The sequence below is a fragment of the Chelonoidis abingdonii genome, chromosome 23 (assembly GCF_003597395.2).
Source record: "Chelonoidis abingdonii isolate Lonesome George chromosome 23, CheloAbing_2.0, whole genome shotgun sequence".
NCBI classification, from domain to species: Eukaryota; Metazoa; Chordata; order Testudines; family Testudinidae; genus Chelonoidis; species Chelonoidis abingdonii.
Genome location: NC_133791.1, coordinates 1,881,058 through 1,951,448, shown reverse-complemented (window position 1 = coordinate 1,951,448; position 70,391 = coordinate 1,881,058). Strand labels below are relative to the sequence as shown.

The following is a 70,391-nucleotide window of genomic DNA, read 5'->3' as shown; positions in this document are numbered from 1 at the left end:
GCTCCGCCGGGAGAGCGGGGCTTTAATGGCTTGAGAAGCTGCATGTATGTATTTCAGTACAGACTTTGGCCTTTTACTGTTTTACACAGGGGTTGAAGAAAGGGACAAAAACAGATATCATGCTAACCTGATTGATTTTGGAGTTCATTTTTTTCCATGAAACTGAAGTACAAGGTATATACAGAAAGAAAGAGAGATTTATAAACAAAGGACATATAGCAGTATGGGATAGCAGGGCTGTAATTTAGTTTCTCTTGTGATGCTAGTTATAAAACACTACCTGCAGTGGTGGTGTTTTTGACATCAGTAGAAAATCTGGATAGAATTATAGCCTTGAAATCAATCTGGGAATAGAATGCAGAAATCTATAAAATCAGACAGAAAACAACCTACAGAGTCTCATTTCAGGAGGGCTCTGTTCCTTAGAACTAATAAATGGTTAGTGTTCAAATACTATGTTTTATCAGACTCCCACCACATACACCTAGTGCACATAATACTAAATTATACACCATTGAGCGGGATCAGTCTCCTGACTCCTCCATCTTATAGAAAGAGAAACAAACCTAGTAATTGATGGAAAAAAAGAAAGAAAATTAAGTTATTTGAAAACAAACAAAATGGGCTATAAAGTTTGTAAAATGTAATAATAAAAAAGTGCATACAGCATCCACCACTGCATCCAAAGAACTGCCCTAGAACAAGGAGGGAAATAATCACCGTACCCCTTCCTGTTTTATGTACTGTATTTTTAATAAAGGATTTCTTGTCTTTTTTATTCACTGTTTATTATTACAGAAACTGTAACATGTACTACAAGTAAAAAATAGGAAACTGCAAATCAATGAAACCACTGCAGGTAACTGCTGGGAGCAATGCTCTTAACTGCAGTGGAAGGCACCCAACATTACTGTTGGCTTTCAGCCTCAAAGTGCTCCTTTAAGGCATCCCTTATCCTTGAAGCACTGTGCTGGGCCTCTCTAGTCGCCCTGCTCTCTGGCTGTTCAAATTCAGCCTCCAGGCGTTGAACCTCGGAGGTCCATTCGTCAATGAAGGTTTCACCCTTCCCTTCACAAAATATTATGGAGGATACAGCACGCGGTTATAATCGCTGGGATGCTGCTTTCCCCCACGTCCAGCTTCCCGTAGAGACTTCTCCATCTCCCTTTAAACGGCCAAAAGCATGCTCCACGGTCATTCTGCACCGGCTCAGCCTGTAGTTGAACCGGTCCTTGCTCATGTCAAGCTTCCCTGTATACGGTTTCATGAGCCAAGGCATTAACGGGTAAGCGGGGTCTCCAAGGATCACAATGGGCATTTCGACGTCCCCCACTGTGATCTTACGGTCTGGGAAAAAAGTCCCTGCCTGCAGCTTCCTGAACAGGCCACTGTTCCGAAAGATGCGTGCATCATGCACCTTTCCAGGCCATCCTGTGTAAATGTCAGTGAAACGCCCACGGTGATCCACAAGCGCCTGGAGAACCATTGAGAAATACCCCTTCCGATTAATGTACTCGGATGTCAGGTGGGGTGGTGCCAGAATAGGAATATGCGTCCCATCTATTGCCCCTCCACAGTTAGGGAAACCCATTTGGGCAAAGCCATCCACAATGTCCTGCACATTCCCCAGAGTCACGGTTCGTCTGAACAGGATGCGATTAATGGCCCTGCAAAACTTGCATCACCACTATTCCAACGGTTGACTTTCCCACTCCAAACTGGTTTGCGACCGAACGATCGGTAGCTGTCTGGAGTTGCCAGCTTCCAGACTGCAATAGCCACCCGCTTCTCCACTGACAGGGCAGCTCTCAGTCTCGTGTCCTTGCGCTGCAGGGTTGGGCGAGCTCAGCACACAGTCCATGAAAGTGGCTTTTCGCATCCTAAAGTTCTGCAGCCACTGCTCGTCATCCCCAGACTTGCAGGACGATGTGATCCCACCACTCAGTACTTGTTTCCCGAGCCCAAAGGTGGCGTTCCACGCTGCAGAGCACGTCCGTTACTGCGACAAGCAATTTAGTGTCAGCAGCGTCAGCAGCATCTATTTCATCATCTGAGCTCTCACTGTCACTTTGGAGCATAAGGAATAGATCAACTGCCAGACGGGATGTGCTGGCAACATTCATCAGCAACATCCTAAGCAGCTCGGGCTCCATTTCTTACTGAAATCACACGCTGCAGAATCACAATGGCACCAAACGGCTGAAAAGGGAAGCGATGCACCACGGGTCGTTGGAACAGGAAGCGGAATGACCCGCACCCTTCCGTCCCTTCCACAACCCCAGCAGCAAATTGGGACGAGGTGCTCTGTGGATAGCTGCCCACAATGCACCACTCACAACAGCGCTGCAACTGGTGCAAGTGTGGACCACTGCAGCACTGGTCGCTGTCAGTGTGGACACACTGCAGCGCTGGCCGTACACAGCTGTACGACCACAGCTGTAACGGCCAGCGCTGCAAAACTGTAAGTGTAGACAAGGCCTTACACTCATTCTGTACAGAACTTCAGTGGAGTCACTGTGGATTCACACAAAGAAGTTACTTGAGATTTGCAGGTGAAATTAGCATTCGGCCCATTGTTTTTCTGAAATGTCTTTGTGACACAGAAGTGCTTTTCTGCCAAACAAGAAGCTGGAATACCACACTGATCTTACTCCAAATTCCTGCTGCAAGAGGGGAGGTCTGTGGAGCTGTAAATGCTGCAGCAGCAGAGCCTGTGGGCCCGGACAGCAATAAATAAAAGCCCTGTGTGTTGACTGGGGTTGTGTCACTTGATTCTGATCGCCCGAATGGCTTGCAACTTGATTCATGTTTTTGTGACCACGTTGTGTCGTGGACACTAGAGGGGGCATGTGCACTAATGCAAGAAGCCCATGACTGCAAAGCAAGTTAGAGAATGTATGTTAGAGTGTGCTGCTGCTGAACTCTTGGAGAGAGCATTGATTTCAGTATCTGCCTCTACATCTTTAATGATTTGAGATCCTAGTTTCTTTTTTTCTGGAAGTTTTTCTGATCACTTTTACATAATATCAACCATTCCATTTATAAACTTTTCCTGATACACTAAGTGATCTTCTACATCAAATCTCTTCTCAGAACAACTACTCTAATTTTAGTGAATGGGTCCTGCTCATGCACAGCGCCTCTGAAAATCAGGCTCAAGGTCTCCAGCTGGGTTCAAACTGAGGTGCTCCAAAGCAGTGGACACTTGAAAATGTCGGTCTTCTGTCCCATGCCAACGGTACCAACCTCCACTCTTCTGTGTGATCATTAACCAGTGAGCTGTGATTTCTCATTTAAACTGTAAACTATTCAAGGCAAGGCGCTTATCGTCTTATAAAGTCATGAATATTTGTGGTGCCATATATAAAATAATAGTAATCTGCCATTTGAAACCAACAATTCTTATTTGTAACTGAACTTCTTGGAGTTCTGTGAAGCTAGCTGTAGACGGATGATGGCTTTTAATGAACATGATAACCGAGAATCATACTATTTTGGGTGCATTTCAGTTTTTCCAGATTAAACGCTCTAAAACCTCTGTAAAGGCTGCATATTCTATCAGTGAATTAGTCTAAAGTGTGTAAATTATATCTGAACAATAGAGCAGGGTAAATATTTAAAGATTAGAGCCAGCTGGAGCTGCACACAAAAGGCTCAGACAATGGGGGTCTTTCTGAATTCACTCTCCTCAACTCTTGCAAAACCCAGTTCAGTGTTGATTCACTTCCTTGAGTCACTCCCTTGACTCCTTACGTGACATCAGGCGGCTTGTAGCTGAAACCTAACTAAACAGATGTTAAAACTTCAGCCCCAGGAGACTTCTCAGGGCTAACTTATTTCAGCGTGTTTGAGTTTGCTCAAGTCAGTTGTGATTGATAATCACTAGCTAACTGATTGAAATATAGCTCGAGCAAGGACTGAATTAAAGGATCATGTAAGAAAAGATTGCTGGCTTTGGCCTCTTGTCAGGTCCTTGCCTTTCCAAACACCCACAGCTTTAATTTTAATGAGTGGCCAAGCCACTGGAGAGACCATCATTCCCAGATTTTCTGTACTTGGGCTTTCTCCAGTGCAGGAAAAATTAGGGCATTCATATCTGTCTCCAAAAATGTGTCATGAGTTTAGCAACGAAGGAGCCCACAGAGATCTCTCATCCGCTCCCTCACCCCCACCCCATCTATGAAATCAAAGTCTACTGAAGTTGGGAATCTAATAACCCAAGATTGTTCCCAGGAGTAGCAACACTATCATAGGGGGAAGGGGACACTTTTATTCTTTCTTTCTTTGCTTCAGAATAAAAATAACTATCAGTAGCTGATGGTTTTGAATCCCCAGCTAAAACAGAAAATGACTCAAGCAAAAGTAAATGTGGTCACTCAACATAGTGCTCTTACATACCAGGGCATTGCAATTTCCATGGACATAATTGTTCTCAGAAACATTAATATTATCGTTAAAGATCAAAGTGCACTTCCGCATTTAAAAATTCCCTGGCACACCTAAGGCTTTAATCGAATTGTGAATCAAGATATAACATTAATTAAAAGAAAGAAAATAGTTTGCAGCAGATAAATGTGCAGTGCATATAAAGTAATCTAAAATTAGGAGCTCATTGGCAAAAATTGAGATGAGGAAAAACAAATGTCCATGTAGGAGTCTGGAGGACAGGCCTGATCCCACCTTCACAGCAGTTACACATGAATATCATGCCACTGTCTTCAGAGGAGTTACTCTTGATTTATACTGGTGTAAGTGAGAAGAAAGTCAGACCCAACATTTCCAAGCATCCTTTATATGCAACAGATTGTTGAAGTCCAGAGTGCTATTTATAGATGCATTTTCTGCTTGCTGAGAACCAAATTGGTTGGTAACTTTCCTATACAGATCCCACAACAGCTTGGGAGACTATGGGATTTCATGTATTCTTCAGCTCTGTGTGGGGTAACATTTTGGGGGGGGGAAGGGTGAGCCCATTAATACGGTGCTGCCTCCAAATCTGGACCGTGACCAGCAGTGAATAGCAGCTCTTAGCCCCGCTCTGGGGATCATCTTCTCATAGCCAGAGCAGAACATTGCACATTAGCAACATTTTTCGGTCAATTTTCCACTGTTTAATACTACTCACCACACAAGTTGTTCAAAACCAGCCAGATGTAGCATATAGAATAGGCAAATCCAGAGAGCACTGTGGGGATATGTTGGACCGTCAGGAGCCTTTTCATGCAGTAGTCATTCATTAAACACAACCTGCTGTGCAAGAAATAGCCATGTAATTAAAATAATAGGTGGGAAAAACAGCCACACGATTAAAGGTTGGGCCTTGGAGAGAAATGAAGATTGGTAAGTAACCATTAGAGCAGAAGAAAGGTTTGCAAGCCCTTTTCTTCCTGACCTAATCTGAATCTGGATCAGATTCTTTCCCCCTTATTATCACTTGGCCAATGCGTCCTCAAAATATGAGGATTTTTCCTCTTTACTCTTTAAATCAGTTTTGCAATGTGCTCGCTCACACCCTAAAGAGTTTGCAGAAAGAAACAAAGCTCAGAACAGAACCATCTGGGTCTTTGGAAATCCAGAGAAATCTGATTTCCAGACTGTTTGCCGGAGATTTCCTCATGTATGTCAGTGAGTAATCATTACAAATTGTGGCTGGCCCCCATGCACAAGGAGCCTTTCTCTGTCTCCTTCTTTGTGTGACCAAGCAAAGGGCCAGGCACTGGGATTGCTGCTCTTACTCTCCCCTTCTCCTCCCCTCTTGAAGGGGTGGGGGAGGAGAAGAATGAGGCCCTGGCCCTGCTGGGACCTGTGCCCATGAGGGGAGGAGTATGCTGGGCCCCCTGAATAGGGGGAGCAGCAGATGCACACTCTCTGCATGCTGGGAAGCTCTCAGGGTCAGATTTCTACCCTAGACTCTCAGAGAGCAGCTCCATGGTGCCCCTAACACCGGACTCTGCCCCAGTCACGTTTCATGCAAAATAATAGCTACAATCATGAAGCACCGAGACTGAGAAATTAAACACCAAAAAGTCTGGAAGTGCTGAGTTCTAGTGGAACAGTCTCCACCCAGACTTTGCACTTTGGGCCTGTGCATTGCAATAGGGCTTACAGTTACAATCCATGATCACATGCAACATCTCTCCTAATACAACAGAATATGAATGCAAACGATTTCCTATCACATTAAGGGTTACAATGTTCAGTTCTCAGAAGGATGGGATACAAATGGTGAGGTTCCCATAGTACCCTTAGTTCACATGTTGCCTTCATGGATCCAGATCTCCCTCAGTAACACCCACACGGTCTGGAGTCGGAGGCAATCACTGAGTAGGTCCTGTCTCCAAATGCATTGATGGCAACGCTCCCATTGACTTCCACGAGAGCAGGATTTCACTCCATAATGTTTGAGCAGTTACCGTACAGTGCTGCTTTCCTCATGCACCTACAATCCTGGCCTATCGCCTGGATAGCGACTGCAGGATGAGGCCATTGTTTATGCTTAATTGTTGTTATTAACCCAGCTGACGGAGAATTGTCTCCTCTCTGAGGCCACGAGTCAAGGGGCAGCCAATGGTTCTTTGAGAGTCAGAAGCAATGATCAGCAGGTTTGAAAGCCAATCAGCTTTGCAGTGTCTTGTTTAATTACGCTCTGCACTTCACCAAGTGCCCTTTGCTTCCTTGGCTTCCTTTGTTCTACTGAGATCAGCATAACAAGGATCATTTGGCTGCTAAAAGAGCCTCCTTGGAAAGCCTTACAGAAGCCATCAGGGGTTTATGACAAGGAAGCATATCATTAGGTGACAAATTACCCTAAACAAGAACTGGAGTTCCCCCTAACAATACAGACCAGTGCCTAATTCTCACTGCACTTTCTCTTTGAGCAGCTACCAGCAACAATTCCCTTTCTAGTAATTTTAAATCACATTGTGGTTTGAAAGAGTCCTCACTCCTTCTAGCCGTGATATTTTAATCTTTAGGGCTATGGCAAGCTGTGGCCCTAACCTTGTATTTACAATATTAATAGCCCTTAACAGAGCTGCTTAGGGACCAGATTGATTGATGTGCAGATGAATGGGGGCCTGGTCCCAGCCCTTAAGTGTGTGTTCAGTGAAGGGGATGCCACTACCCAGTGCTGTGGAGTGCCCAGGTGCCTGTACTGGGCAGGCTGGGAACCTGCCTGCAAGGCTCTGGTGGTACTGGCTGTCCCCTTTGCTAACACTGCTGAGCTAAAGGGTCCCTCCTGTGCTTGGGGGTCTGTGCCAGGATGGGCCAAGACTCAGGCCTGTGATGTTCTATTCATATTGCTGCAGCACCTAGGGTACCCATCACCAAGCCAGGCCCCACTGTGCTTGGCGCTGTACAAAGGCGGCAGCCCCTGCCCCAGAGAGCCTGCCCTCAGACCGGAGGAGAAGGGCCAGGACAGATGCTGTGGGTGGGAGGCAGAGGCTCGAGAAGGACCAGAGTTTGCGGGGGAAGGCTCCCCACCTGCCCTCCCAGCCCCGGGCTGCCGTGGCTCTGAAAGGCAAACCCAGGGGCTTCCCCCGCTCCAGCCCGTGCGCTGGGCCGCCTTTTTCGAAGGTCAGAGCCCAGCACTGGAGGGGGCTTTGCAGAGTCCTCCCCCACCGTCAGCAGCCTGCTAAGCGGCCCCTCTGCGCACTGCCCCGGACTCCAGGGCCGGGGGAAGCGCTGGGCTCAGCTGCACCCAGCCGGACAGCGCTCCCGGGGGCCCGGCTGGGGCGAGCCCCCCAGGACCCCTGCCCGCAGGGCGCGGCGGAGCTGGCTCCCCTGCGCTCACAGCACAGGCTGTCCCCAGCGCGGCCCCCGAGCTGGCAGGGGATTGAAAGGCCGGGGGCGGGCCCGCGATTCTCCACGCTGTGAGGTGCCGTCCTGCCTGGGAAACGCCGCCCGAGCGGCCCGGGTCAGACAAGCTCCAGCAAGCGGCCCCCCGAGGGGAGAAGGGGCCCGCCCGGCGGCAGGGGGCTGCAGCCGGCAGTGGAGACCGGGCGCGGGCGGGGGGAGCCCAGGGGCCCGCAGACAGGGCAGGGGCCAGTCCCCGGGGGCAGGTGGGACTGGAGCGCTCCGGCTCCCTGGGCACCGCTGCTCTGGCCAGGCGCTCACCTCGCCCCGCACAGGACACGCGGCTCCAGTTCCCTCTGCCCAGACTCCCCGTGCCAGCGGGTCCGGCGCGCTGGGCTCTCCTGCTCCCCGTCCGGGCTCGGAGCGAGGAGCTTGTGGGCGCCCAGAAGAGGCGGTGTAACACCCCCACCCCAGGGTGCTGAGGGCTCGGGCTGGTACCGGGGTGGAGGGCGAGTCTGCAGCGGCTGGTTGGACTGGGACAGCAGCAGCGTCCAGTGACTCCCTGGCACAAGCCAGCCCAGCCCCAGCCCTCCTCTGTGGGGCTCCTGACAACAGGCGCCCCCTCGCCACCGCGCGAGGGCCGCCCGAGCTCCTGGGTCCCTAGCGAGGCTGGGATCCGGGCTGAGGCCGGAGCGGGGATCGGGTGTCGTGACACACTAGGCAGCCGCGAAGCTGACACGCCACTGGCGAGGTCTCCCCGCAGGGATGCAGCGGATGCCCGCGGGCCGGGGATGGGCCAGGCAGAGATCCGGCTGGTGAGCTGGTCTGCTGGCCGCATCGCCTGAGTCATGGGCAGGGGGGCTGGGGCTAGGGCCGCCGGGGGTGGTTCCATCACGTCCGGGGGTTACAGGTGGGTTCAGTGGCTCTCAGCCCCCTACATCGTTCCAGCGCCCCTACTTGGGGGTCACGGGAGGAAATCCAGCTGCCTGGCATCTCCCCCACTTTGTTCTGGGACAAGATCCTCAAGCCTAATCCAGGGGGCTGGAACAATGTGTGGGTGGGGGGTGCTGAGAGCCATTGAGCAGAACTACAGCCCCTGTGTGTGATGGACCCACTTCAAGCCGGGGGGGGCTCAGCCCCCCCAGAACCCCGAGTTCCAGCCCTATGGCCCAATCTGGCCTCTGGGTTGTAGTCTCGGGCCGCAAGCACAGGTGCCTCTGCGCTGAACTGCAGGCGGGTCCGGAGGAGAGGGACTGGGGGTAAGGGGTAGATCGTATCCTGGATGGGTAGAGCCCAGCCTTCCGGCCGCACAACGCCCTGCCTCCGCGCTGGGCAGGTATGGTGAGGGGGATAGGATGGCAGAGCTGGTCCCCCCCAACACTCCATCCCTGGTGGGCCCGGCCCAGGAAGGCCCCTCGCAGTGGCTGGAGCTGTCTCCAGCCAGCGGAGTCGGCGAGGGCTGTTCTAGGAGGAGCCCCGGGGGCTCAGTGGCTCTGCGGAGCCGGCTGTGAACTGGAGAATAACTCCCCGGTCCCCTTCGCTGAGCCCGGCAGCCCTGTGGTCTATTGCCCCGGCCAGCGGCCAGGGCTGCAGGGACAGCGGCGAAAGGCGGGATTCAGCGCAGCCTGTGGGCACTATGAAGGCGTCATTAAAGGACAAATCCCGGAGCAGGGCTGCAAGCTGCTCGCTGTGTCCGGGCCCAGGCTGGGGAGCGCTGGGGGCAGGCTGCTTGTCGGGGAAGGGGGTCCCGCGTGCCGGGACCGGCAGCTGCCTGCCCAGGGGCCTGTCCGCACGGCGCCCCCGGGGACATGCATGTGCAGACGCTTTTCCTACAGGGTCCCTGGGGCCGGGGCGCCTGGCACCGATTGACTCGCCCTACACGAGCTATTCACGCTGCTGGATACTGGCCCTTTCCGCCTGCCCTGCCCTGCTGGCTCGCTCCCCGCCGCCGGCTTGGCCCCCCTCCCCTACACACTGTGGGGTGAACCTGGGCTTGCCCCCTCACCCATGGGCCCGATCCTGCACTTCTCCCGTTGAAGTCAAGGGCATGCCCCCCCCCGGGTTCATTTCAGCACCCCAGGGCGGCCAGGAGGCACTCAGCAGGGCACCCTGGAGGTCTAGCTGTTAGCAGCTTGGCCAGAACCCCGGTGTGCGCGTGCGAGGAGCTGGGAGGTTTGGGGGCGTCCCCTCCCCCGGAGCGGGAGAACCCACATTTAAGGACCCCCTCTCACCCCAGCCGCCGCGGGTTTGCGGGCGACCCGGTGGTGGAGCAGGGGCAAGGGCTGGCTGCATCCTTCACTTTCATTCTGCCTGTGCTGGTAAAAGCGCCGCGGCCCGGCTCACACACACTGTTTGTACTTTCCAAACATCTGGGGGTTTGTATCTGGGACCAGACCTAATTGTCTATTATACAAACCTTTGAAATGAGTGAGCCGGAGGAATTTCGACTTTGGAAGGCAATTTTGAAGCGAGGCGAATCCGGGAACGCCTCCACACACACCCCCCCCCCGCCAGCTCTTTGCTGAGTTCCCACGTGCAGTCGGGGAAGGGGCTCCCGGAATAGTTATGGCTCTAAGGACAAAAGCTAGCAAAAGAGAGAAAGCGCCCCCCGCGGCACCGCGAGTGCGCGGGGCTGGAGCTAAGGCAGCGCGCGAGAGGGAGAAGCCCTGGCTTGTAGGGCGCGGGACAACGGACAGGACCCCGCCTGGGCACGGGGAGCTGGAGGTCCCTGGTTGGACCTCTTCCCTGCCAGGCGGGGCTGGGACTCCTGCTGGTCGGGAATCCCACGTGCACCCGTGAGCGCGCGGGGCTGGCCTGGCCCTGCCATGCTTTAATGAAACATATGTTCGCTCATGTCTCCGCTTAGAGCGGAGAAATTGCGCCTCCGCACTCTTTGAAGGGCTGGAAGCAGAAAATTGCTGCATTGTCCGGGCATTAGGGCCGCTAATCTAGCCTGGCCTCCCCGCTGCAAGCGTGAAACGCGGCCAGAAAGGAAGAATTGCTGGGCCTAGGTGACATGTCTTCATCTGGCGGCGGCCCGCCTGGCGCGGGGCTCTTGCAGAGCCTGGTCCCCGGCCGGGCCGCGTGCGGACTGCGGGGAACAAACCCTTCGCTAATTAGCGGTGCCCTGCGGAGGCACTCGATTTGCTCCAGCAGCCCGCTGGGCTCCGGGCGGTAGCGCGCTAGGGATCCCCGGGGCGCACAGACTGCAGCGGCGTAAGCCAGCTGGTATCTGCGAGCTACGGGGAGTGCGCGGCGCTGTACAGCCAGTCACGGCCCAAACAAGCCCATGCAGCGAGAGCCGCGTGTTCCCCGGCACCCAGGGGTGCGGAACACAAAGGGATCCATCCCTCTGAGAGTTCGGAGCCGCACGGCAAGAGCCTGGTGACCCCCACCCGGGGGGAGAGATAACTCTAGTGATGCCATTTGCTTCCCAACGCAGAGCCCCCGCCTCTGAGGTGTGGCGGGCTGGCCGGTGGCTCCAGTTCTTTAAATCCAGTGAAATACACAAACGGAACTTGAACATCTTGGTAAGAGTCATTGTAACCCTTCTTAGCCCCCCTCGCCTCGCCAGTCACACAGTTCCTCGGCCACAGGATTCCCCATTCCCCAACTGCCCGCCCCCGGCCTTGCCCGCCTCGGGGAGGTGCTCAGCGCCTGAATGCCGGTATTGACATGTAAAGTGAGTCCCCCGTATAAATCCTGCCTCCCTCCCCCGGCTGCGAACTCCCAGGGCCGCTCATTCCCGGAGAGGGGGAACATGGTCACCCAGCCCGGAGGGCAGGAGAAACCGCGGGTTTGCAGCTTCCGCAAGGTTTGCTAGCAGCACTAGGCAGGAGGGAAGAAGCGGGCCGGGGAGGAGTGAAAGGCAAACCCCTGTAACATTTCCCTTCTGCCCCGCAGATCTCAAAGCCCTTGATGGAGAAGAAGAGAAGAGCCAGGATTAATGTGTCTCTGGAGCAACTGAAGGCTCTGCTAGAAAAGCACTATTCTCACCATGTGAGTCACCCAGCCGGTACCTCTACCCTCGCCCCCAGATCCGCACAGTGTCTGACCAGGCTTCCCAGCGGGCACTTCTTGGCTCCGCATTTACAGTGGAATCGAATCACTCTTTTATGGCCCGTTCAGCACGTTATTGATCGCGGTGGGTCTCTCTTTCTCTCTCTCTCTCCAGATCAGAAAGCGAAAACTGGAGAAGGCAGACATCCTGGAGCTGAGCGTCAAGTACATGAAAAGCCTCCAGAATTCGGTGCAAGGTAAAACCTCCGTTGCCCTCCGTTTCCACGCGGGAGTAACGGGGTCATCACGGCGTTTGTTGCTGGGTAGAAGGGTCTTGTGAAATCTGGATCGAAGCTCGAAGTTACGGGGTCCCGCCGGTTACATCCCAATTATGCGAATCCACGAGCTGTGGTGCAAGGAGCGAGACTCTCAGCTGGGGCACCTGGGCGGCAGCAGTGTCTGATTACTGGGCTGCCTTTGGCCGAGCCTGGGCTACCTGAGCGCCTCAGGACACTGATTTGAAATTTACTCTGGATGTAGAGCCCAAGCCCTGTTATATCGATGGCACCGAGTCCCGTGTGGACACGATTCTGCCCAGTCCCTTTGCTCTCTCAGTTGCAGTTTCTATGACTCCCTTGGAGCCTCCGTGGCTCGCAGGCTGGGGGGCGCAGTGCCGGCCTTGCCGGAGGCCCGCGGGTGTAACTGGACCCCCCAGAGGGGGAGGGGCTGAGAAGCATGTTTTCCTGGCTTGTCTGCAGGCCGGATTAGGGCAGAGGCGCGTGCCGCACGGATTGGCACCGTCCCCTGCATCCCACGAACAGGCTGCACTCAGGCAGGACGGGCCGCGCGCGCAGGAATGAGCCACGGGGAACGCACGCACCCCAGTGCGGCGAAGGGGGCCCTCCCTGCCAGCGGGCCGGGCGGCCTGGCGCACTGGGGTGCTCGCCCCAGCCTCCACTGATTGTCAGAGACTCCGCACCCCCGCGGGTTCCCAGCGGTGCGGATCTGCAGAATGGGGCGGGCAGGCCCAGCACAGATGCAATCGGGGTGGGGGGCTTGGCCCTGGAGGCTCCCGGCTGGCACTGATGGCGTGGGCCGGGGAGAGGAGGGGAGCCCGCTGCTGCAAGGCTGCTGATCTGCTCTCCGCTCTCCAGGGGCTGACTACCAGGCCGGCTTCCGGAGCTGCCTGCACGGGGTGAACCAGTTCCTGCTGCGCTCCGAGGGGGCCAGCGAAGCTTCCTCCTTCCACCTGCTGCAGGAGCTCGCCCGGGCCTCCCCGCGAATGAGCGGCTCCGGCTGCAGGACCACGGACAGCAGCCCCATCGCGCTGCGCCCGGAGCCACGGGGCTCCCGGCCCGGCAGCCGCGCGGCGGAGCAGAGGGGCCCTTTGCAGAAAGCCGGCGGCTCCACCCAGTGCCCCCGGGTCCCCAGCTCCCAGCCCCAGACTGAGCCGGGCGCTGCTGCCCTGCGGCGCGGCCCCGTGGAGAACAGACCCTCCGTGCCCAGCAGGAGCCAGGCGCTGTGGCGGCCCTGGTAGCGCGTGCGCCTCCCCCACGCGCGGCTTGGTCAGGAGAACGTGGGTGGGCGGGGGCGTTTCCCTGCCCGCGGGCGCTAGAGCGCAGAGGGGACGTGGCGGGGGTTAGGCCTCATCCCCGCTGGGCTCGGCTCCTTCGCTAGCCCAGGCGCCCCGAGCGCGGCTGCTTTCCGCGCAGCCAAGGAGGTGCAGGACCGGGGGGGTGGGGGCATTTCACTGTCGCCTCCGTTCCAAGGGGGCCCGTGTTTGTACCCGGCTCCCGGGTTTCAATAAACCGGCTCCACATCCAGCCTCGGTCTCGGGTTCTTTCCCTGCACGGCCCAGCAAGGGAGCCGGCGGGGGCCGGGATGGCTGGGGAGAGAGAAATCCAGCAAAGCTGCCGAAGAACCGACGGCGCCAGCTATAGCTCCCCGCCCCGGAGCCGCAGGGCAGGGGCAGGGGTTGAACAAAACTCTCCAGGCAGCGGGCGAGCGCTGAAACGCGGAGCCCCAGCGCAGAGCGGCCGGGAGCAAAGTGCCCCCCCGGAGACGGGACACTCTCCGCGGAGCAGCGACCGCGCCTTTGCAGGGCAGGGACCGGTGTAGATTGGCCTATTGGCTCCAGGCAAGGGCCTGCCCAGAGGACACGATCCTGGGGTGGCTGCAGGGGCAGAGCCTCTCCTGCTGCCTGCACAAAAGACCAAAGAGCCGGACACTCCTTAGGCCCGTCCACACTAGACAGCGCCGGGAGCCGCCTTCAGCCTGGCGGCAGAGCGCCGAGGTGGGGGACGCACCCAGCCCCTTTCCCTCGGTCAGATTTCTCCCCTCCAGGGCCTGCCACCCCAGAGCACGTGCCCGTCCCCCTGTTTGCAGTCAGCCCAGGTTGTGGGGACCCAGCCGCCAGTTCCTCACCCCCTAGGACTTCGGGGGGGCGGGGGATGGGACAGGAGGCCTCCATGGAAAAGAACGTTTCGGCCTCTCCCTGAGCCTGAACCACTTAATGGTGGTTAACAGGCAGGTGGGGATTAACCAGTGCGTCTGAAGTGCCCAGCCTCAGCTCCTAATTCCTGAGACCTTTTGCTCCCAAACCACCTAGCAAAAGCAGCCTGTAGCCAATCCACAGCTAGCCTGACCCCAGCACACTCAGTAACCGGAACTATTCGCCTTACAGTGCAAGCCTAGAGGGGGCCCTAAGCAGGAATACTACCACCCCCCCATGCCAAAACAGGCAGGTGCTTATAATCAAAAGTGAATACCCCCACTCCAAGGGCTCAGGGCCTTAAGCAAGTGTTTAGTCTGCTTCAGCCTAGGGTCAGCTCCATCCCCTTCTCCCCTTGACTGGTGAATGAAGGAACTAGGTGCCAGCAGAAACCCTGCACGCACAATGCCAGGTCATTGCCGCCCTCGAGGACGTGCCTTGCTGGACTGGGTCAGCTCCTGGACACTGACCCTCTGGGCCCAGCTGGCAGCACTTGCCACTCACATGCTGGTTGTGGGTTACTGGTAATGCTCCTCTGGACTGGATGCAGTTCCAGGCACCTGCCCAAAGGCTGTGGCTTTGTGTTGGGGCCCTGCCCTATGCCAGGCACCCAAGGGGGATTAAAAGGCACTGCAGGCCCTGCCCTGCAGAAGCTCCACCTTTTTGTGCCCTAGGACTCTCCAAGAACCTTTTCCCAACACAGCTATTTAGCACAGTTCCAGATAGTCTCATTGACCCCTTGGGGAAGAAGGGACTGTGAGAGTGGGTGGGGTTGAGCTAACTCCCTCCTACATTTCAGCAATTGTTTGTTTGTTTCTTTCGGAAAAGCAGCCTCAGGCCCTTGGTTCCAAGCCCCAGATTTAGCAGCTTTTATGTGCCAAAGACTAATAGGTAATGTTTAAACACCCCCACGTGTGTGTGGTTTATTTAGGAGAGATATGTGACTTTCACCCTGGTGAGCACTGCGAAGTATCACTGTGCAATATATATATATAAAGAGCACTTACAATTCTGCAATGTTGCTTCCAAGCCAGAGGTACTGGGCTGCATAGCCAGTGAGCAGATAAGGTTGTACATTTAGCAGAAATTTACAAGGCCATTGCAGGGAAACTAAATGAATTCTTTGCCTTGGTCTTCACTGAAGAGGATGTGAGGGAGATTCCCACATCTGAGCCATTTGTTTTAGGAGACAAATCTGAGGAACTGGCCCAGATTGAGGTGTCATTAGAGGAGGTTTTGGAACAAATTGAGAAATTAAACCATAATAAGTCACAAAGACCAGATGGTATTTACCCAAGGGTTCTGAAGGAACTCAAATGTGAAATTGCAGAACTACTTACTGTGGTATGTAATCTGTCATTTAAATCAGCCTCTGTTACAGATGACTGCAGATAACATAACACCTATATGTAAAAAAGACTCCAGAGGTGTTCCTGGCAACTACAGGCCAGTAAGTCAAACTTCAGTACCAGGGAAATTGGTTGAAACTATAGTGTAAAAAAAAAAGAAAAAAAAAAAAGAATCATCAAACACATAGGTGAACATATATTGAGGAAGCATCAACATAGCATGTGTACACGGAAATCATGCCTCACCACTCTATTAGAATTCTTAGAGGGTGTAAACAAACATGTGGACATGGGTAATCCAGTGGATATAGTGTATTTGGACTTTTAGAAAGTCTTTGACAAAGTCTCTCACCCAAGGCTCTTAAGCAAAATAAGCAGCTGTAGGATAAGAGGGAGGGTCCTCTCATGGATCAGTAACTGGTTAAAGGATAAGAAACAAAGGGTAAGAATAAATGAGCAGTTTTCAGACTGTAGAGGAGTAAATAGAGGGCTCCTTCCAGGATCTGTACAGTGACCAGTGCTGTTCAGTGTATTCATAAATCATCTAGAAAAGGTGGTAAACAGTGAGATGGCAAAGTTTGTAGAGGATACAAAATTACTCAAGATAGTTAAGTTCAAAGCTGCTGCAAAAAAATTACAAAGAGATCTCACAAAAATGGTGACAGGACAAGAATGTCAGATGAAATTTGTTGTTGATAAATGAAAAGTACTTTACATTGGAAAACATAATTCCAACTATACTTACAAAATGATGGGGTCTAAATTAGCTGTCACCACTAAAGAAGCGATATTGGAATCATTGTGAATAGTTTTCTGAAAACATCTGCTCAATGTGCAGTGGCAGTCAAAAAAGCTAACAGTGTTAAGAACCATTAGGAAAAGGATCGATAATAAGCCAGAAAATATCATAATGCCACTAGAGAAATCTAAGGTACACTCACATCTTGAATACTATATGCAGTTCTGATTGCCCCATCTCAAAAATATATATTAGAATTGGAAAAAGTACAGAGAAGGGCAACAAAAATGCTTAGGGGTATGGAACAGCTTCCATGTGAGGAGAGAAGACAACTGTTCATCTTAGAAAAGAGACGACGGGGGAGGGGAGGGTTTGTAATAGAGGTTTATAAAATCACGCCTGGTGTGGAGAAAGTGAATAAGAAAGTTTATTACCTCTTCACATAACATAAGAACCAGAAAAAAATAGGCAGCAGGTTTAAATCAAACATAAGGAAGTACTTATTCACACAATGCACAGTCAACCTGTGGAAGTCATTGTCAGGGGATGTTGTGAAGGACAGAAGAATAACTGGATTTAAAAAAGAATTGGATAAATTCATAGAGGACCAGTCCATGTCTATTAGCCAACATGGTTAGGAATGCAATCCCATGCTCTGGGTATCCCTAAACCTCTGACTGCCAGGAGTTGGGACTGGACAACAGGGGATGGGTTATTTGATGATTACTAGAGCCCTGCAAATCCACAGATATCCACATCCGCAGATGCCAATGAGTATATCTGCAGACCATCAACACACCCGTAGGGAAACACGCTGATTCAGTAGGAGAAAAACATCACCATCAACCAGGTGTAGTCTGCTGAGGACCATGGCACCAGCTAGCATGACCATGGTCAGGGCCAGCTCCAGGGTTTTTGCCACCCAAACAGCAGGGAAGAAAAAAAAGCCGTGATCATGATCGGTAGCACTTCGGTGGCAGCTCCACCACGCCGCTTCCCGCTTTCTTCTTTGGTGGCACTTTGGAGGCAGGTCCTTCCCTCTGAGAAGGACCCAGGGACCCACCGCCGAATGCCGCTGAAGAGCCGGATGTGCCGCCCCTTCCCCTTGGCCGCCCCAAGCACCTGCGTGCTGCGCTGGTGTCTGGAGCCGCCCTGACCACGGTTGATGGTGTCCCATCAGGCTTCCTGTAGGGAAGTTCCTATCTCTCTCTCTCAATCCTGTGAATCCATGAATCTCTGGGGCAGGCACCACCAGGCGGGGTAGGGATGCACCCTTTGCCTTTGAATGGAGAGTTTGCGAGAACACAGACTGCAAACTGTACTGTCTTTTGCTCAGTGACCTCATCTGGTGGAAATCTTTTGTTAAGCACTGCAGGGAGCATGCTTTGCAGGAGCAGTAGGCAAACAAGGCACAGACTTACAGAAAACTGTCATTTATCATTCCGTCTCTCTGGAGCAGATGCCCTGACCCTGCATGAGTAGTAACACTCTGCTCGAGTGGGAGAGGGAGCTGCTTTTAGTGGGTTGCATTGAGATTCAAACTGTTCCCTTTGCTGTTGTGATTTCTCCCGCCCACGCGCACACTCACGCATAAGCCACTTCACCCCCAAGAGGCTCGCCCAGCTCAGAGCTATCACCAACATTATCTTCAAAGTTTTGAATGGACTCCCAGGGAGCCAGATCCTCAGGTGGTGCAAACCTGCACAGCTGCATTGGCTTCAGGCTATGACCTTTATACCAGGATCAGGGTATTCCTTGGCAGAAACATGGACCTGCCTGTTTATTAGCAGCTGACTAGGAAAACCTGCCAGTCCCCAAAAGATCATTTTACCTGTTCTCTTGGCATTTACTGAGGCCTGTGGTGTTGGATGAGCTGTAAGCAATTGCAGTCTTCCACCTCCCAGCCGGTCTTTGTGCCCTCCCCATCCCCTCCCCAGGCAGGGTGTGCTCCAGGCACCTCCAGGGCTCCTTTCTCTTCGCACACACATTAAGTGGCACTAATTATGCACTAAGTAGCCAGTCATGTTGAATTACATGGTAATTGACGTGTTCCTGCAGCATGTCACAACCCTTCGTTGTTTGCTTCCCACATGCCGACTAGTGAAAGTTAATGCTAGGAGCTTCCGCTGGCCCATGGTCACTGCTCCCCCTCTCTGCATGGCGCAACCTGCTGACTCGCCTCCTTGCCAGTCGTGGAGCGTGGGACTGGAATGCTTTCTTTGGCTCTGTGTAAGATTTATACTCAGTGCCCATCACCGAGTTATCTGTGCTGCATAAAGCCCAGAGCAGCAGGTCTTTCTCTCTGGGGCAGAGCAGGCACACTCACTAAAGACAAGATGCAAAAAGTAAGTGTTGTGAAAAACTGGGGGGCAGGAGGGAGCAACACTAACATGCTTTTCTGAGGACTGGCCATGGGCCCAGCATGTAGGTCCTGAGGTTTAACATGCCCCACTAAGGAAGGCCCCCCAGCACCCCCCACCCTTTGTGCAGGGCTGGTGATAAACTCCCTGAGCTGAAAGTAACTGCCAGCCTGTGTCTGTGAGAAAGTAGGTGCTTTGGCGGGGGCCGAGAGTCAGCAGCAGGGCACCTCGCAGTGAGAAGAAATGGCAGCTACTCCCTCCAGCTACTCAAACAGCCCCTGGCCAGGTCCCTGGTACCCAGTCCCCACCCTTCAATAACCGCACCCCTACATTACAAGAGATCTGGATCCTCCGGCACCTCCAGGTGCTGTGGACAAGCCATAAGGAGCTTGCAGAGGGAAAGGAGGGCAGGAATTTCTAGCAACTCCCTGCACTATCTCCTGGGATTTTCACTTTGACTTGGAGCCTGCAGAGTGAGCAGCCAGGAGAAGAAAAGGCTCCACAATTAACATGACACTGGGACCAGTCAAGGGGTAGAAGAGAGCTGATGGCGGAAGAAAAGGGCAACTGGGGCCACACTGCCACATCCCCCACTGCAGGAAATGCTGACGGCATAGGCATCCCTTCACACTGTGAGCTGCAGCAGTGCCCAGCCATGAGCTCTCCACACTAACTGCTGGCATCTCTCAGAGGTTGTTATGGGCAGCAGTTGGCGCAGCACAACCATGGCCATGGGGGTACAGAGTGGCCCAGACTGCTGCCTGTCTCCCTACTTGGGCACCTCCATGGTTATCTGTACCTGAATGTTCACAGGGCCGGAGAATTCTGGCTGGTAGGAAGTAGCTTATTCTGCAGCACAAGGCCTGGAGACTGCTAACTCACCGGTCACACCAGCTGCACGTTATCTTACTACTCTCAATGATCCAGCAGCCATTTGTCATGAGAGCTCTCAGACCTGGGACATCTTCTATACATTCTATACGTATAAAAGTTCAGCCAGATTCAAATGACACCTGTGCAAATCTGACCCCAAGCACTCTGCTGCCCCTCCCCCCCAAGACACCTGCTGCTCCAGAAGCATGCACTGCCCCTTCCAGCTGCCCAAAGTTTGAAGCACACTTGGCTTCAAGCCCTATAAATATCAGGTTTGTTTACAGGAGTTTCCTTTTCATTGCTAGCAATGGTAGAGCCTGAATGGAGCTACACATGGATGGCTGTGCCCCCACTGCCCCAGAAAGGCTGGGATGAGGGATGTTCCCAGACACTTGCTCTGCCAGATGATGTCTGATAAAAGCAGCTGTGGGAGAGCAGGTGTAGGAATTCAGCATCCTGCCAGTCCTTTGCTAAGCAACAGCTGTAAAACTAGTCTGTGATGTTCTCAGTGTGGCTAGACAAGGTGCTCCCCAGCCTGGCTGGGTGGCACCCATTCAGCTCCCATCTCAGCCCAAAGCTGTTTCACAGTTCTGCATAAAGGAGAGTGCTCGGCGGCTACCCACTGCTCCAACACACATCAGATGAGATTGCAGCAGGTGAGTGCTCTGCCTCGGGCGGGAGAGGCAGCAGGAAACATTCCTTCCTACCAGTACCAGAAAGAAGAAGCCCACCGATTTCCCCTACACTGGCTTGCTCTCCTCCAAGAAACATCTGCAAGCAAAAGTGGCAATCAGCAAGACACCACTTCTCACCTGCCCCTAGCTCTCCCCTTGGGCCAGCGGAGGAAGGAGATTAGTTTAGAGTTGGGATTATACCACATTGCCTGTTATTACAGACCAGTTTCAGCTGTGCCAACCTACTGACTTCCAGGGGAGTGCATGGGGTGGGGAAAACTTTGCCAAAGAGGCAGGGGAACACCTTGCTGACCAAAGAATTAACATCCCAATTCACTGCAAAGTGCCACCTGTTCTAGTGCAAATTCGTTCCATAATTAGAGCTCAGGGCCCATGGGTCCCTTGGATCAGCTAAGGATACAATCAAGCACTTAATGTAAAGCAAGACACCTTTTCCGGTGTGCAAAGCACATCTGCTGCGTCCTTCATTAGAGACATTCTGCTGGTATGAGCGGAATGGAAATGGAAGAAAAGGTTACTCACCTGTGCAGTTCCCGTGGTTGTCTGAGCTGTTCCCACTGGGTTCTCCCTTCAGCAGAGATTTTCGCTCGCAATGTCCATTTGGCCCATGCATGTGCACTGCATGTCCTTGTGCCCCTCACTAAGGTTATAAAATGCTGTGCAGACAAACTCCCCTGAGTTACTTCACTGCAGATAAATCCCACAAAGGAACCTCTGAAGCATAGGGGAAGGAGGGTGGGTAGTAGAGCACCTCCAGGGACACATGTCTCAAAGTACCATTGTTACTGCACAGTTTGAATAACCTTTTCTTCTTCTTTTTCTCCAAGAAGTGTCCCTATGGGTGCTCCACTTCAAGTGACTCCCCAGCAGTATCCTTATGGGGAGACGGGAGTTTCAAAATCAGGAACTTAACGCCAGAACTGCATTGCCAACTCTCCATAGAGGCACAGACCATGGCATAGGTATGGATTGAAGACCATATAGCCGCTCTGCAGATCTCAGATACTGGAACATCTAAGTAATGCCCTAGATCAGGGGTCGGCAGCCTTTCAGAAGTCCTGTGCCAAGTCTTCATTTATTCATGCTAATTGAAGGTTTCACGTGCCAGTAATACATTTTAACGTTTTTAGAAGTCTTTCTATATGTCTATAATATATTACATACAACAATAGTTTAGTTAAGTAAATAAGGTTTTTAAAATGTTTAAGAAGCTTCATTTAAAATTAAATTAAAATGTAGAGCCTTCAGACTGGTGGCCAGGACCTGGGCAGTGTGAATGCAATTGAAAATCAGTGCCTACCTCTGCCCTAGATGTTGACTGTGACCTTGTAGAGTGCACAAATACCCTAGGACGAGGTTGAATGCTGGTTACACATCATAACATACAAAAGTACACCCAGAGATCCAATTCCAGAGCCTCTGGGTGAAGATTTTGGATCCTTATGTAAGGAGGTGAGAGAGTAATTAGGTGAACTTACTATTAAGTAATTAGGTAAAATTGTAAAGGGCTAAGTGTATTTAATCAATCATATATATACACATATACATCATATATTAGTCAGTAATCGATAAGCAAGTGCATAACCAATATAACCATGATGAGTGGCCTTTTTGGGGAGATGTGCAAAACAAAGCCGTTTGGCTTATGAAGATTTGACTTACCATGGATGCTGTTATTCATCTCAGCCTAGGACTTCTCCATCTCTTGGCATGGATCCTCAATGGTTTGTGAGGCTAGAATCTCCACCCTGAGGAAGTATAGATAGAATTCACTAATGTTTCTAAACCCCTTGGCACTGCAGACCACCTTCATCTGGGATCTCTGAGGGTTAGTATCCATCTTACCAGCAGCCCAATTGTATTTTGCTAGTAACTAACACACAAACCCAAACGCACTCTTGTTGGGATCACGTGGTCCTGTTCAGGGCATTGCAGAGCAGGTAGCCTGCGGCAGATGTTTCCTGGGTATCTCTAGTACTGGAAAAGCACCTGGACTTTAAAGGCTTTCCCAGTCTGAGCTCAGTGCAGTGATTTGCAGCTATGCTTCGGTCTGTATTCAACTCAAACAGCTGAACGTGGTGGTGACAGGCAAGTCTTGCTGAGGAGTTCATTGTGATTGCAAACTGATGGCTGGGACTGCTCATTAGGAGAGCCCATTATCTTCAGAGGGTTACCTGAAAGGCTTTTCCCAGTGCTTTTGACAGATACATCCCAAACATGAGTGCTGTCATGATATTTTTCTCCAATTTGAACCTTAGCGTCCAAAGATGGGGTACCAGCATGAATTCCTCTAAGCTTAATTACCAGCTTAGATCTGATAAGCTGCCACCAATCAGGACTTTGAGTGCCTGATAAAATTCTGGGTCTCCCCCAAACCTTCCCTTGGGGACCCCAAGACCCAGATCCTTTGATACTAGACACAAGGAAAGTAAAAACCCTTTCCTTTACCATTGCCTCTCCAGACTTTCCCTCCCTCGGTTACCGGAGATATTGTGATTCAAACTTCCTGAATATTAACACAGAGGAATCCCCTCTCCCCTCCCTTTTTTCCCTCTACGCAGGAGGGCAATACAGATTCAGCTCCGTGAATCTAGCAAACGAGGACATTTACCTTTTTCCTCCTCCTCTCTCCCCGGAGAGAGAGACAGAGATAAAACACAGGAGAGCCACGTTTTCCTCCCCCCTTTCTCCTTTTTCCCACAATTCCCTGGGGAGTGCAGTACTCCCTTCCTTCGGCCTTACCAGGGAAAAAATAATCAGGTCTTTTACAAGAAAAGTTTAATAAAAGACAAAGAAAAAGTAAGAAATCTCGATTTGAAGATGTAATATTACCAAGGTTTTCGAGCTTCATAAGGAAACTGGAAAAAACCTCCTCAACAGAAATACAATATAATACTTCCAGCAAACTAGCACATTTGCAAATAAGAAAAAACAAATTAAAAAAAGGACTTATCCCGCCTTTCTACCTTTGTTACTTACAAACTTGAATAGAAGATTAGAGAGCCTGTAGGCTACGTGTGGTCACTCTCAGAACCCAGAGAGACATCAGACAGAACAAAGACCCACACCCAAGCTTCCCATCCACCAGATTTTAAAATATTTTGTCTCCTGATTGGTCCTCTGGTCAGGTGTTGCAAGTCACTGTTTGTTAACCCTTTACAGGTGAAAGAGACATTAACCCTTAGCTATCTGTTTATGACAGGTGCTCTCAGTGCTTATTTTGCCTGAGTGTCAGTTGCAGGTCAGAGTGTGAATTTTTCTGCCTGAGAAGCTAATTTTTTAGGCCAATTCCTGTCTTGGGCTAGGTCAGGACTAGTTTACAGATTCAATTTCTGTCTCCTTCAGGGCAGAAGCAGCTGCACCAAAAGTTTTAGTCCTCTGCAGCCCAAGTCACTGTATTGCAGGGCTGGTGAGCCGTATGCTAGGCCATCGCTGAGCCCCAGAGAGAGGGAAGCGATTTCTGTCACTTCCATTTCATGTTTTTCCCCATGAGGAGGAATTAAGGTAGAGCCTGTAGTAGCTTGTGGTTGAACAACTGGTCACAAAAGGTCACATTGCTTCCTGGGCCAGCTGTCAGATCAAGAGACTTCATCCCAGTCACCAGCAGTGAGTGGAGATGGGCAGTTGTCCTGTGAGTGTGCAGGGGCAAAAGAGCCATTTTAAAGCCTGATCACTGCTAAGATCTCAGCATGTGAAGAAGTTTATTCAGGGGCATTTAGAAAGGGTTAATGATTAACCTTCCGGGTTATAAAATGTTTTACCCATCCAGTCTGCAACTGAACCACTAAGTGCCTTTCACAAAGAGAGGAAGGCAATTAAGCAGACCCATAAACGAGAGAGACATGCAAACCCTAGAAAGAAAATATCCCACCCTATTATCTGTGTTCCCCCTTTCATCCTTAGACATGGGGGAGGACGAGGGTTTTATTGCTGGGGGATTGTCACAGTCATAGTGCAGCAAAGATGGACATGCTGGTGGAGAATCTTCCCGAAAGCATAAGCCTTGATCATTCTTATGTCTTATTGGCAAAGCCATAGAAGATGAAAAACAAGGAAGCCAGGAGACCCCTTACAATAGGCTGGCTCCAAGAGGCAGAGGATTTTAGAAAGACAGACATCCTTTCCCAGTGATGGGAGAGGGACACTTCCTCATCCACAACGTTGCTCAGTGAATGACAACTATAAGCATCTTTCCAATGGCCATAATTTGATACAGTTTTGTTTTAACCCATCCTAGTGTGGCTGCAAGAATCACAGCTGGTGAAAGCTCTCCTAGGTGAGATGTACAGCAGAGCACCTGTATCGTTAACGATACCAGACAGGCCAGGTTTCCTGGGACCCTCTCACTGTTGCTTGGAATGGCTTGGCTGTCTTCGCAGTTGTCCTTAGCAGCGTTCTTTCACTGCTCCTGCCTTTTCGTGTGAACTCACTCACGTTCCTACGGGAGCCCTCTTTGCTAGCTGCTTTATGGAGCTCTTCCAGTTCCCGCTGATGTACCCTTACGCCCACACCAGGTATGTGTGACAGGGAATGGGAACAGCTTGTGTTAATGGGCTGGGATAGCGATGTGCCTCACTTCACCACCACGCCTTCCTTCCAGCTCCAAAAGGAGCCCCCTGCCTCGTGTCCAAGTAGCCCTTTTCCTCTCTGAAGCCGCCCTTGTTGGGGTCAGGGTGTCACAGCAAACAATGACTGGTCTGCAGCCGCTACCCCTCTAGATGGCAGCACCGGCACATGCAGAAGGAGCCATTGCCTTGCAAGGCTGTGCAGAGGCGCTGAAGAGCGAGGTGTCCCCAGAAGAGCAGCAAGGGTGCTAGAAAGATGACTGTGGCTTTACCAGAATCTCACTGAAGCCAATGAAGATCTGGGTTTCTTTGCAAACCGGTGCTCGTGCAGGGGAGCAAACACCACAGCCAGGACAACGCTGCTGAGCGAGTCTCCAGGGGAGCTGTGTGTTCCCTGGGCAGCTTGTCAGAAATAAAGATATTAAGCTCTGTTGTCCAATGTCATTCCAGCCACCAGTGAAACTTCAGTGACACTCTGCCCAAAGCTCAGCTGGAGTTCAGTTCCATTCTGCGCAGGGAAGCAGACAGCCCCTCTGTTCTCTTCACTGTACCTCGGATACCAAGGTGATGGGCGTGATATAAGAACCCAGAGAGAAGGCACACGTGGGTCCAAGTGGACAGGCTCATTCCTTCATGCACTGCAAGCACGATGTGAAGTTTCTGAGCATTTGCCTGTAATTCCAGTCACCCCAGTGACTGTTTCCCCAGTTTCACCCAGCTGGTTTCATAACTAAGGGCAGCAGGTGATTCTCCTCCCGGTGATGGATTCCTAACCCATCTTGCACAAGGCTGCCATAAAACATAGGTGAGATCATCTGACCAGAAGCTGGTGAGTCTGTCATGCAGTCTAGGCACTCATCCAACATCGCTTTTCACCTTGCTCCGGGAAGCTCCTACCATTGTGAGGCTGTGTCCGACAGAGAACCCAGACTTGAAAAATCAGAACAAATGGGGAAATCTCTGCAAGACCAGACCTGCTAGTCTGCTCTCCATGTAGACATAATTGGGGCCTAAAAGCTTAAAAACCATAAGTGTTCAGCTGTTACTCCAAACTCAGCTGTAGTCTGCGGAGGGGGGCAGGGCATACATTCTCCTCAAGGCACCGACTCCCATGGTCCAGGATGAGGGAAGTCACCACCATCAGTTGGCTGTTCAGTGAGTTGTATGAACGCAGTTCGGCTCACCAGTGCAGTTTTTAGTGAGCCGGTGTGTCCTTCATACTAACCTCAGACATTACTGGTACTAGGGATCGTACTTGCTGGCAATTCCTGCAGAGCAATCAACAGCTAGAGAGGGTTGAGATAAGCTCCAGCTCTGTGGCAGTTGGATCCTACTTGCTTGGATTCTGTTCTGAGGACTTCAGGTTCTGGTGCCTTTCCCCAGCACAAAGCCCACCTGAGGGGAGTCAAACACATTGACGTTGGTCCATTCAGCCCTTAGCAATACAAGGAGCCATTCCCCACCCCCAAGCACTACAGTGACATTTCAAGGGGGCACATTGCACCTGACTGCCCAGAAATTCTTACTGATGCAAACAAAATGGAGCTGGTTCTGTGGGTTTTGACATCACTGAGTTCTGTTTTGGGATGAGCAGGCAAGTCCAGTGGAGCAAATGATAGCAGAAATGGGCCCAGGACAGAGTTTTGATGATTTAGGGTGGGTGTTTCCAAAAGTGTGAAATCATTTGGAAGCACCAGTCCCAGGGAATGTGAGTGGGGTTCCTGCTATTCCTTTCCAAGTGGGGGGTTTCCAGAGTACCTTGAGAGCAGGAATTGCTTCTCACTGTTGCATTGGGCCAGGGTTATGAGAATGCAGGAAAGCTGTGGCCTGCACCTGAAGAAATTGAAATGAAGTGACAGGACAATGTACATACCAAGTAGCAAGGTGAATGGAGTGTAAACAATACAGAAGGAATTTTTATTCAGTCCTTTACAAAGAGAAACCCTCAAGTTGTCAAAAAAGAGCAAACTACAAAGGAATCAGAAATACTGTGAATAAAATGCTTTAAACTTTATATTTAAGACAAATCCACTTAGACCAATAGAAAGAATTGTTGCAAAGCATCAGCATCACTGAGAGAATGGAGATCTTACAAATGCATAGTACACACAAAACAGTTTAAAGAAGTAGTTTGAGTTCCAACAAAAGTACCTTATTGGAATACACTGGAATTTACAAAACATCAATCATTATTGTGCAATAAAAAGACATTGTCTAGTTATCCCAAAGAACGGAGCAGCCTTAGTATTCTTTTTTTTCTCCAAAGTTCAGTAAAAATCAGGATTGGCTCTCTGCAATACAGTGGCACAAAACACATTCTTTTCAGAATATTGCCTTTTGACACTAAAAATAGTTAAAAAGATACAGTACTACAAATTGTTAACAACTGCTTCAAGCCTTGTTCTCCCCTGGTTAGAGGTGAAACACAAAGAAGTCACCAACAAAATCATTAATAAATGACCAGCATCAATATTTTTAATCCTTAAAGGCACAACATCACTTTCCGGTGGTGGAATTTTATCAATAGGAATAAAATGTCCACCCAGACGCTCTGTTTAACCCCTTGCTTCTAAGTTTGTGGTTTACTTTTTTTTATTGGAATTGAAAAATGAATTAGTTAGAATGGTTCATTTAAACACTGTGCATTCCAAATTATAAGCATGCCTCACACCTGTCCCCTAGACACAGAGACTCTCTTCACTCACTTAATAGGAGAAATCTCGTTCTCCGGGACCCCGCTGATAAGAGGTCAAGATTGAGTATTTTTTGCTTATGACAAACAACTACGGATTCAAACGTAACGCTGAACCGACTGTGTTTCTTTAATGTTTCATTCATGGCTTTGAAGTTTAAGTGAATTAATGGCAGGGTCTGGATTGTTCTTTTACAGTCAGGGTTAGATCTGTCAAAAAAACAAACAAACAAACAAACAAACAAACACACACACACCACACACCTCAAAGCCAACAGAATTCAACGGGTGGCTCCAATTTCAGATGAGTTGAATTTTGGTTCCAAATGCATTTTATTTTCAGTCTAGTGCAGTTGGCATAATTTCAATCAGTCTATTTCAATAAAATGTACTGGCTCTTTGAATTCGGTCTGCATTTGTATGCTTCAGACCATCAATGACACCACACAACTGCTGCTCTGTCTGTTGACTCTTTCACTGAAAAAGGTGGCAGAGTTTTCTGGTGATCTATTATAGACTATTTCTTGCAGCGGCGGAGGATTCTCCCACCCCTTCTTCACATTCAGGCAAAGCAGATAGTTTAGCCACATGCTTTCCCTGGAATTCCTTTCCCCATCAGTGCTGATTAACAAGGTACCAGGCGCTACACAGGTGCCGTTCAGTACTCTCACTGGGCAGGGAATTGGGGCAGCTAACAGCATTCTTTAAGGAACTGGTAACAATGGTACTTTGCACTCAAAAGCACTTTTCATTGAGGGATCACAGCCCCGTGAGAAAAGCAAACGTTACTAAACTGCCACCACATCTGAGGAAACTGAGGCATACAGAAGTGGTGTTAGCTTGGACAAGTCATTTGTCCAATGAGCGGCAGAGCTATGAGCAGGATCCAGGACTCCTGCCTCGCAGCCCCTCTAGACCTGTGCAGATCAGGAAGATTATCGGAGAGATGCTTTCTATTTACCCACACCCCAGGGCAATTGGTGCTGATGGGAAAGGAAATGGCAGAGAACTATAGGGCAAGGCAGAGGCCCTGCTCACGGTCTTGTCAGCTCTGCTGAGCATGCTGCTGACACCCTTCAGTGCTCGCTTGTGAGCTAGCAAAATCTCACTTACTGGAAAATAAGCAGCTGGGGCACAGAGTACTATCAAAAGCGCTACTGGTAAATTTTCTACGGTATATGTATATTTTCTGTTCTCAGACAGCTCTTGCTAGCATCGGGGAATCTCATCTGAGAGTATAGCTGGTCTAACTCAAAGAAGTGCAAGAGTACCTGAAACCAATACATGCATGTTACCATATTTTACAGTATATATCAGGTTGTATGCACACAAGCATAACATCACAGACCAGGGACAGAATGTCCCTCTTTATGCAGCACATGGGGACTTCCCGTGAATACGGCATGCAGCTTGGGGCACTCCATTCCAGGTGGCTAAAACAAATCAGAGGGGATCAAGACAGAGGGGCCCAGAGCATGATAGGTTCAGAGAGGCTGCAGACCTAACCAAACACTGAAAGAGTTAAGTATGAATAACTCAGCAGAGAGGGCAGGGAAGAGCCACACTGTAAGTACTTGACAGAGAGCAGTGAGTTTATCAAAGGGAAAGTTTAGGGTGGAAGTCAGGACAACTGTCCTAATGATGTTGATAGGACTCTGGAAGAGTCTCCCCAGGGAAAGAGGGTTAGCACTTCACCGGAAATGGTCCCTTGAAATGTGTGTTAATGCTAAACAATCTGTTCCACTTTGTATTAACCTGGGACACTGGGAATACCTTTCCCAGACCTGCAGAACAGCTCTGAGTGGCTTGAAAGTGTCTCTCTCACCAACAGAAGTGGGTCTAATAAAAGATATTACCTCCCCCGCCTTGTCTCTCTGATATCTGGGGATCAACACAGCTACACAACACTGCAAACAGCAGGTTCTATAGTCCAATGTGAACTTTTGCAACAATGATTCTCCCTCTGCTATAAGCTGCTATTAAAAAACCACAATATTCATCCCTTCCAAGCCAGCTGGAAAGGGCTATACTTGGGCTCGCTATCAGATATGACGACCAGCCATATGCCTTCTGCTCCGCAAATGCAGACCTCGTGGTAAAACCATACACTCATTTCCTGATAACCCCTGTAGGACAGCAGAGCACTATGAACACCCTGGGTGCCAAGCAGAAAGGCCACGTCTCCTCTTAGTAACTCAATGCACAACTTGCCACTTCTGCTCCCCGCCACCTGCAACGGCTGGGAATGGGGCAGAGTGACCCACTCCAGGCAACTGGCAGGCTCCAGGGAGCTCCACATCCAAACTGCTTTGCATAGCAGGGTGGATTAGGCTGACGCAGACCTTTGAGGTAATAGAAGGGAAGATAAAAATAGAAGGTAAAAAATGGCAGGAAAATCCCAATGGCTCTTACCTTTCCCAGCCCTCTAAAGCAGCCTTTGGGGGACTGATTCCTAAAGGCGTTTAAAATACACTGCAACCCGAGACAAGACGTTACTTGTTCACAGAACTCACTATGCTCCAGGTTTCCTACTTCCAGGTAGCAAGTCAGAAGGGATTGGGAGTCAAGATTGTGGGACTGTCCTCCTGGCCCTCCTCCCTGGGCGATTTTGGGGGCAAGACCTTCCGGTCTCTGTGTCTCAGGGCTGCAGAGCAGCACCAGGTTAGCCAAAGTGATGCAGTTAAACTGCAAAAGGCTGCGTGTACATGTATTTCGGTCTAAGCCAGGCTTATCTCAGTTTAGCTGAAACTGACTAGGAAAAGGGTTAAACTAAACTGGAATAAGCCACTACTGAACTGAAATACAAGGGTCCACACAGGCAGGTGCAGGGCAGGGGCCCAGTCCTTACATCAGAGTTCACCCAACACCAGAGGAAGTCATGCTGCACCATAAGCAGTCTGGACACAGACAAGGACTCTACCTCCCCATCAGTAAAATGGCCCAATTCACGTATGTTTGCAAAGCACTCTGGCTCCTTTGGAGCTAGTGATGTGCTAAGCACTGTCAGGGAGTGTGTGTAGCTCAAACATAGATTTTAAGAAGCCCAGGCTGAGGGAAGCAACAGAAAAGACTGAAACTCTTTGCAAGCCAGATACTGTAACCCTCAAGCCCCAGCCTATGACCAGGAGTTGAAGAAGAGAGGGAGCTATGGCTAGAGAAACAGGAGTAACAGCCGGGCGAGTGGAAGTCAGTTCTGTGGGTGGATTAACTGATGGGCAGAAACATCTGCATTAGAGGTTGTCACGGAGTGGGGGGGAGTCCGGCCCTGCACCCCTCTTCCTGGGATTCACCGTGACTCTCAGCCAGCCAGTAAAACGGAAGGTTTATTGGACAGTAGGAACGCAGGCTACAACAAAGCTTGTAGGTACAACCAGGACCCCTCAGTCAAGTCCTTCTAGGGGGCAGGGGGCTTAGACCCGAACCTTGGGGTTCCCTGCATTCCACCACCCAGCACCAAACTGAAACTAAAAACTCCTCCAGCAGCTCTCCTCCCCTGCCCCTCATTTGTCCAGTCTCCTGGCCAGAAGGTAGCACTTCTCCTAACCCCATCCTGGTTCAGGTTACCGCACAGGTATCTTCCTTCAAGGGAAGTCCCTCATCCCCACTGTAACTCCCCTGCAACATTCCCAGGTCAAACCGCCCCGCTCCCTGGTGTGTCACAGAGGGGCAAGCCAACTGGAACAGGAAACAAGATGAAAACCCAGCTGAAAGCCAGCCTTTCCCCTCTACTCTTCCACAGCACCAGCATCCATCAGCTGATGCACGGAACAGGGAAGGGTGCTACTGGAGCAGGTGCATTTTGGCTCTGATGGGAGGAGCAGACTAGACTCTTTGACTTGGCAACTCTCAGTATTTTCTAGGGTACATTGGTGGGGCTTGGGAAATAATCAGTAATATTTCCGTTTGCTCTCTGCCTGTAATCAGGGGGTTTTCCTATTAACCTAAATTGTATTCCAGTTATGAACTGCAGGGCAGGACACTGAAGCCTTCCACAGCTCTGAACTGGTTCAAGGAGCTAACAGCAAGCATGGCAGGGCTGGGACATATGCATTGTTAGTGCTGGATACACAATCAGTGCAGAGTGGCCTGCCACTGAGTGCCAGTGTTCCAGTGGAAAAGTCTAAGCAGAGATCCACTGTTGAGGCTTCAGTTAGCAGTGTTCAGACTGTGGCTGGGAAGGGAACAGAAATGGCTATGCCAGACCCATGCTTCTGATTGCTGCAGGTGGGGACGAAAAGGCGTTGGGGGAAGGGGAGAGGGAGGTTGGATGTACCAGTCATCACCAGCTTTGTTTTTGGCACTTCAAACATTGCTTGTTATAGTTTTAAGGACACAGAAATTAGCTCCACAGAGTGAACCTGCCACTTTGCCTTTAGCTTGTGTCTGTATCAGCGGTGAAACCACAGGACACAAATTAGCTGGATTCCACAACAGAAACCCAAAGGAGCAGGAGGCACCAATTCTCCAGTCTCAAGCAGGTCCAGAACAACAAGACTGAGATCTGCATGAATGCACAAGAGCAACAGAGCCTCGTGCGAGCCTGTACAAGAAATGGATCCTTGGGCTGTGGCAGAACCCCACGAGCAGTCTGACTCTAGGAACTATGACTCTCAGCCTCGGCAGTGAGTTATGAACATGCACTAAGCGAATCACAGATCTGTCTACGCTAACTGGCCATTACAGAATCCAGAAAAATGGACCTGTCTTAGCCTGTCTTAAAGCTGGCCTCTGTTCTTGGTTCACTGGAGCCATTGTCACTGGCTTATCAGGTACCAATCTTCTCCTTTTTTCCCCCCTAGAGAAATCAAGCATAAAATTTAATTCACAGTAATTAAAAAAAAATAATGAGGGTTCAAGTATTACAAAATCCTGAGCCCCTTTCCCCTTGCCTGGCTGTGGGCTCTATACGCTTCTTAGGTTAGCTCGATGCTGCTAGTTCCCTTCCATTATGCAAGACACTGTCCTACACATACTCCCAAAGTAGCACTTAGAAAGTCGTAAGGGTCACTAGTGGAATATAACTTCTCCCCACGAGCGAGAGTCCCAGTAAAACAAAGGAGCTCACAGAAAGTCTCCCCCCACCACCACGTCCCCTCCCCCCCACATTCTCTCTCTAATATTTCTCCAGGCAGAACACAGTGATCCCGACTCCTCCGAGTTAGCTGCATTGTAGCAGAACAGCAGGTTAACCGAGAGGCTGGGACACTGCCATTGAAATGGAAATGTCTCCTCTTCCCTCCTGACCCACCTCTCTTTATGGCTCACAGACAGTGTCAAGAAAGGACAGAAGAGAGACACTGGTTTTGCCGGCGATTAACTCAGCCTTTTGCTGGTGACAAAAGCTTTTCAGTGCCTGAATTCTGCCCAGTGTATCAATGTTCCCTGCAAAACACACCTCATTCTTCTGCCCTCAGAAAGGCCTTGCTCTCAAATGCGGGAGGTGGGGGGGCGGAAAGAGGCTGAGTTTGTCACCCCAGAGCAATCTCTGTCTGGGTCTTGTTTTTAATCACATCAATAGAGCAAGAAGAAAACACCCTCATTTTTTCTAAATGTCAAAACTGAGTCTGTTCGCTCTGTTCAGGAGGCAGCTGTGTCTGCCTGGAGCAGCCTGGATGCACTGCGATGGCCCAGACGCACAGCATGCTCTAGCAACAACAACATCAGCCCAGTGTTGCCATAATGTTTTCTTACCCACCATATGCTGAGCCCCATGTTTCCATCTGACAGTTATTCGCCAGACTCGTGACAACCCAACTCCGTAACAGCGCTCAGTCTGTTCCCAGAGCACGAACACAAGCCAGTTCATACTGTTCAATCCCCCTTTCCCCAGACAGAGACGGAGCCAGGTCTTGGATAAGTCAGTCACACACACACACACAAGCCACGCACTATTAGGCACTGTAGTGTCAGGCTACTGCACCTTGGAGATAAGGCTGCTTCCCCTGATGAGCCAACCACTCTGACTGAAATGAGAAATACCTTTATTCTTCTCTCAAGAAAACATGAGCTCAACTTCCAACCCCGGCCTGAACAGGAGGATGCAGTGCGTTAGTGATCACTAGAGAGATAAATGATGCACGTGTTACAGCTACTAATAAATACCAGGAGAGAACATGGGGTTCAGCTAAACCCCTATCAGCCTTTTACAGATGGTGCAATCCTGCTGCCCGGAATAAAGCAGAGTATTCGCTCTGTGCTGCAGCCAGGGGCGGCTCTAGACATTTCGCCGCCCCAAGCATGGCAGCATGCCGCGGGGGCGCTCTGCTGGTCGCTGGTCCTGTGACTACGAAGCTGCCGGACCAGCAGACCCTCCGCAGGCATGCTGCTGAAGGCTGGCTGCCTGCGGCCCTCCCAGCAACTGGCAGAGCATCCCCCCATGGCATGCCGCCCCAAGCACGCACTTGGCGTGCTGGAGCCTGGAGCCGCCCCTGGCTGCAGCACCTGCTCCGATCCCCTCTGCCATCCACACACAGAAAGGGTTTGGAAGGACCGTGCTGTGGTTTTGTCCACCTGAGTAGGAATTTCAAACATTTTTACACCGTCCTCAGATCAGACATTCCTCTAGCAAGTCTCTCTGCTTCCCTTTTTTTATGCATGAGAAAACATCGGATTTCTTTGGTGCTTTGCCCAGCTCCCATTACTAAACCAAGACCACCTCTTTGAAGGATGTAAGGAAAGCCATAGAAAACCAACACACACGGCAGAGTGGCATTGGGGTCCAGCACACCTGCTCCTAGGAGGCCGAGCCAATGGAGTCGGAATGAAATGTTATATACCCAGATGAAGCAGAACGGGAGCTTAAAAAGCTAGTGCTGCTACCTTTGCTCCCACCTTTCTGTAGGTTTTCCTGCTCCCCCCAGGAGATGCTCAAACTCGTCCGAAATCTCCCTGACTCAGAGCAGCTGCTGCTTGCTGGGCAGCTGTCTAGTGCCTGGGCCTCCCCGAGTTCGAAGGGAGTTTGTCCCCTGCAGGGGTCTCTGTTTCCCTCGGGAAAGAGGCATCTGGAGTCCTCCTGGGCGCGTAGAGCCCTGGGCACAGTGAGGGTGCAGCCCTTCCCCTGCGCCGAGAACCTGCGCAGCACCTGGGGCTCCCGCTCAAAGTCAGTCAGAGGGAAGTTGGAGCACACGCTGGCCTGGGGCAGAAAAGCCTCTGGGAGGAGGGAGACGGAAGACGAGTGCATGGGGCTTTTCCTGGGGCTGGGCAGGGGGCTCTCGTCAATGAAGTTCACCACCTCCTCCTTGCTGAAGCACTTGTACAGGTCCTCACGGGTGAGCGGCTGGAGTGAGATGACGCTCTCCGCAGACTTCCGGCGCTTGCAGTAGGGAAGCCGCTCCTCATGGTAGGAGGTCAGGCTGCTCCTCCTCTGTGCATGCTGCGGGATGAGGAGGTGGGCCAGCCCGGCCACATCCTCACCTGCCCCCCAGCGCTGGAGGTAGGCTGAAATCTGGCCCGTAGTCCAAATGTCCGTTTCATCGTGAGAATAACGCCTCAGAGGTGGGACCTAGAGAAGAGAGGAGAAAATACAACACAGATCAGCCTTCCCCACGTGGTCTGGGAGCTTCGTCGTCAGAGCTATGGAGTCATGTCAAACAAAACATTTATGGCATGTCAATGGCTTCATACTGGATACGAACAGATCAGAGAAAGTCCTGACTGCCTGGTGCTCCTGCCAGAAGCCCGGGCAAGCTGGATGCAGCTCAGTGCAGAGACACATTGGGCATTTATGGTGCTTCCTCAAAAATTTTCCATGCAGGTGGGACAGGGAGGTTCTAACCCCCGGGGAGAGGTTCCACGGGGTCCCCAGAGCTGCTGCCAGTGCTGTGCTGGTGGCACCATGACTGGAGCTAAGGCCGAGAAGAATATCCCTTTCAAAAGCCATGTGTTCTCAGCTGACTCCTGCTGAGTCACTGTGCTATGGAACAATCTCCCACACTGTGCGGAGGCTGGATGGTGTGACGGACAGGACACTGGACAGAGACTCAAAGAAACCTGGGTTCTGTTCCTGGCTCCAACGCTAACTCTCTGTGTGACCTTGGGGAAATGGCTTCTCCTCTCTGGGTCCGTGTTCCCCTCCCGCTCTGGGTCTGTTGGGATGACACGTTCTTTGGGGGTGTGGTTGTACAGTGCCTGGCACAATGGGTACTGGTCTCAGTGGCACTGCCACATGCACATTAACAACTGATTGCTGGGGAATAGAGAAAATGGAAATGGAATAGGCACACAAGAGCAATGAACCTGGTTGCTCAACTTCTTGTACTCGCAACTGCTCCAATTTTAAGTAAACCTGTAACATTTTAGGACACAACATGGATTTAGGCTGTCAGTGCTACCGCAAAGCGATTGTGAGGGAATAACTCTGACATCTGTCGGTTCCACTGGATCTCAGAAGCAGGCAGTAAAATACCAAGCATGTTGATTACACACAGCCTTTCATACGACCATGTTTCAAGGTGTTTTGCATGTAATAAGAGACAGTCCAGAGGTGTGTCATTTGGACAAGGCCTCATCTTGCACAATGTGCTTTGCTGTTTTAAAGGCCGAGTCTGGAATCACAGCAAACCTGCTATGGACAAATTCAGAGTGTGCTGTACCCTCGTGGTGTTAGCTCCATTTTGGAAGAGTCAGGAGCCCACCACGAGGGGAGCTCCAGCCAGCTGTTCTTGGGTTGAGACCCCAAAGTGTGCGCAGCCTGATGGGTGCAAGCAACTGCCAAAAGTTAATTTGACATTTACAAGGAGACTCCACAGATCCCTCAAAACTGGATGAGCAGAGTGAGTTGACGTACTCCAGGCTGAACTCCCGGCCAGTATTAAACCTTTTCTTACAAGCGATTGTGTAGAGCAGCCGGAGTGCAATGGGAGAGCTGTGAAAATCGGTCCTGCCCTAGAAAATCCTGACTGATTGTCCGCCAATCAGAATGTGACACATTCTGGTAGGTTTGTAATTAATGTTTATAAAAACTTCCAATAAATGAATTATTACTTGTCAATTGTTTAATTCCTCAGGGCTGCCCTCCTTCGGTGTGGTCAGCACTATAATCAAGTATACTACAAAAAAATACAAACAGAATAAAGTGGGGGAGGGGAGGTGTGCATCTTACAAGGTCACTGATCAATGCAAGAGCATACAACAGCAAAGCAGAATAAGCAAAGGTCACACAAGGTCTCACCTAGGGGTCAGCGAGCCAAGGGATAGTTACTTTGCCCAGGGACTTTAAACGGCTCCAGTAATGGCCAGTCCATCTTTTATAAAGTTACTGTGCTCCCATCCACCCGTCTCCTGCTCATCCTCTGCTGCGCTGCCGTCACCCACTAACTGTCCACTGAAATCCATGGAATGGTAAGACATGCTCATCAACACAGCACCAACTAGGCTCTTCCTGGCTGTGCAGGGCAGGCAAACCAGTGCTCACTGTCTGGACACTCAACAGCAGGCAAGGTACATTCTCGAATTGGACAGACATGGACTGTCCAACAGGAGTGAGCTGAATGTGCCCAGACACGCCTGCCAGCACCGCGGGGGCGTTGCGTGGGGACACGCCTGCCAGCACCGCAGGGATGTCTAAGAGGCACCGGTACCCAGCACACAGCTGCTCTGAAGGCCCTGCCTGCACTGCTGGGTGTTGCATTTGGAGGTGGACACTTACAGCTGCCACATCAGGGCCTTGCTCAGGGACACGCCTGCCAGGACCATGGGGTGTTCTGTGGGGACACGCCTGCCAGCACCGTGGGGGCGTTGCGTGGGGACACGCCTGCCAGCACTGCAGGGGTGTTCTGTGAGGACAAGCCTGCCAGCACTGCGGGGGCGTAGCGCGGGGACACGCCTGCCAGCACCAGGGGGGGCGTTGCGCGAGGACACGCCTGCCAGCACCGCGGGGGCGTTGCGCGGGGACACGCCTGCCAGCACCGGGGGGGGGCGTACGCGGGACACGCCTGCCAGCACCGGGGGAGGGCACTAGCGCGGGGACACGCCTGCCAGCACCGGCAGGCGTAGCGCGGGGGACACGCCTGCCAGCACTGCGGGGGCGTAGCGCGGTGAACAGCCTGCCAGCACCACGGGGGCGTTGCGCGGAGGACACGCTGCCAGCACCGGGGGGGGCATAGCATGGACACGCCTGCCAGCACCGCGGGGGGGGGGCGTTGCGCGGGGACATCCTGCCACAACCGCGGGGGGCGTTGCGCGGGGACACGCCTGCCAGCACCCGCGAGGGGGGGGGCGTTGCGCGGGACACGCCTGCCAGCACGGCGGGGGGGGGGCGTTGCGCGGGACACGCCTGCCAGCACCGGCGGGGGGGGGCGTTGCGCGGGACACGCCTCAGCACTGCGGGGGGTTCTGGGGGAACACGCCTGCCAGCACCGCGGGGGTGTTCTGTGGGGACACGCCTGCCAGCACCGCGGGGGCGTAGCGCGGGGACACGCCTGCCAGCACCGCAGGGGCGTAGCGAGGGGACACGCCTGCCAGCACCGCGGGGATGTTCTGTGGGGACATGCCTGCCAGCTCCGCAGGGGCGTAGCGCGGGGACACGCCTGCCAGCACCGCGGGGGCGTAGCGCGGGGACACGCCTGCCAGCACTGCAGGCTCCCATTGCACCTGGAATGCTAAGCCACACCCAACGATTCACATTTTTTTTTTTTATACTTTGTAAGCACTTTCTCTTTCCAAGAGCATGTTCCAAGACTGCTCAGAGGGGAAGGCTGCGGTCCAGCCGCTGCCCATCCTGGAGCCCATTACCTGCAGATACTGCATTTTGTTCTCCTGTACCGATCGCACAGGATACACCTGAGGGATTCCTCTCTCCAGCGCCGAGAAGTCGTACTTGGCAATGTGCTCCAGCGCTAGGATGTCCCCTCCGTAGTTATAGTCGTAAGGCCTCTCATACATCAGGTCGGTGTGAATTGCACCATCCAGGCTGGTCTCTGCAAGGGTTTGGGTCACAATTAGTTTGGAACAGAAATAAGCACGTGCAATTTAGACCTAGGAGGGAGATGTGGTGCTCTCGTGGGCAGAGCTCTGCTGGCGGAGTCTAGGCAGGAGATTCTCCAGCGGTATCAAGGGTGCTATGTCATCGACTATTCTTAGCCTGAGGAGCCAGGGTTGCTCCAAGCAAAATTAAAATGAATCTCCAGTCCAATTCCACGCGCTGCTCCTGGAGGGGCAGATGAGAACACAGCGATTCCACCTCCTCAGAGACGAGGCTGGGGGAAGGGATTCACGTTCCAGGGCTGCAGACGGGGGAACTTTAAGAGCACCAGGACTGCATGGAGACACTCACGACTGCAGAGCCGCGAAGGATGGGATGGTTTCAGAACGGGCATCACTAAGGAGCACCCATTCAGGGATGGGTACAGTGCCCCACTTGAGCCACCACTGGCATCACGGAGAGCTGCCATGCCCACCCAGGCTGCACCCATACTGGTGCTCCAACCCCATCCGCGGGAGGGTGGAAGAACATGACGCAGTGACAGTTAATGGCATGTGGGTGCCTGGTAACTCCAGACAGGACAAGCACCCAGGGAGGGGTGCTGCCACGGTGGGCGCCGGCTAGCTCAGGGCACAGGGAGTCACTCGCTCTCACCTTCGTCTGCGTCGTCGTTGGACATGATGGCCACGCACTTCTCCCAGATGGACCTTATGTCTGCTCGGTAGCGATCACAGGCCCAGAGGAAGAGGGGGTGGAGCAGGGACTGGATGACTGAGCACCAGAGAACACACAACACCATCCAGCTGTAGGACACGTCAGACTTCAGGCTGGCAAAGCTCACCACCTGGGACATTAAACCCCAACGCATTAGTTACTCAGAACGGAACCATTGGTGCTCAGAGGCTGGGAGTATGGCCCATCGACTCAGGGCCTGCGTGTCCAGCCTGGCGCCCCAGAGGTTAGTGCTGCACCCTGCACAAACGGAGGCCCAGGCTGGATCCCCAGGCCGGCTGGCTGGCAGAATGCTGTGGAGACCTTCCCCAGGGCTAGCCACGTGCACTGCTTTTCAGCAGGCTCAGCTCCTGGTCCCTGGGCTGGCAGAGTGACTGCTCTGGGCAGGCTCCGAATGGAGCCCTACACAGCCCTGCAACCCAGAAGCCTCCATGGGGGTAGCTTAGTCCTCAGCTTTCAAGCTGAGCATCCCAACCCTGTCTTCCCTCCTCCAGGAAGCGGAGAGAAGGGATGCCTAAGAGGCGCCGGTACCCAGCACACAGCTGCTCTGAAGGCCCTGCCCGCACTGCTGGGTGTTGCATTTGGAGGTGGACACTTACAGCTCCCACATCAGGGCCTTGCTCAGGTAGTGAGAGCCACAGTCTGTGTCTGGGGGGTGGAGGGGAAGATGACCCAGGTGTCAGATCGTACCCCAAGGGTGGTGCCAGCGCCACATGCTCGCTCCATAGTTCGCGGGGGGAGGGGCTGGGTACCTTGCTGGCCTCACGCGTTGTGTGTCAGCGCTGGAGCATCAGGAGGAAGCAGCAATCACGGGCACTCACACGCTGCATGTGTACAGCATCGAGCGCAAAGGGGCCCAGCCCGGCTGACAGGCAGAGCTGGCATCATGGCCTTCCACACCCTCTACGCCATGGCCTCCCCCCCCTGCACAGGAAGGGATAGGGTCACTGCCACGCTGCGTTATTCTTGGCATGGTCCCTCCCTCCCCAGGAGAGAGCAGGCTCAGAGATCTACTAAGCCCTGTTCTCCAAAGTGCTGCATGGAGCTCCCAGGAGCGTCACAGCCGTGGCCAACTAGCCGAACGTAACGAACACAAGTCCAAGGCAAGAGAAGCACCACGATCCAGCAGGCATCCTCTGTCACTCTCTGCATTAGCCATTGTCTGGTGCCGGGACATTCCTGAGTACTCAGCATCTCTGGTAACACCAGAACAGGCCTTCATGCACCTGATCCAACTGGGTAACAACTGCTTGGGGCAGGGCGAGTCTGGAAGGGGGCCCTGCTAACCAGCCTTCTCAGCTTTGCTCAGCAACCTGTGACAGCCTCCAGGCACCCAGCAACCTGCTCCTCTCTAATCCATATGAGCCAAAAGCCCAGAGTGAGGCACCAAGTGAGGCACACTTAGTTCCAAGCCTGTGGCGCCCTGCACAGAACAAAGCTGCCCTCTGCAGCTGCCTCCGCTTGGGCCTGGTTTCCAGACCCGCTTGGCGCACACGTTGCTTGACGCTGGGGCACTTGTGACATCATAGCTAGTGTCAGGGTGAGGCGTATGAGGTCATCAGGAGGATGACGGGAACAAGCAGCAGGGTCCAGAGACCCCAGAAGGGATGAGAAATAAGAAGTACAGGGGCAGTAGCAGATGTGCCCAAGGAGAGATTCCCAGTCGCCCGCCAGCACAGCGGAGAAAGCGCCTTGCCTGCAAACGGAGCAGGAGAGACTTTCATCCCTTGCACTCGTAGCTCAGAGTCCTCAGTGTAATTCATGCAGGACAATGGTGCAACTCAGCCCAGTTACCTCCAGCAACACAATCTCACCGGGAGCAGTGCTGCCCAGGGTTGCAGCTGGCAGGTGTGACAGGGCAGCAATCCTGCTGCCATCAGCTGCAATGCAGGCAAACAAGCATCTGCGCTTTCACCTGCAGTCGGTTCCAGGGTCTGTAAAGTTCAGTTCTGTTTGAGTTTCCCTCTCCCCTGCTCCCCATGCACCAGGGCTCCTGCTATCATTCTCAGGCTCTCCACACAGATTCACTGGCATTAGCCACGGCTCCATCCCTTTAATGTGGGATTCACCATCCCTGCCTGGTCAGAAGGAAGCAGTGTGTGCATCCAGGTGCAAAGCCCCTGCTAACTCCCCCTTGAGTGGAGAGAGTGCGGAGAAAGGCAGCGTTCTCCTCCGAGAGCCCCCTAACTCCAGCTGAAGGCAATGGAGCTGAGCGCATGCAGCATCCCAGAGGATTGGGCCCTAGACTCCGGACAAAAGGCAGACACGCGAGAGACCGAGGTGGCTTTGCACCGTACCAAGCTCCGTGATACTCACTGGGGTGGTTTTGTCTTTACACAGAGGAACTCCTGTACAAGCTTTGCAGCATCCGTCTGCTAGTAGCAACCCCCAACCCCCACACTTAGCTCCCACATTCATCAGCCAATCAAATGGCTGCTGATCAGATGAAGTGCCACGCTGGTCTCTCTGGGGCTCCTGTTATCAAACAATGATTACACAAAAGTCACACAAGTGAAAACAGCCCTTCGCAGGCACACTGCCCCAACCACTCACCCTGCCATAGGGAGGCTGGCCGCAAAACCTCGTCCCCTCTTAACACACCTGCCTCCTCCAGCCAGAATTAACAGCAGCCACCCCGACCTTTACGACTGCACCACAAGCCGGAAAGCAGGCGGCCCACGCAGCCACTCTGCAGGCAACAGGGCATGGACCCTCCTTCAATGATTTGCAGACAAAGTTGAGACCATCATTCAGACCCAGAGCTGCAAGGACAGACTCAAACAACACGCAGGTTGCAGGCTCAGGTGCAGCCTTTTTTCTCAGTGTATGGGAGCTCAGTCTACAAAATATAAAGCACTTGGCTGCACTTTCCCAGACACAATTTTGACAAGAAAATGACACGTGCCAGTTCCAGTCGGATCACCTGTCCTGACAGTGGGGCTGCGGACGACACCCTCCTCTCCTGTCCCATGGGACACCCTTCTGCTCGTGCTCTGCTGGAGGCAGAACTGACAACTCCTGCCCAGTTTCAGTCAAGCACCACTAATCCAGCTTGACACACATGCTGGCTATTAGGCAGCTCCCTGCTCCTGCAGAATTTGGAGAGGAGACTGCGGACTCTGGATAGAACGTCAAACATTCTGTCAGCTTCTTGGGACGGTAAAATTAGATTCAAAGAGGGCATGCTGTCAGGGCCCTAGCGATGGCGATCCTAAAAGATGCACGTGCTGGTTCTCAGCCTGCAACCCAAGCCCTGCACAGCAAACACCCTCCCGCAGAGAGTATTTTTCTTGATTTAATGCTCAAATGTAGCAATTATTTCGTCTTCCCCCTCATTCCCAAGGGCAGGGCATTTCAGTGGCTTTTAGAAGCTAAATACAAGCTTTATGTTCAGAGGAAGCACATGCTAGGGGTTAAATACACGGACTCCGCTAAGTGCACTTCTTGCAGGTCTCATGAGACTTCGCCCCAGTGATGCAGGTGGAGCAATGATGCAATAAAATTATGAATGCTGAAGGAGCAGCTAGGTAACAATGAGGACCCTGAGATGTAACAGTTTTAGGAACAGTGTGTGTGACCAAGTCAGCCAAGGGAAGTTCTTCTGTACTGGATTATAAGACTTTCCATCTGAATGTGCTGCCCTAGTTTAATAAGAAGAACAAACAGAAATGCAGGCACATATTCTCCCTGGATAAGCAACCTCCCACCAAACACTGTGGGTGGCAGTTACAAGGCAATGGCCGAAGGGCACAGCTGGCTTGCCAGGCTGGGAACTAGAGAGCAAAGGACAGTAAAGAGTTAAAAAGCACTTCCCTGGAGAAGATGGGTCAGTGAGTTCCAACAGGAACACAAGCTGCCAGCCCCCCCGCCGCCGAGATTGGCCTTTCCAGGTGTGGTAATCTAGCCTCCCAGTCCCAGACCTGGACCTTAGCATCCAAAGTTTGGGGGCTTACCTGAAACTCCCCCAAGCTCACTACCAGCTTGGATATTCTCGCTGCCACCAGATCAGGAATTGATGGGGCCTGATCCCCCCTTTCCTCTCTCTGGTGTCCCCAACCCTTCCTTGGGGGGACACCCAGATTCCAAATCCCTTGGATGCTAAAAGCAGGGGAAAAAATCCCTTCCCCCCCTCCTTCCCAGGCTTGCCAAGAAACCGGTTTCTCTGCTTCCCAAGAGATAAGCGTTCTCTACCCTCAGGACAATTGAGATGCAAAATACCAACAGCTTGGCTTTGCCTTTCCCCGTGCCTGCCTTCCCGTGAGGGAGACAGATACCTGATACAGAGGTGATTCTTTTTCTCTTTCCCCGTAGCCTGCTCTTTCCCTGAAAGCAATAGGAAAATAGCCCACAGCCTGGCTGTTCCCTTCCCTTTGCCTCCCTAGGAAAAGAAACTTCCACACGTTTTAAAAGAAAAGTTTATATAAAAAAAGAAAGAAAATATAAAACAATAATCTTGCATTAAGAAACTCAATACAGGCTCTTGCTTATAAGAAAATATGAAGAAACAGTCTGATTTAAAAGATAGCCCGATTAAACCAGTCCAACCAATCCACATACATGTAAATACAACCCAAAGCTCCTCATAGCCGAATTGCTTGGGGTTCCTTTGTACTCACAGATGTGTAGGAGACACTTGGAGATAAGATGCAGTTAGGAGGAAGCTTGTTAACTCACAGCCGAGAAAACAACAAAAGACACAGCCATCCACATCTATTCGTACAACCCAAAGCTCCTCATAGCCGAATTGCTTTGGGGTTCCTTTGTACTCACAGACTTTTGGTATAATATTTGAAATAAGAAGGAGTTAGGAGGAAACCTTGTTTACTCACAGCCGAGAAAACAAAAAAGACCCCGGGTATACAAATTCCCGCCCCTGACTTTAAACAATCCAGTTCTCTGATTGGTCCTCTGGTCAGGTGTTTGGTTACCCTTTCCAGGTAAAAGAAACTTAACCCTTACCTTACCTATCCATTTATGACACCAGGCCCAGGGATGGGTAAGCCTCAGGGAGAGGCAGGTATACGTAGAGGTTGCTTGATTGCTTTTAAGACCTGTTTTCTCTGACATGCTTTTGTTCTAGTCAATTTTACTTTGCTTTAAGGAGGGGGTCGGTTCACTAATTACCACTGTCATCACCCTGGAGGGAACAGACTGCAGGGTACGACCCAATCAGATCTGCTGAGGCAAGTCTGGTTAGTACCAGGGGAATGCCAGGCAGGGCCCAGTCTGCGTGTGATTCCACCCAAGCCAGGTGATGGCTCAAGGCTGGAGGCAGGGGCATTCTGCGAGCTGAGGAGGGTCAGAGGTGCTGATTGCCTGATAACAGTGCCAATTCCCACATCTCCAAGTCCATACAAGCAATGCAAAGTGAAATCTTCTCTAGGTTTCCTACTCTGGCAAATGGCGCCATGCTCTCCACACATCTGCTGGAAAGGACACGGGTCCTGTGGGTCACTGGCACATTGGTGCCGACAGTGCCCCAGCCGGTGTCATTCTCATCAATGGTCCAAAATCTTACACAGGAAATCATGATTATTCTGCCAAGATCTCTCTTTGGGGGACTGCCCCCTCCTGCTCATTAGCTGCTCCAGAGCATTTTGCAGCATCTTGAAGATGGCAGCTAACACCAAGCTGCAAGTGAATGCAAGCATTCGGCTGTCTCCTCTCTATGTGAACTTGCTCAATGCACTTGGAGCCTCCTGTCTCTGGGGAGAGGAGATGTGCATGGCACCCTTGCTAGGCTGGATACACAGTGATTTGGTCTGAATCCCACAACCTCACTGAACCCCTCACTTGTCTATCCAGTAAAAACCCTACGCGCATGGTTAAGTGAAGCACGCGCTTAAGCGCCTTCCTGAATCAGGGCATGAAAGAGCCACTCATCTACACCTGCCCTGCAAGGCCGAAATGACTTTTTGCATGCCAAAAGTGTCGTCTGCCTCCCATCCACGACTCTGAGCTTTCACCATCTGGGTTCCAGACGGCAGACAGCAAGTCTGGACTGCTGGGGTTACGAGTTAACATGTTGCTGTTGAAACAAAAGGAAAAGGCCTGATCTATTAAATTAAAACAACCCCTCTGCAGGGTGGTCCAATAGAGGCCATTTTCCCAGTGGGCTGGTGCATCTACTGCCAGTTCCAGAGCCAATGAGCTGCATGCAATCATGGGCTGCCAGCCCTGTAGCACAAACCACCCAGTTATTAATGTTTCAGAATGTGGAAAATAAAAGTACAGCTAGAATATGCAAACTGATTCATATTAATCAAGACCAACTATAGTGCTTCCCCCTGTTAATTAATGGTTCATTAACATAATGGTGTAAGTCAAATTCAAATGAACTTAATTTGATCTTTATAAACTGACTGCTTAACATTGCCTGGCATGGAGTATCAGCATCATCGCTGTTTGTTAAATCCTACTTCAAGTAACAGCATGAATGGGCCGCAAGGCCAGAAACAAATTCCTGCTGGAGGAGGGGAGGCTGGCTCATTCGCCAGGGCAGCATTTGCATCTTTAACTTCGCTAACATAAAAATCAGTTTAGTGCTTCTCAGAAGTGCCCAATTGGCAGTTTTGGACACTGTTGCCTATTTGCACCAAGTGTATCTATCCCCAGGGCAGAAACAGCACAGGACACAGCTGTGCAAATTCCACACTCACCCCACAACATGCCTCAGCAGGGATATGGAGGAACTTGCCAGGCAGACCAGAAGTTATCCTGGGTAGGGTCTGTCCCAGCACTATGGGCCCCAACCATGACCTCTAGGTATTGCGTCTTCCTAGGTGGCATCTCCATTCCTGGAGGTTTGCAACCATGGCAGCCCAAATCCTCTGCTAATACCTGTGGATAAATAGTCTGTTTGGTCCACCCAGGATACCATATCATCCATCCAAGATCTTCTTTTCTGCCTCTTGTTCTTCTGCTGTTAGCTTTCCTTTTCAGTGCCCATAAACGTGCGGCATCCACTGAACCTCTTGCAATGTGCCCTGCAAATCAAATCGTTGTTTTCATAAGATTGCTTACTAGTGTTTGCCGAGTTCCAGTGGGGCTGACAATACCCTGCAGCATCCTGGACGAATCTTATGGAATTAAGATAAACTTTATTGAATTAAGTTATTGAACCAGGGTTAATATCTTTGGGTATATTGTATTTAAAATGCAGTTGTGTATGTGTTATTGTGGCACTGAATGTACCTTCTCTAGCAGGGAGGAAAATGCTAATTTATTTCCGCCTTTATCAACCCCTGGAAGCTCCCCTCCCAGAGAGATGTATGGACTAGTTCAAACTGTATTCTCCAGGGAAGAAAGGGTTCTTAGATAAATAGTCTGGTTTAAAACTGGCTCAGAACCTTCTCCCTGATCCAGCCAATGGACAAGACCCCAATCCTTAGGGTAGGGGTGGAAGGACTAGGAGCTAGTTCTGAGCTGAGGCTGTGTTGACCTTGTGGCCACAAGAAACCTGTGTGCTGCCATATAACTATCGCAGTTACACCTCTTAACTGTGAGCAGGCATCCTTGGGCCATCTTGTCTGTGCTGAGAACGACACAGTAGGCAGGGGATGGCGCATCGTGGAAACACCCCAGTCAGGAGGGAGAGGGGCTTTAGGTCTCTGCCCAGAAGGGCAAAGCTGGGGAGGCGGAAGCCTGAGGGTGGGTGCCCATATCGGATTGCTAAGGGAAAATCCAGTTGCCCTGAATGGTGACACCCACCATCTTTAATACTACTTCATTGGTTACAGTCTAGCCAGGAGAGCTTCAGAATTATTCTATACCACCATAATTCAAAGGATTGGGTTTTTTTTTAATTATTGATTATTTGAATGTCCAAGTTTCACAGCCATAGTTTAATGTAGACCAACCATATGTTTTGAGAGACTACGTCTTCAGATGGATATCACGTCTCATCAGACAGTTTTTCTTCCAGAATCTTCTCTGGCTTTGCTGTTCTGGTGCTGACTTCAGTATCTGACTGTCCATCTTCTGTAACGATGCTTCCTGAACAGCAATAATTTCTCACTTGCTGTCTGGCTGCTTCATTCTCTGGAAACTTACACTTTTCCCCAGGGTTCTTTGTGCACCATGATAGCTTTTGTCTTGTTTGTATTCAACTCTAGACCCGATTCTTCACCACATTCATGTATAACCTCCACTAACTTCATCCAACCTTCTTTTGAAGCAGCCCCAGCACTGTGCCCTCTGCATAGCAAATGGTGCTCACCCACTCTAGGTACTACCACAATATAAACGTTCATAAACAACATAAGCAGGAGGGTATTTGCTGCCTGCAGCTCAGTCAGTCCTTGGCCTCTCTGAAGAGGCTGATGATGAGGGGATCCAGTCAGGAGGGTGATGTGGTACCTGTGCACTAGGAAAGAAAGACGCCACCAGCTGGTCCCCCTCCAGCCACTGACCACAAGGTAACAACTTTCAGCCATGATCGACCCCAGCCAAATCTGAGCCACTGGCCTCAGGGCAAAAGCCTCACTCCTTCCCCCTCTCCCTGCTGCAGCTTTCCCCCTGCTCTAGCCAAGGTCAGCTCCTCCCCATCCTTGCCGCTCTGGGGTAGGGGAAGCAATGCCTCAAGGGGCTGGGAACTCAGGCCAAGTGCCGTATGAGGAGGGGGAAACCTCTGTATTAGCAGCAACTGCTTCATCCTCACCAACCCCCACCACAAAATGGCCAGAAACTCATCCCGCGAGCCAAGTCCCACAGTCCCATGCTAGGCTATGGTGAGCTGCTGGAGAATTGCTTGGAGATTCTGTGAGTTACAGACCAGATTCAGCAGCATTGCCCTAAGCACCATGGCCTGCTCAGGATTTTATCACGAGTCCCACGATCCTGTGTGTTTTTCTGAAAGCTGCAGCTCTGGGACTCCTGTGATTACAAGAGGATCTTTGCTCAGGTTGTTAAAAAGGGAGTCTCTAGCTCTCCTGGTTGCAGAGAAAAGCTTGAAAACATGAACCCCAAAGGTGCCAAACCACAAAGTTATTTTTTCAAAGTCTCATGATCTTTAAGCCACACTCAGGATTTTGGGGGGCCTGACTCGTGCTTTTTGAGCACTTGGGATTGGCACTATTGCCCTACGCCATCCAGTCCCTACCTCAAGGCATTCTGGTTTTTATTTAACTGGGCACATCAACGGAACTAAACAAAACAATCTCTCTAAGTCAGGCATCTACATATTAAATGTAAGACGCATTTATCTGCCTTTCAGTTAATGAGCGCAGACACGACTATGCTTAACAAAGTGAAGTTGAACTGCAAGAATTAGGGCAGTTAAATCATATGCTTGAGTAGATATGCTAATTAATGAGCGTGCCCACTGAATGCCGACTGACAACATTCCCTGATAAACAGGGAGCGTCATTCTAGGAGGTTGAAATATTGGGGTGTTTCTCCTTGATCCGATTATTTCAGCAACCTAACCCTTCCGTGCTGTTTATAATGGGTCAGCTGCAGTACAAACATCTGATCCACTGGGTGAATTACTGCCACAGATTTCACTGTGTGACTGTGTAAGATTTTAATTTTTTAAGCTGATGACACCGACCTCCCAATCTTACATTTTTGGCTCTCAATATTTAATACAAGTTCCGTAATAGGAAGAATTCAGAGACCTGCCTTTGGCACAAAACTGCTGAAATGAAAACTTAAAACCCCAAAACAGCCTAAGGATGAAGAGCCATATGAACTGCTCCATGCCCAGCTGCTGAATTCCGCATCGTCTTCCCGTCACTCTGGCTGGCTGGTACGGTTGAGTTAACTTGCCAGAACAAACCCATCACAACTCAGAGAGCAGCATTATGCAAACACTTTCCCTTTTCCCGCCCTTCTGTATCCTGGGCTCTCCTGAGCTCCCGTGTTGCTGCCTGCCACATGACGTTTCAGGACAGGATTCACACCAAATGGGTTTCAGAGAACCCAGGCCAGGGGCAAAGCACAACCAGTCCAGAGGAAACAATCAATGACACAGCCTCAGCCTGGAATCAGAGCAGCTGACAGTGATGCATGTGGAAACGAGGCAGTGGAGACAAGAGCCGAGAAAAGGCTCAAAGACTGCGGGCTGCAAAGATTTTCCAAAGCAGGATTCTTTGTGCGGGAGGCACAACAAAGGCCAGCGCCCACTGACGCTCTGGACATGGGCTGTCTCCTGGCGCCTGGCAAAGTCTCCCCATTTGTATCTGAAACAACAAGCAGAACGGAACCTTGCAACGAGTGTTTCAATCACTCACCTCACTTTCCAAACAAGGGCAAGGGAACATTCAGGCACAGCCAGGGAGACGCAAGATGTGCTCTGCACTGCTTGGCACGGGAACATCTGGATTTTGTGATCACAACGGGCACAACAACCCAGCCGAGTCCAACAGGATGAAGCTCAGTGAGCAGCTTCCCTTGAATGCGCAAACAGAAACCTGCCCAAATCGCCCCACTGGAGCTGGGCTACTGTGCAGAGACAGAGCCGTGTGCTCACACACTCAAAGCGTCACCCACATGCCTGGAGCAGTTTTAGAAGCATTTTGATGTCACAGTGTGACAAGGACAGAGCAGCTGGAAGCATTTCAGAGCATGGTCACTGCAGTTAACAGTTCACCTTGCTGCAGAAAACCTGCGTTATCAGAAGGGGGCTGGAGGAGACAAGGGGACCAAGCAGAGTGTGTGCGAAGGAAAAGCTAATGAGAGCAAGGGGCTATAGCAGCAGGAAAACAGCCCTCCCTGCTCCACGGCCCTCAGCAATGCTGGCTGACAGAGCGCTCAGGGCACTGGGACCAGACAGCGCCGTTCACCCCCAGCTCGTTGGCAGCCTGGGAGAGCACAGCTGGCTCCCTGGCTGGCAGGCTCAGCAGAAAGGCCCAATACTGTTCCCTTTCCTCCATCGCCCACGTGGCACCTCTAGTGCTGGGCTGAAGCACACGGAGGGAGCTCGCACTGCCCAGTCTCGCACCCAGCTTGGCCTGAGCTCATCCACTTCCAGAGCTGTCATTGCATTACCTTCCACTAGTGCAGCGCCCTCGTCAGAGAGATAAGGCACTGCCCAATGGTGTGTGCCCGCACTGCACCCAGGCAGGCCCAGAGATAAGCTGGTATCAGGGTGTCAATGTGGCATCCTGTTAGCTAGGGTTAGCACAGCCAGCGGACACTGTGTTAAACACACCAGTCGTGTCGACACGGCGCTCGGGGCTAACAGCGTGTTCGTTACCACGGATTCTCTCTCGAGGCCATTTCCCAGTGCAGACAAGCCCCGAAGGCTTGGGTTGCACTTAGCAGTTACGTCAGCACGGCCATGTTGGTCAGGGTGTGAAAAACCACACCCGACCGATGGAGCTATGCTGACAACAACCAGCGTAATGGTTGCTATGTTGACAGAAACAAACCTTGTTCAGGGAAGTGGTATTCCTCCAACAGGAGAACGGACTCTGCATCCGCACTACAAGGTAACCAGGCTGCCAGAGACTCCATGGTGCTGTCCTTGAATTAGAACTCGTGCCTAGACACTAGTGCCAGGGCTCCTGAAGAGTGCACTGCACCAGGTGCTCTCCAGCATCCACGCAGGGCCCCCGCTTACCAGATGCTAAAGCCACCTCCTCAGGAGTCTGCACTAGCTCGCAGGGCTGGCCAGGACTCTGGGGAGAGCCTCTGGATGCTGCCCCACAACCAGCCACAGCAGTGTTGGCATCTGTCCCTGGGCCTCCGGCATGGGAGACCAGAACATGCTGCTGCAAGCAGCAGGAACAGCCCTTCATCACAAAGGGAACATGGGAGAGGAAATGTACATCTCTTTCCTCCTTTCCTCTGTGTTTATGATGTAAATTCCTGCAGAGAACGTTCCCCCCTTAGGGTCTGACACATTTCAACAGTGAACACTCCAAAAGAACAAGGAGTCCTTTTCATCTGCCCGTCTCATTGGCACGTCTCCTCCACGCCATGCTCCCCAGCGCACCTGGGGCCATACCTGGCCCAGCCGCTCCAGCAGAGGCCAGGGCACACACCGCTGCCTGTTCCACATGCTTCACCTCCTGCACCTCCAGGGATTTTCAGCCCAAGATAAATTCTGTTCTGCTGAGGCTTTTTCCAAGGGCAGAATTTTAAGTAAGAATCCTGTCCGCACTGAGCTATTTAAAAATCCCAGCCATCAGCTCCAACAGTCACATGCTCTCAGAGCCCGGGGTCATCTTTAGCACCTTCCAAATAAAATCCACTCATCCGGTACTCACTCACACTCTCCCCCCGCCCCTCTCGTACGGGCTCCGGTTAAATCCCGGTTTCTGTCCTCCTTCCCATGTTCCCTGCCTCTCCAGAGAGCAGCCTCTCCGTCCCTCTCCTCCCCCTCAGCGAGACAAGCTGGCCTTTCCTGCCTTGTCTTTTGCACTGATCCACCAATGGCCAGGGACAGGCTGTGGGATGGTTAGTCCGAAAAGAAGCAGCAGCTACCCAGGAATGAGTCACTGCCTTTGGAGGCCAGAGGCCAGTTCCCCTCAGCCACAAGAGACTATATTTAGGAGGAGCTGGCACAGAGAGGTCCTGGGAAATGTTCCGGTCTCTTGCCTCAGCAAACTGCGCGCCGCTTCGAGAGGGCGTTGCACTGCTGAGGGGTGGGTGGCTTAGTGAGAGGACCGACTGTCTGGGGCACACATCTCGCTCTCTCCAAGGTGCAGAGGGCCTCGGACGACAGGGCGGGGCGGGGGCTGCCCAGGACCATCAGGCACAAAAGGAGCCTGAAGTGCCCTAACAGCAGGCATGGCTACAGAGCTGTCCCCACATTAGCCACACAGGGCGGATGGTGCCCAGCCAGTTCCTGAGGTACAAGCTGCGGATGCATCTGAAGGGGCAGAAGCAGCAGTGGGAGGATGAACAGGGTAGCAAAGGGGGATGTTCCTGCTGGTGACAGGTGGAAAAACAGAGAAAAACCAAACATAAAAAGGTGCCAAGCCCCAGTGGAATCAGGTCAGATTTAAAGCAGAAACAAACTTGCTGCATTCAAATTAGGCATCTAATGAAGCATGAAATATAATTTCAGGCTGCTGAATTAGTGTCCGATGGTGCAGAAAAGCACTGGATAGGCCTGGCTGTCGGTAAACACAGCCTACCAACGACACCTACTCTGGCCTACCAGCCTCCCACCCCACCTCCGACTGCCTCCCCCCGCTGTGCGTTACTGTACATAGCTCACGGCGACATCAGCAGCGCAGCTCCGGAGTCACACCAGTGCCACTGAGAGCCAGTGTGGCCCCTTGTCTCCCCAGCAAGAGGAGCAGTGGGAGCAGGAGTGTGGGGACGAGCAGGGAAGGTGAGTGTCAGAGAAACAGGTAGGACATTCCCAGGGCACTCAGAAGGGCTGGCATTGCCCCCCGTCCCCCGCCCACTGAGCCAGGTGAGCAGAATGTCTGCAAATGACGAATCCCCTTTGGCCAGCAGGCTTCTCCTCTGCAAATGCCCCAGCCCCGAGGGGGTGCTGCACTGCCAACGTGCTCCACAGTCAGCACCGGTTTCACGTGGCCAGCATTGGCCAGATTAAAGGACTTGCCTAAGGACACAGATTCAGATAGTGGCAGGGTCAGGATAAGGGATTGAGGAACTATGGTGGGAGGGGTCGTGGAAGTTGGGAGAGATGGAGCTTGGCTGTTTCTGACTCCTAGGCCTCTTTTAGCCCACTACCATCTGGCTGCTTTCTCAAAGGCACAAACATGGAGGGGGGGGGGGGGGAAGTGGCACTATGAGCCTGAAAAGGCAAATCACCCTCCAGAGATTTAGCTAGTCATTTATTAATAACTCTCCAAGCCAGCAAGCCAGAATTCTCAGGAGCATCGGCGGATTATTAGCAGGCTGCAAAGCACTGCCCCACCAGGGTGAACTGTGCCCCAGCGCCCATCTGGGGCCAGGTGTCCAGGGTGGAATGCAATCACACTCTCCACTGGGGCTATCGCTTACTGACTCATGGCTTCCGACAGTGGATATTATTTGCTGGCAAGGTGTGGATGAGCCGGCAGCTCCGGGAACGAAATCTCAGCAGGCGACATGTCTCTGTCATGTTCTGCCTACACAACGACAGGTCTTTTTGAACGGCTTTAGCAACAGGCCTTCCTCTTTGTCCAGGCTGAGCCAGAGACCAGCTTCCCGCCTGAACCAGCTCTCCATCTTTTGCAATGCACGTACACGTATTCTCGCCTTACGAGGGTCCTGCCAGCGCTTCTCCCTTCTCTCCCCAGAGAAGCCAAAGATACACACAGAGTCCTGCTTAGAGGAGCTGCACCAGCTACCAAAAGAATAAAGTGCATATGTTACAACCGAAGCAGGGAAATCTGCATCACTCGCCTCTGCTGGGCATTTCATAAACTACTTCTCATGCAGTAAAAACAGGCACTTATCACCCCCAGCTAGGGTGACCAGATGTCCCAATTTTATAGGGACAGTCCTGATATTCAGGGCTTTTTCTTATATAGGGACCTATTACCCCCCACCCCTGTCCCGAATTTTCACTCTTGCTCTCTGGTCACCCTACCCCCAGCTGCCTGGTGTAAACACTGGGCGTGCCACAAGTCCCAGGATTCCCATCCCCATTATACACGACAGCCACAGAATAAAGCATAGTGGGCACTTGCCTAGGCAGTTCTCAGTTCCACACCCCTTTCTCTGGCTAACTCCAGGTGCGCAGCCCTCCGTCTCCAGTCCTGTGCTCACAGCCCCCTCTCGTGATGGAGAGGAGGGGCCGGCGTGCCCCATGGCCACTCGCTCCCATTCTCCATCACAAGCCAAACGTGGGAAGTGCTTAGGCAGGACCAATTGGAAGTGTCACATGTCTTGGGATAATTTAGCTGGGAATTGGTCCTGCTTTGAGCAGGGGATTGGACTAGATGGCCTCCTGAGGTCCCTTCCAACCCTGATACTCTGATTCTGCTCCCCTCTAGGGCTTCGCTTTCCTTGCCCTAAAGTTGCTGGAATTCATCTGCATCCTCCCTATCGACGTACTCACATGCCCCCCCCCACACACACCGTGGTATGTGGGCACCTCACTGGCATCCCTCCCCCTCCCCCACAAAGCTGGGCAGTGCTACTGCCCCCTGCTGCCAATGGGAATGCAGGCACAGAGAGACAGGGAGGCAGTGGCAGAGCTGGGAACGAATCACATTCTTCAGGGGTCCAGTCCAGTGTCTTAACCACAAGCCCGTCCCAGCTGCCCCACCAGAAGGCTCCCCCAGACTCCGCACAGGCAGGAGGGGCGGCTGCACATGCACAGGCTCCTGCCTGTGTGCTGAGCGGATCTGACAATGCTCAGGCCAGGGGGTCAGGCTTGCCAGTGTCCCAGCTCCTCTCTTCACTAAGGCTGATCTTTCATTCCCAGCTCCGGACACGCACTGCCTTCCCTCTGTCCCTGCGCTCCTGTGGCGCACGCAGGCTTGTATGAGAACGGCACTTCAAAGACATCGCTATTCTGCATTTCATCAGCATTAAACCATCTTTGCCATTTATTAGCCTTTCAATTCATTCCATGCTCTGGCTACATTCCTCCTCACAGCACGCCCAGCCCACTTGGTTCCAGGCATGCACGTTGGTCCTGCAGTCTCTGCACCAACCCTGCTTGACTGCCCCAACAACGCAGGACCTCACTCGCTCCAGGCCCAGCACTCCCTCCATCCCACACAGCCCTGCAGAGACTCCCTGTGATTTATTAGCAGTGGAAACTCTGAATCACAGAACTCCAGAAAAGTGCCAAAGTTCAAGGCACGAATCCCACAGCCTCCCCCTCTCCCTCCACTGCTGCGTGAAGCTGTTTCCTTGCTGCTCTCACACATGCATTTCAGAGGCCAATTTCGCAGGTCTGGGTCCTAGCAGGCTGAGAGCTGTGGTAGCAATGTGTGTTCACACAGAGCAGGAGTGAAACCCGTGCTCAGGAAAGAGCTGCAGGATTCCGGTTCCCAAGCAATCCCAGTTCCCAAGAGCTGGCACTGAACAGGGACCCAGCACTTCCCCAGGGAGCCTGGCTGTCTACACTCACACCACTGGTAGAATACGTGGGACCTTATCATGGAATTCCCCATGTGGAGAAACCTGCCCGGGAGGCAGGACATTCAGTGAGGTTCCTCTCAAGCAGCTTCTCTCTTGAGGGTGTGGGGTTTGCCCCATTGCCCCAGAACCCACAACTGTCAGGTGATCTGCTAGAGGCCAGGGCCAAGGCCAAGGCCATGCAGACCTGCGGGGGGGTGGGGGAGAGTGGTTTCCACAGCACAGAGGGACTCTGACCAGGAGCTATTACAGCTCTAGGCTAGGGGATGAGGGGTACAATCCCCCAGAGGCAACAGACCTCCCCTTCCACACAGGCAGGGAGAGAACCCCTGCTACGCTTGTCCTCACAGCGCGGCCTTGCACTCTGGCCCCGGCGTTTCTGGGAACGACTGCAGGACGCCGAGGAAGGGGTGGCAGGGGAGTCTGTGGTAATTTCACTGCAGAACCCAGCCAATTCAGAAAACCCCAGGCCACCTGATTATTGGTTAGTGAAACATCCTTCAGCCTCTGGTACCGATCCCCAATAGCGGCACTGTCCTAGCCCCATGCCGGGGGAACACAAACGCCAAGTCATGATTTCCAGGGCACGACCAAACCTGCAGCCAGCACCCAAACTACCCCTGTGCCCTGTGGGATTGGAAGGGCAACTTTCCACAGACCAGCAGCAAATGCCCTAGGAACCAGCATGTGCTGCTGCATTTACCCTGGGGAAACATTGCCTGAAATGCTCCCTCTGGACACAGGGGCAGCTCCAGGCACCAGAGCTCCAAGCGCATGGCTGGAGTGGCAAGCCACGGGGGGCGCTCTGCCAGTCGTCGCTAGGGAGGCAGGCAGGCTGCCTTCGGCGGCTTGCCTGCGGAGGGTTCGCTGGTCCCGTGGCTTCGGTGGACCTCCCGCAGGCGTGCCTGCGGAGGGTTCGCTGGTCCCACGGCTTTGGTGGACCTCCCGCAGGCAGCCGCGGGACCAGGGGACCCTCCGTGCTTGGGGTGGCAAAATGTCTAGAGCCGCCCCTGTCTGGACACCAGAAACCTCTGCTCCGGGGTTGCATCAGCTTGGGCAGCTTTCCCCTTTGTGCACTGGTCACTAATCCAAACTCTCCTGCCCCCCAGCAATCACTCACCAGGATGGGAAAGCCCATCAGGAAATCGTAAATGAACACGATCCCGGTGACCAGGTAGGTGATTTGCAGAGAGGTCTTGATGGACTCGGAGCCATCGATGGACGAGCGCCGTTTGCCCTGTGCGTCCTCCACCACGATGGCAGGCACGTTGAACTTGTTCCTGTCGACGCTGTGCCCCATTTGGATGGAGAAGGTCTGGAAGAGGGTGATGCTGGTGCAGACGACGCCCATCGCCACGCTGCCGCTGATGAGGAGCAGGAAGCAGACGCCAAAGCCCAGGCCGATCTCAGTGACGATGAAGCGGCAGTCCCTGGCGTAGAAGCGCTCGGTGGTGTCATGCCATCCAACTGCTGGCAAGGTGGAGAGGATGAAGGACACCATCCAAATGCCCATCACAGTATGAACAGCTTGTTTCTTGGTATTGCTCAACCTGCGGAGAGAAAGACAGCATTCCTTGGGTACAGATGAGACCCTCAGGGCAGTGCCGGCTGGAGAAGACCCAGAGGTACCGACTGCCCCAAATCCCATGTCACCACCAGGGCAAAGGCGCTTGCGATACAAAGATAAAAGAAAAACAGCCTCACGAGCCACAATGGCACTTGGCCCAGCTGGCAGCAGAGCCGAGACTGGGTGGGAGGCTGACCCTGACTCCCTGCTGAGGAGGATGAGGTGACGGGGGAGGAAGAGGGTGTGAACTTTTCGAGCTCGAGGAGGAATTGAGCTGGGCACACAAGCAGATACACTGGCCAGCTGTTAAAAGCTCGGGGTCCTTCCCAATCCATCTCCAACCTTGCGTCACAAGCACTTGTCAGGTTTCTAACTGGTACTTAACCTGCCCATGTGAAATTCACCTTCTCCTCGGTACTGCCAACAAGGGCCTGTTACAACTGCCCCTCGCCAGCCGAGCAACGCTCCTGCTTTTAGCTCCTGCAGAATGCGGCAGCTGGCTACAAACACAGGGCCTGGCCCTGCAAGGTGCTGAGTGACTTCAGCTCCCACCAACTCCGCACACCCCAGGGCCGGGCCTGGACTTCACCAACACACAAGCCTGCAAGAGCCTGAGACACTGCTGCCCTGACCCACAGCATCAAGCTCATTTGCAGCAGCGGGACCTGCCTCGTGCCCACCCAGCCTGAGCGCGAGGGTGGTTCGGACATTAGCCGCACTGGGGTTTCTCTGTGTGTGACTGGATCCTTACCCTGTCCTGCCGCCCCGAGTGCCGCGGCAAGGGGATGATTTCTGGCAGCCTAGTTCAGCTCCTCAGTGCTATTCAAGATTCTTTCTGGTCACTGGAAAAAATACAATTGCTCCAGGGAGGGTGTCACTGCCTAGCCCGACTCCTGCACCACGTCCAGCCTTCTGCTTTTGGTAAAGCAGTTCACAGAGCCAGAGAATTGCATCCTTCAGGAAGTGGAGGAGCTGACTGGGCAGGGTGCTATGCTTGGCTACCCCAGGCTGCTGAACAGAAAAGGGTCTGTCTACACAGCACTGGCAGATGTGAGGCCGAGCTCAGGCAGACACGTTAGCTCTGCATGAACCAGCGCATTAAAAACAGCATGTGGCTGCGGTGGTCTGGGCAGCGGCATGGGTGAGCTGCTCGGGTAGGATCCTGCCTGGCCCTGGGTACGAACTCAGCCAGCCAGCCCCAGCCGTGAGGCCATACTCCTATTTTTAGGCACTAGCTTGAGTCAAACTGGTGTACGTACGTCCAGCCAAGCGGGGAACGAGGCCTCCCAGCTGCCGTGTAGACATAGCCCAGGAGAGCAGCATTATTCATATTTCATTATTTCATACTGTGGCAATACTGGTCAATCGTACGAACACCCAAGGCAGCGTTTTTCCTTATTTAACCAGATAAATACTCTTATGGGATCAGCTCTTTGATTGTTGCTTAGAACTTCAAATGACGTGGAAAATACATTAGTCCCAGAAGCGGGTTCTAACTAGAAACACAAACTGATTTCATACAGGCTGCCAAACGCCAACAGACAATAGAGGCTGCTGATCTTGACGGACGTACTCAATTTGGTATGATGGGGTAAAATCCAGTCAGTGTCTCACCCGGCTGAGTGCTGCTGGGAAGGGTGGCAGTTTCAGGCTCAGGCTGGCATGACTGACAGGGCTCCAAATTGAGAAACATTTCTATAGAGATTCTCCAAGACTGAAGCTTTGCTTATAAACCCCAAGATAAGAGTCATTTTCATTTTGCTTTATGCTCTTTTCAAGGCACCTATCAGATATTTTGTTGTCTATTTAGAAGTAACTGCTCCTGCAACATCTGAATAAAAAAAAAAGGCTAAGGAGAGAGAGCTAATGAAAAGCAGTTGGTTAAAGGGAGATAAAAGGAAATATTCAGAGAACAGTTCCAGGGGCATGTACAAGAAATGAGAATGAGACAGACACTAAGTTGTTTTTTATGTAAACATCTCTCCAGTTAGAAGAGAAGGATTCTGGAGAATTGCTGCAGCTGTTTTCAGACACTAGGCGTCGCATGGCTCCTCTTGCCCAGGCAGTTTTCACAATTCCCCAAAAGCCCCAGGGAGTGCGACCAGCTTCCCAGTGAGGTGGTTGGAATCCACCCTAGCAGGAAAAAATTTTACAGTACGGAGACATATTAGAGGAAATGTATTAAAATTGCAGAGGAAGTGATAAAAGAGGATTAGACCCCAAAATATCAGAGACCGCAGGAACTTGTACTGAGTGTTTATGATTTTGCTGCATTTCAGAAGCTGAAAGAATAAACTCCTAAGGATAATTCTTTGATCAACTGCCTTAATATCCTTTCTCCAAAATATCAGGCCTAACACTGCTCTGCCTCTGTATGCAGAATTCAGATGGGACATTTGCTGTTTGAAGGGGAAGTTAAAAAGCTTTTTTTATCATCCTAGTTCCGGTTCTGTAGAGAGGGAAATACAGAACTCTGGACTCTCATCTTGGCAGGGAAGTGCAGAAGGAGCCAGCTTTCCAATCCATCATGCTCCCAGAACATGGCAATGGATTAGCTCATTCTAAAAGCTGAGATTTTAACTGAAACCAGGCTGTTTGTGCTGCTCAGAGCTGATTGCCAGGTTCAGTCCGTTTCTATATACGAGGAGTTCCCCATCTCTAGATTTACTTCATGCCAGCTTGGAATGCATGTCATTGCACTGGATGGATTTTTATCGTGTTTTAAAAATAAACATTTGATTGAGGTAGAAAAGGAAACCCATTGTTTTGCAGGGAGAGAGAAATTTACCTGTAATTGACTGGCCAGCGGACCATCCACATCCGATGGTAGGACAAGGAGGTGACTGAGAAGCAGGTGACCAAGGTTAAAGTATAGAAGGTGGAGACAAAGACCTTGCAGAGGCCTTCACTCCATTCATAGTCTGAGCGCTGCCGCCGGAGCTCGATCACAGAGTACATAGTAATGGGGATGGCTATGTTAAGGATGTGAGTCCCAGCCAGTGTGCAGATAAGGAACTCCAGGGGCTTCCATTTCTTCTGCTTGGCACTTACACTCAGAATCCCCCAGGTGTTGGCTAGAACGGAGACCCCTGAGCAGATCAGCCAAGCTACCGCATTGTTGTGTAGTCTCTGATCATCATTCATGGTGGAGGATGGAGGCACCTTCAGATGAGGCAACTTGTGGATGACGTACAAGGAAGAAGGAGGGAAGTAAATACATCCTACAGCAGAGTACAATCCATCCAGGGCGCCTTAGGGAGGGATCGCTCGTTGCAGGGGAGGACCCAACACCAAATGACTCCGGAACCTGCAGGAATACAGAGGGTCTGGCAGGTTAAAAGCATCTCTCATATGTTTTGTCCGTTGTTCCTACTGCTGCGTGTGCAATGGATGTGCAGCTGAACGCTGCCGTCACCAGTGTGGATCCCTCCAAGACAATGGGGAGGCAAACGGGCAGGGCAAGCTGGCACTGTGGCTCCCCATGTGGCTAACACCGAGGGTATCAGGGCTGTCAATCCAGCACTTTCCCCCAGTACTAACATCACCCAACCCAACACCCTTTCATGGCCAGTCACAAGATGCTGGGAGCTTGGGTAAAACCCAGGAATAAATATTAGACTGCAGGCTACCGTGGAAGGCCACCGACTCCACAGCAGGTCTAACCAGCACACGGGGGGTGCCGCTCCACACAGTCGGCTTCGTTTGCACAGCCCCCTCCCCGCCCTCCCTCCCAGACCTAGACTGACCCCCGGAGGTGTGTGACTGGCAGGGTCTGGCAGCATTGGGCTTGCTACCCCATGTTTAAATAGGTGTGAATGCAAACACTTGGGGGAAGGGGTGGAGTGGGGGAGGAGCCTGGGACAGAGCTGGGGGTCAAGCCCCTCCTCTCCCTCCCCCCCGGCACTTTTGAAAGTCAGTGCCTGTGCCAGGGGACTGTGACTCCATGTTCAGTGCCTGAGGAGCCCACACTTCGTGCAGTTGGATGGTGAAATCTAAGTTCAGAACTCAAAGCCACTCCGGGGTTTGTGCCCTGGTTTCTCACAGTCTGCCCTGAGGTTGGTACTCACACTCTTGCATCGCCATTGGGAGCGTCACATGCACAATGTCTTGTGGCAGAACACCCTGCATCCCAGAGACGCGTGGCACAGCACAGCAGCTCTGTCCATGGGCCACCCAAGATGTGTGCATGGCAGAAGCGCTGGAGTTCTTATTCTTCCCCCAATTATGAGACAGAACCTGAGAGTCTGAGACTATCCTGAGCCAGGTTCCTGCTGTGCAGCTGCCTGCAGCAGGGCAGGGCCTGGGAAGGCCTGTAAAATCACTGCACTTAACAGAGAATGAAGTGATGGGCCTAGGAACTCTGGTTCTGGAGGTCAGCTGACTTTCAGCAGATGCTGGAATCCCGATAGCCCAACACATACCAGTGCATCACTGTCGGGGGCTTGTGAGCCCAGACTCAGACAGAGACAACAGCAGCTTAGCTACAAGGAGCTTTACTTGTGGTTCAGTGTCTGCACCCCTAGGAAACAAGGGAATCTTATCGAAGGGGGAAGAGAGTGTTTGTGTGCATCGCTCTTTGGGTTGTAGTAGCCACAGCAATACCAGTGGCAGAAGAAAATTGCTACATATTCTGTCACTAGTTGAGATTTGTTTTGTTTCTTAATGTTTCCTTATCAAGACTAGTTTGGGGAAAATCAAGAAAGTTTGGGGAAAATCAGGAAAATGTACAATTTCTACAGATGTCCCTCCAAAAGCAGCAACTTGATATTTGGTTAATTAAAAAAAAACCTCTCTCTATCATGCACTTGAAGTTAATTTTGTATTGTATTCTCTTCAGACTCTGCTTAATGAATCGTACTTGATGATAAGTATTTGACATTAGCTGTCACAATGTGATTCACTGTTTAATCTGAGAAGTGTTTTGCTACAGTTACAGAGACTTAAAAAAAATAAGATACGTTTTTCATTAAAATACTTGCAACCCCCGAGACTCCAGTGCCTGGAAACCAAGATCATCAGCACCACCATGTGCTGCTTCCTCAGTGAGGCATAGACCCACACCCCAGCATTCGCCAGGCCAGGAAAGTAATCGCGCCCCTGGAGCAGTGGCCCTGCTACACTCCAGTAGCCTGGGTGCTCCAGCTTGCTCAGCCTCACAGACATTTCTAAACATTAAATTTCTTAGTTAAAGAGAAAGTAAAATGTACAGTGACTAGAGTGAAATCCCTGCAAGCTGCATGGATGCTTTTCAAAGACACCATAACAGAAGCCCAACTTAAATGTATACCCCAAATAAAAAACACAGGAAAAGAACTAAAAAAGAGCCACCCTGGCTTAACAACCACGTAAAAGAAGAAATGAGACATAAAAAGGCATCTTTTAAAAAGTGGAAGTCAAATCCTAGTGAGGTAAATAGAAAGGAGCATAAACACTGCCAAATTAAGTGTAAAAATGTAATAAGAAAAGCCAAAAAGCAGTTTGAAGAAAAGCGAGCTAAAAACTCCAAAGGTAATAACAAAATGTTTTTAACTACATCAGAAGCAGGAAGTCTGCTAAATAAGCAATGGGGCCCTGGATGATCAAGATACAAAAGGAGCACTTAAAGACGATAAAGTCATTGTGGAGAAACTAAATGAAATCTTTGCTTCAGTCTTCATGGCTGAGGATGAGATTCCCAAACCTGAGCCAGCTTCTGTAGGTGACAAATCTGAGGAATTGTCACAGACTGAAGTGTCACTAGAGGAGGTTTTGGAATTAAGTTTATCAATTAACAGTAACAAGTCACCTGGACCAGATGGCATTCACCCAAGAGTTCTGAAAGAACTCAAATGTGAAGTTGCGGAACTATTAACTAAGGTTTGTAACCTGTCCTTTAAATCAGCTTCTGTACCCAATGACTGGAAGTTAGCTAACGTAATACCAATACTTAAAAAGGGCTCTAGAGGTGATCCTGGCAATTACAGACCAGTAAGTCTAATGTTGGGCAAATTAGTCGAAACAATAGTTAAGAATAAAATTGTCAGACACATAGAAAAACATAAACTGTTGAGTAATAGTCAACATGGTTTCTGTAAAGGGAAATCTGTCTTAACTAAGCAGTTAGTCTTTGAAAGGTCCAGCACAACTTGGAGCAAGGGGGCATCCAGCTGACATAGTTGATTAGATTTCCAAAAGCCTTTGACAAGGTCCTTCACCAAAGGCTCTTATGTAAATTTAAGCTGTCATGGGATAAAAGGGAAGATCTTTCATGGATTGAGACATGGTTTAAAACACAGTTGGAACAAAGGGTATGAATAAATGGTAAATTTTCAGAATGGAGATGGGTAAACTAGTGGTTTCCCCAAGGGTCAGTCCCAGGACCAATCCTATTCAACTTATTCATAAATGATCCAGATAAAGGGTAAACAGTGAGGTGGCAAAGTTGCAGATGATACTAAACTGCTCAGATAATTAAGACAAAAGCAGACTGTGAGAACTTCAAAAAGTTTCACAAAACTAAGTGATTGGGCAACAAATGACAATGAAATGTAACGTGAATAATAGTAAGTAATGAAGAGGAAAATACCCCAACTATCATACATACGATAGGGCTATTTAGCTACAACTAATCAGGAAAGAGATCTTGGCATCTACAGTGTGGAAGCTCTGAAAGATGTCCACGCAGTGCGCAGCGGCCGTCAAAAAGCAAACAGGATATTAGAATCATTTAAAAAAGGAATGAAGAGAAAAAGATGAAAAGATCTTATTGCCTTTATATAAATCTATGGTGCATCCACATCTTGAATACGTGGTTACAGATGTGGCTCTTGTCTCATAAAAGATATATTGACAGAAAGGTTCAGAGAAGGGCAACTAAATGATTAGGGGAACAGTCCTATATGAGAAGAGTAAGGAGGTAGGACTTTCAGCTTGGAAAAGAGGAGACTAAGAGGGGATATGACAGAGTCTATACAATCATGAGTGATGTGAGAAAGTGATATAAGGAAAAGTATTTACTGTCCCACAATGTAAAAACTAGAGCACCAAATGAAATTAATGGGCAGGGCTTAAAAACAATAAAGGGAAGTTCTTCTTCGCACAGCGCACAGCAACTTTGTGGAACTCCTTGCCTGAGGAGGTTGCGAAGGCTGGGACTATAACAAGATTTAAAAGAGAACTAGATAAATTCATGGAGGTTGAGTCCATTAATGGCTATTAGCCAGGACGGGTAAGGGATGGTGTCCCTAGACTCTGTTTGTCAGAGGGTGGAGATGGATGGCAGGAGAAAGATCACTTGATCATAACCTGTTAGGTTCATTCCCTCTGAAGCACCTGGCACTGGCTTGTCGGTAGACAGGATACTGGGCTAGATGGACCTTTGGTCTGACCCAGCAAGGCTGTTCTTATGTAACACCACTGTTCCGCACTCCTGCCGTTTGAACTGAAATCACAGCTCAAAAGAGTCTGTATGACCAATACCTGCATCTGACGAAGTGGGTATTCACCCACGAAAGCTCACGCTCCAAAACGTCTGTTAGTCTATAAGGTGCCAGAGGATTCTCTGCTGCTTGTATGACCAATAACGCCCCGCCTGGGGGTCTGCCCTCTCAGCTCCCCCCAGCAGGTGCGTCCACCCCCGGAGACCCTCTGTAAGCATCTCCTTGTCACAGTCTTTGCAGGTGCTCAGAAGCCCGGCAATGGCTGAAGCTGCAGCTGGAGCCCAGGATGACACACATCCCAGCTCAGGGGCAGCAGGATGGTGCATGGGGATGAACATGACCGAGTTGCCTGCTCGCCTGCCACAGGCCAACGCCCATGCTCCTGACCCAGGAACTCCTGGCCTTCATTTTCATCCTTCCTTGTGCACCCAAAGCAGGACTAAGCACCCCATGAGAAGGAACCACAGGAGTCCCAGGGGCAGCAGCAGCACAGGAAGCCCTGGAGCATGGAGTCTTGGCAATAACATCCCACTGAAATGCATGGTGCAGCTCCCAGAGCTGTTGTTTCAGGCTGCCCACAGGCTCAGGAGGGCACCACCACACCAGTTACCCTGGATTTCTATTGCCAAGCTTCCCTTCACAGCCACAAAAACTAAAACTTTCATTTAAAAAGAAAAGGCAAGTGGGTAGTTTGAACTTATCACAAGACTCCAGGAGCTGGGGCCTTTGTCACAGAGATCTACAGTGCGCCTGTCTTAATTTGGCCTGGCCTGCATCAGGTGCTGCTGAGCTGACAGCCCCCTGGTGTGAATGAGGAGGGTGCTGTGGTACAGGGGGCCTGGACTCAGGGACTTGCTTCTCTCCTGGGTTTGTCAGCCCCCTTCAGGATGAGACTCACTTGTTTTTACAAGCTTCCATGTAGGTTGGGACCGTGTTTTAATGGGGTCTTTGGGGTTGGGGAGATTTTGCCTTTCCAGGAGGTGTGGGTCTCATTTGCAGTTCCTATTTTCAACGGCTGTAATGTGCAGAGTGTTTGAAGGGGACCCTGGGAAATCTAAATACATAAACACACACTAAAAATAGAAAACCAAGTCAGAGCTGCTTGGGGGCTCTGTGGCTCATCCTTAGCCTGAGACGGGAAGTCAGGGGTAACACGGGAATTATTTTACAGATGCCTGGTGAAATCCAGCCACATTTGTTAAAAATACACTTAGAATATTGAAAATATGTGGCTATTTCTGCAGAGGATACAGTATCTCCCTCTCTTTTTTGACTGCCATGGCAACCCAACTATTATCAAGGGTGTATATGTATATTCAACCAAATGCCTCTTCCAGCAGTTCGGGTGCAACCAGCACAAGTCTGAACCCTCAAATATGTATCATATCAGACAAACCCAACTGGGACACATTCTTTTGCACAAGACAAACATTAATTTTGACCCCTTACAGAGAGGGGAAATCATTGCCCTTTAAAAGGATGCAAGGCAAGGTGCTATAATTAGACTCCTTGTGAATAAACCCAAGCCAGGAATCTGAATTCCATCCAGAACACTAACCCCCTTAGCATTTCACGTTCACATTCCTTATGCAGGACACCTTGATTTCAGGCCTCCTGGACTTCTTTGGCAGCCTAGCACCCATTTCAGCAGCACACAACGGTGCAAGCAGATGGATTCCCTTGCACTGTTGCAAATCTATACAAAGAAGTGGTGAAACGTTAGGTGTTGTGGCTTCACCAAAGCACAGAAACCTCACCACTTGCATGATTTAAACCTGGGCTGGGCAGAGCACTGAAGGGAAAGATTCAACCCGTGCAGAAGGAGGAACTGGAAAGAAAGGACCTTAGACATCTTTCCCACCTCTAGCTTGCGGTTATTAGACAAGTGGAAAGTGAGGAACTTTCATTTGTGCACTACGATTTCATCAACACTCCCCTTCACCTAGAAATACTATTAACAATTCTGTACTTATACCCAGAACACTCATGTTTCTGGATTTTACCAATAAAAGCTGATAAGACGACATCAAAGACTACGCCAGGAAAGGAAGAAGGATTGTGATTAAGATGCTGGGTGGGGCCCAGGAGATCTACGTTCAACTCCTGCCGCTGCCACAGACTCCAAGTGACTTTGGGCAAGTCACAGGCTCCCTGTGTCTCAGATCTGAAGAACAGGGACCGCGATGCTCTCTGCCGCCTACCCCTTTCGTGTCTTGTGTATTTAAACTGTAAGCTCTTTGAGGCAGGAGCTGTCCTGCTATGCACAGTTGGTAAAGTACTAAGCCTTGATATTGCTGGGCCTCCGAGCACTCCTGGAACACCGCTATAAACCATTTCCCAGTTTGTGTTTAAATGAGCTCAGAGAATAACCAATTTTAGCTATTTAACATGACATTTTTGTTTTTCAGCTTTCCCATTGGATTATGTCCCCAAGTGTGCTGTTGAAAGGTTAAATATATTCAGCGACAGAGAAAGCAGGAAGATGAAATTTGCAAATTTTTGCTTTCTGTAGGTTAAGCAAGGGAGTCTTTTCTGAGCTGAAAGTTGTAATGGGGAGCAGGGCTTTGGAGCTGTGCTCCGGCTCCACCCCAGCTCCAGGCAAAAACCCGCAGCTCCACTGCTCTGGAGCTGCTCCACGCTCCACTCCGGGCTCCGCTCCAAAGCCCTGACAGGGAGTGAAATCTCGACTAAGATACCTTCAATGCTTCTTCCCCTCCAAACTGAATTGAAATACAGCTTGTAGGGAACTCAAAGTTTATTTTATGCAAACACTGGATTTCAGAAAAGAAAAGAAAAAAATATCAATAAAATCCAAAGGTATTTAACTCCATTTCCACGGCTTGCTTTTCTGGCAGGACAGACTAGGTCATCCAGGAATGCTAGTATCAGAGTCCCGGGCCCTTCATAAGGAAGATCTGCAGCTAATATAGATGTTTATGGTGCATCCCTCTCCCCTTCCTGCTGGTCCCTGACTGCCAGGATGATCACAAAAGCTAGAAATGGAAGACAGCCAGTGGATCATGCAGTCCAGGTCAGTCAATCACCCCTTGTGTGAGAGAGGTGTACGCGTGTGTGTGTGTCACTTTTTCCTGTGTTGGGGGGATAGGGGTGTGTGTGTCACCTCTTCCTGTGTGTGTGTGGGGGGAGGAGGTTGAGGGGCTGTCACCCCTCCCTGCGTGAGCCCTAAAGCCTTAAAGATAAGACAGTAAATAAAAAGAATCCAACTACGCAGAATTTCTTTTTAACAGGGGCTCCATCATCTTGATGTTAATCTGAACGTTCATACTGCATGGTTCTGATTGATTGCCAATGAACTCACTTCAATACGAGTAATTTTACCAGTTTTCAGCACAGGGAAATAAGGTCACCCTATGCAAACGAAGAAGGTTGAAAACCACTGCTCTATGTCCCACAAGATAGCCGATCCCAAGTTCTGTCCTCAGCGGTTTCAACTAGTTTGGCTGAGATCGCGTCTCAGAAGATCAATCACCCTGGCAGCTCGTACTCACAGACTGAAGGAATCGTTTGGATCATCTGCACTCCAGCTGCAGTTTCAAAAGATCATTGCCTGATCCCTAAACAGGAAAACTCCTGCTTGTTTTGCTTTCTAGGGTGAGAGAGTTTGAGGCCAGAAGGCACCATATAGATCATGTAGTCTGACCTCCCGTGTATCCCAGGACACCAGCACCACCCTGCACCCGCACACTAAGCCCAACACGGAAATGGGGCCAAAGTGTTACAGCCCCCAGGAGACTCGACTGTGATGTGTAAGGATACGATTTCCCTCCATGATTCCTTCAGCATGAGCACTCGGGGCAGCGGCAGGAAACGGGCTTGGGGAACAGCAGCACCTGTGCCTGAGGCATGCACGAGGCATCTGCCTCTTATTTAGGGGCCCAAAGCTGAAGCTTCTGAGCAAGGAAGGGCAGAGCCCCAGTCAGTCCACCCATGATGCTCCAGGACAAGCCTGTGACAGAGGCTAGGCCCAGAGAAGCCATCGGCTCGATTTGGGCCTTCTGAACGGACTCATTATCCCAAAAGAGATGGAGTTTTGCTTTAGCTTTGAGAGACTGGTGAGGGAAATTGAGGCAGCGGCTGCAGTACTGTGGCAACAAGGCAAGGCCCTCTCACTCTAACTGAGTGCTGGTATAACCAGGTCAGCCGCTGGCCAGCGACCTACACTCCGGTCCCATGCAACGCACAAGAGCCACAGGGCCACCCTTCCTGCTTGATTGTTCCCCATGAGGGCTGCATCCGGAGTGACACCAGCTAAAGTCAGTGGAGACGTTCTGTCTAAGGAAGCAGAGACTTGGATGAACACTCCAGAGAGGCGCATCCTCGCCACGTGTTCGTACAGCACCACAGAGAGGAACAGTACATTATCATGCGGCGGTGGCAAAACATTGCAGGCCATCCAAACAGTGCGGCAGCATTACACAGCCTTTGAAAGCAGAGAGCTTGGACCTGGGCCATTTATCATGACAACTAATCACGTGCAGCTTCACAGCCCAGAAACTCAGATGCTGGGAGCGAGCCACGTTCTTTCTGGGTTTGTCTTTTCCAGTTTGCTTTCATTGCTATCAGGTTTTATTTAGAACACAGTGATGGCTAAAAGTAACCCCTGAGACTGCACGCTGGCAAGTGCCTTTCTGTACGAAAGCAGCGCAGGAATGCACCGTGATGGGGATGGCTTCGCCACACACTCACATCCCACTGGACAAGATGGGATTTTCCCAATTTAGGGCATGGAGCAGCCAGCAAGGCTGGGGGTTTGGTCAGACAGGAACTGACGGGGGGAGTTTAGGGAACAGAGCTGGTCGTAACTCAACCCCTCTTCACTTTAATGTAGTCATGCATCACCCTCCTGAGCAGATATGAGTGGTGCACTCAGTTCTGTGCTTTGATTTCCCAGTCTTCTGTTCAAACACACTCTATACCCCCCCCAAGTGTCGTTCCCCCCTCCCCCAGAAAACACACCTTTCCCTGAAGCAGGGCTTCTCACAACCCCCCCCCCCTCACACACACACGTCGTCCTCCGCCCCGCACACACACACACACACACCCCTATCCCTGAAGCAGGGCTTCTCACAGAGGACATGTCGTAATGAGCTTCAGGGGTCAGTCGTGAGTCCAGTACTAGTCAACATTTTCATTAATGACTTGGATAGTGGGTGAAAAGTAAGCTTATGAAATCTGCAGATGACACCACGCTTGGAGGGGTTGCAAGCACTTTGGAGATCAGGATTAGAATTCTAAACAACCTTGACAAATTGGAGAATTGGTCTGAATTCAGCAAGATGAAATTCAATAAAGACTAGGAAAAATCATATGCACAACTACAAAATGGGGAATAACTGGTGAGGTGATAGTGCAGCACTGCTGGAAAACATCTGGGGGTTACACTGGATCACACACTGAATGAGAGTCAACAACGTGATGCATCTGCAACAAAGGCTGGTATCATTCTGGGGTGTGATCCAGTTAACCCCCAGATGTTTCACATAACAGGAATGTTGCGTGAAAGCCATGGGAGGTGGTGGTCTCGCTGTGCGCAGCACTGGTGAGGCCCCAGCTGTGGACTTTAGAAAGGTTGTAGACAAATTGGACAGAGACCAGAGGAGAACAACAAAAAGGATAAAAGGTTTAGAAAACCTGACCTGTGAAGAAAGGTTAAAAAAACTGGGCATGTTTAGTCCTGAGAAAAGAGACCAAGGAGGAATCTGATACTCTTCTCAAACACGTCAAGGACTGTTATAAGGAGGACGGTGATCAGTTGCACTCCATGTCCACAGAAGCAATGGGCTTAATCTGCAGCAAGGGAGATTTAGGTTAGATATTAGGGAAGTTAAGCTCTGGAACAAGCTTCCAAGGGAGGTTGTGGAATCCCCGTCACTGGAGGTTTTTAAGAACAGGTTGGACAAACACCTGTCAGGGATGTCTAGGGTTACCTGGTCCTGCCTCAGGGCAGAGGTTGGATTTGACGATCTCTTGAGGGCCCGTCCAGCCCTGCATTTCTGTGATTTCTGCAGAGCTGGGAGTCACAGCACAGCAGCCTTGTGCCAGAGGGAGTCATTTCCTGGCTTCTCTTTGAAGCTATTCTTGAAGATGCAAGGGTTGCAGCTGCTGCGCTCAGCAGGCCAGTCCTAATGCTGCACATGCTGTAACCTATTTTCCATCAAAGAGAACCCCTGCCTGTC

At 51.3% G+C, this 70,391-nt stretch overlaps 2 protein-coding genes across 2 annotated transcripts; one reads left to right on the top strand and one right to left on the bottom strand.

Moving 5' to 3' along the window:
* Window positions 1-11,455: 11,455 nt before the first annotated feature.
* On the top strand, window positions 11,456-13,330 carry HES3 (hes family bHLH transcription factor 3). Its single transcript, XM_075060364.1, has 4 exons — window positions 11,456-11,608; window positions 11,698-11,793; window positions 11,969-12,050; window positions 12,948-13,330. Exons 1-4 carry the CDS (start codon window positions 11,456-11,458, stop codon window positions 13,328-13,330), a joined length of 714 nt encoding a protein of 237 aa, XP_074916465.1.
* Window positions 13,331-33,936: 20,606 nt separating this feature from the next.
* Window positions 33,937-60,117, bottom strand: GPR153 (G protein-coupled receptor 153). Its single transcript, XM_032763792.2, has 5 exons — window positions 59,565-60,117; window positions 56,330-56,759; window positions 39,133-39,322; window positions 38,289-38,473; window positions 33,937-35,058 (listed from the first exon to the last, which is right to left on the bottom strand). The coding sequence occupies exons 1-5, from the start codon at window positions 59,918-59,920 to the stop codon at window positions 34,291-34,293; spliced, it is 1,929 nt and encodes a 642-aa protein (XP_032619683.1). The 5' UTR covers window positions 59,921-60,117; the 3' UTR covers window positions 33,937-34,290.
* Between the last annotated feature and the right edge of the window lie 10,274 nt (window positions 60,118-70,391).

What these genes read in the sequence shown, in the direction of transcription:
- HES3 (XM_075060364.1), top strand. Translation starts at nt 11,456, where the DNA reads ATGCCGGTATTGACATGTAAAGTGAGTCCCCCGTATAAATCCTGCCTC. An exon ending in GGGTTTGCAGCTTCCGCAAG is followed by an intron (nt 11,609 to 11,697) that starts GTTTGCTAGCAG and finishes TCTGCCCCGCAG; the next exon opens with ATCTCAAAGCCCTTGATGGA. An exon ending in AAAAGCACTATTCTCACCAT is followed by an intron (nt 11,794 to 11,968) that starts GTGAGTCACCCA and finishes CTCTCTCTCCAG; the next exon opens with ATCAGAAAGCGAAAACTGGA.
- GPR153 (XM_032763792.2), bottom strand. Translation starts at nt 59,920, where the DNA reads ATGAATGATGATCAGAGACTACACAACAATGCGGTAGCTTGGCTGATC. An exon ending in CGCTGGCCAGTCAATTACAG is followed by an intron (nt 56,760 to 59,564) that starts GTAAATTTCTCT and finishes TTCTCTCCGCAG; the next exon opens with GTTGAGCAATACCAAGAAAC. An exon ending in ACAAAATGCAGTATCTGCAG is followed by an intron (nt 35,059 to 38,288) that starts GTAATGGGCTCC and finishes TCTCTTCTCTAG; the next exon opens with GTCCCACCTCTGAGGCGTTA.